This window comes from Triticum urartu, chromosome 6 (assembly GCF_003073215.2).
Source record: "Triticum urartu cultivar G1812 chromosome 6, Tu2.1, whole genome shotgun sequence".
Taxonomy (NCBI): Eukaryota; Viridiplantae; Streptophyta; class Magnoliopsida; order Poales; family Poaceae; genus Triticum; species Triticum urartu.
In genome coordinates, this window is record NC_053027.1 from 3,640,883 (window position 1) to 3,696,462 (window position 55,580).

The 55,580-nt window shown below is 44.4% G+C and overlaps 2 protein-coding genes across 2 annotated transcripts; both read right to left on the reverse strand.

Moving 5' to 3' along the window:
- Positions 1–10,887: 10,887 nt before the first annotated feature.
- On the reverse strand, positions 10,888–11,655 carry LOC125515955 (thiosulfate sulfurtransferase 16, chloroplastic-like). The gene is made up of 2 exons (XM_048681432.1): positions 11,229–11,655; positions 10,888–11,143 (listed from the first exon to the last, which is right to left on the reverse strand). Exons 1-2 carry the CDS (start codon positions 11,544–11,546, stop codon positions 11,048–11,050), a joined length of 414 nt encoding a protein of 137 aa, XP_048537389.1. The 5' UTR covers positions 11,547–11,655; the 3' UTR covers positions 10,888–11,047.
- An 18,391-nt stretch (positions 11,656–30,046) lies between these two features.
- On the reverse strand, positions 30,047–30,408 carry LOC125513946 (protein NUCLEAR FUSION DEFECTIVE 6, mitochondrial-like). The gene is made up of 2 exons (XM_048679182.1): positions 30,274–30,408; positions 30,047–30,202 (listed from the first exon to the last, which is right to left on the reverse strand). The coding sequence occupies exons 1-2, from the start codon at positions 30,406–30,408 to the stop codon at positions 30,047–30,049; spliced, it is 291 nt and encodes a 96-aa protein (XP_048535139.1).
- Between the last annotated feature and the right edge of the window lie 25,172 nt (positions 30,409–55,580).

Here is a 55,580-nt window from a genome sequence, read left to right on the forward strand (position 1 = left end):
TTGGATACCCATGTTGGCTCCCACATGCTCCTCGATGATCTCATAGGATGAACCACGATGTCAAGGATTCAAGCAACCCCGTATACAATTCCCTTTGTCAATCGGTACGTTACTTGCCCGAGATTCGATCGTCGGTATCCCAATACCTCGTTCAATCTCGTTATCGGCAAGTCACTTTACTCGTACCATAATGCATGATCCCGTGACCAGACACTTGGTCACTTTGAGCTCATTATGATGATGCATTACCGAGTGGGCCCAGAGATACCTCTCTGTCATACGGAGTGACAAATCCCAGTCTTGATCCATGTCAACCCAACAGACACTTTCGGAGATACCCGTAGTATACCTTTATAGTCACCCAGTTACGTTGTGACGTTTGGTACACCCAAAGCACTCCTACGGTATCCGGGAGTTACACGATCTCATGGTCTAAGGAAAAGATACTTGACATTGGAAAAACTCTAGCAAACGAACTATACGATCTTGTGCTATGTTTAGGATTGGGTCTTGTCCATCACATCATTCTTCTAATGATGTGATATCGTTATCAATGACATCCAATGTCCATAGTCAGGAAACCATGACTATCTATTGATCAACGAGCTAGTCAACTAGAGGCTTACTAGGGACATGTTGGTGTCTATGTATTCACACATGTATTACGATTTCCGGATAACACAATTATAGCATGAATAAAAGACAATTATCATGAACAAGGAAATATAATAATAATCCTTTTATTATTGCCTCTAGGGCATATTTCCAACAGTCTCCCATTTGCACTAGAGTCAATAATCTAGTTACATTGTGATGAATCGAACACCCATAGAGTTCTGGTGTTGATCATGTTTTGCCCTAGGGAGAGGTTTAGTCAACGGATCTGCGACATTCAGGTCCGTATGTACTTTACAAATATCTATGTCTCCATCTTGAACATTTTCACGAATGGAGTTGAAGCGACGCTTGATGTGCCTGGTCTTCTTGTGAAACCTGGGCTCCTTGGCACGTGCAATAGCTCCAGTGTTGTCACAGAAGAGTTTGATCGGCCCCGACGCATTGGGTATGACTCCTAGGTCGGTGATGAACTCCTTCACCCAAATTGCTTCATGCGCTGGCTCCGAGGCCGCCATGTACTCCGCTTCACATGTAGATCCCGCCACGACGCTCTGCTTGCAGCTGCACCAGCTTACTGCAACACCATTCAACATATACACGTATCCGGTTTGTGACTTAGAGTCATCCAGATCTGTGTCGAAGCTAGCATCGACGTAACCCTTTACGACGAGCTCTTCGTCACCTCCATAAACGAGAAACATGTCCTTAGTCCTTTTCAGGTACTTCAGGATATTCTTGACCGCTGTCCAGTGTTCCTTGTCGGGATTACTTTGGTACCTACCTACCAAACTTACGGCAAGGTTTACATCAGGTCTGGTACACAGCATGGCATACATAATAGACCCTATGGCTGAGGCATAGGGGATGACACTCATCTCTTCTATATCTTCTGCCGTGGTCGGACATTGAGCTGAGCTCAATTTCACACCTTGCAACACAGGCAAGAACCCCTTCTTAGACTGATCCATATTGAACTTCTTCAATATCTTATCAAGGTATGTGCTTTGTGAAAGACCTATGAGGCGTCTTGATCTATCTCTATAGATCTTGATGCCTAATATATAAGCAGCTTCTCCAAGGTCCTTCATTGAAAAACTCTTATTCAAGTAGGACTTAATGCTGTCCAAAAGTTCTATATCATTTCCCATCAAAAGTATGTCATCTACATATAATATGAGAAATGCTACAGAGCTCCCACTCATTTTCTTGTAAACGCAGGCTTCTCCATAAGTCTGCATAAACCCAAACGCTTTGATCATCTCATCAAAGCGAATGTTCCAACTCCGAGATGCTTGCACCAGCCCATAAATCGAGCGTTGGAGCTTGCACACCTTGTCAGCATTCTTAGGATCGACAAAACCTTCCGGCTGCATCATATACAATTCTTCCTTAAGGAAACCATTAAGGAATGTCGTTTTGACGTTCATTTGCCATATCTCATAATCATAGAATGCGGCAATTGCTAACATGATTCGGACGGACTTCAGCTTCGCTACGGGTGAGAAAGTCTCATCGTAGTCAACCCCTTGAACTTGTCGATAATCCTTAGCGACAAGCCGAGCTTTATAGATGGTCACATTTCCATCCGCGTCTGTCTTCTTCTTAAAGATCCATTTATTTTCTATGGCTCGCCGCTCAACGGGCAAGTCAGTCAAAGTCCATACTCGTTTTCATACATGGATCCTATCTCGGATTTCATGGCTTCCAGCCATTTGTCGGAATCCGGGCCCGCCATCGCTTCTTCATAGTTTGAAGGTTCACTGTTGTCTAACAACATGATTTCCAAGATAGGGTTGCCGTACCACTCTGGTGCGGAACGTGTCCTTGTGGACCTACGAACTTCAGTAGCAACTTGATCTGAAGTTTCATGATCATCATCATTAACTTCCTCTCTAGTCGGTGCAGGCACCTCAGGAACATTTTCTTGAGTTGCGCCATTTTCCGGTTCAAGAGGTAATACTTCATCAAGTTCTACTTTCCTCCCACTTACTTCTTTCGAGAGAAACTCCTCTAGAAAGGATCCATTCTTGGCAACAAAGATCTTGCCTTCGGATCTGAGGTAGAAGGTATACCAATAGTTTCTTTAGGGTATCCTATGAAGACGCATTTTTCCGACTTGGGTTCGAGCTTTTCAGGTTGAAGTTTCTTGACATAAGCATCGCATCCCCAAACTTTTAGAAACGACAGTTTAGGTTTCTTCCCAAACCATAATTCATACGGTGTCATCTCAACGGATTTCGACGGAGCCCTATTTAAAGTGAATGCGGCAGTCTCTAAAGCAGAGCCCCAAAATGATAGCGGTAAATCAGTAAGAGACATCATAGATTGCACCATATCTAATAGAGTGCGATTACGACGTTCGGACACACCATTACGCTGAGGTGTTCCAGGCGGCGTCAGTTGTGAAACTATTCCATATTTTCTTAAGTGTGTGCCAAACTCGCGACTCAAGTATTCTCCTCCACAATCTGATCGCAAGAACTTGATTTTCCTGTCACGTTGATTCTCAACCTCACTCTGAAATTCCTTGAACTTTTCAAAGGTCTCAGATTTGTGTTTCATTAAATAGACATACCCATATCTACTCAAGTCATCAGTGAGGGTGAGAACATAACGATAGCCACCGCGAGCCTCAACACTCATTGGACCGCACACATCAGTATGTATGATTTCCAATAAGTTGGTTGCTCGCTCCATTGTTCCGGAGAATGGAGTCTTGGTCATTTTACCCATGAGGCATGGTTCGCACGTGTCAAATGATTCGTAATCAAGAGACTCTAAAAGTCCATCTGCATGGAGCTTCTTCATGCGTTTGACACCTATGTGACCAAGGCGGCAGTGCCACAAGTATGTGGGACTATCATTATCAACCTTACATCTTTTGGTATTCACACTATGAATATGTGTAGCATTACGCTCGAGATTCATTAAGAATAAACCATTCACCATCGGAGCATGACCATAAAACATATCTCTCATATAAATAGAACAACCATTATTCTCGGATTTAAATGAGTAGTCATCTCGAATTAAACGAGATCCTGATACAATGTTCATGCTCAAAGCTTGCACTAAATAACAATTATTGAGGTTTAAAACTAATCCCGTAAGTAAATGTAGAGGTAGTGTGCCGACGGCGATCACATCGACCTTGGAACCATTCCCGACGCGCATCGTCACCTCGTCCTTCGCCAGTCTCCGCTTATTCCGCAGCTCCTGCTTTGAGTTACAAATGTGAGCAACCACACCGGTATCAAATACCCAGGAGCTACTACGAGTACTGGTGAGGTACACATCAATTACATGTATATCACATATACCTTTCGTGATGCCGGCCTTCTTGTCCGCTAAGTATTTGGGGCAGTTCCACTTCCAGTGACCACTTCCCTTGCAATAAAAACACTCAGTCTTGGGCTTGGGTCCATTCTTTGGCTTCTTCCCGGCAGCTTGCTTACCGGACGCGGCAACTCCCTTGCCGTCCTTCTTGAAGTTCTTCTTACCCTTGCCCTTCTTGAACTTAGTGGTTTTATTCACCATCAACACTTGATGTTCCTTTTTGACTTTTACCTCTGCTGATTTCAGCATTGCAAATACTTCAGGAATGGTCTTTTTCATCCCCTGCATATTGAAGTTCATCACAAAGCTCTTGTAGCTCGGTGGAAGCGAGTGAAGGATTCTGTCAATGACCGTGTCATCCGGGAGATTAACTCCCAGCTGAGTCAAGCGGTTATGTAACCCAGACATAGTGAGTATGTGCTCACTGACAGAACTGTTTTCCTCCATCTTACATCTGAAGAACTTGTCGGAGACTTCATATCTCTCGACCCGGGCATGAGCTTGAAAAACCATTTTCAGCTCTTCGAACATCTCATATGCTCCGTGTCTCTCAAAACGCTTTTGGAGCCCCGGCTCTAAGCTGTAAAGCATGCCGCACTGAACGAGGGAGTAGTCATCGGTACGTGTCTGCCAAGCGTTCATAACGTCTTGTTCTGCAGGGAGAGCAGGTGCTTCACCTAGCGGTGCTTGTAGGACATAATCTTTCTTGGCAGCTATGAGGATGATCCTCAGGTTCTGGACCCAGTCCGTATAGTTGCTGCCATCGTCTTTCAGCTTGGTTTTCTCTAGGAACGCGTTGAAGTTGAGGACAACGTTGGCCATTTGATCTACAATACATGTTGTAAAGATTTTAGACTAAGTTCATGATAATTAAGTTCATCTAATCAAATTATTCAATGAACTCCCACTTAGATAGACATCCCTCCAGTCATCTAAGTATAACATGATCCGAGTTAACTAGGCCGTGTCCGATCATCACGTGAGACGGACTAGTCAACATCGGTGAACATCTTCATGTTGATCGTATCTTCTATACGACTCATGCTTGACCTTTCGGTCTTCTGTGTTCCGAGGCCATGTCTGTACATGCTAGGCTCATCAAGTCAACCTAAGTGTTTGCATTTGTAAATCTGTCTTACACCCGTTGTATGTGAACGTTGGAATCTATCACACCCGATCATCACGTGGTGCTTCGAAACAACGAACTGTCGCAACGGTGCACAGTTAGGGGGGACACTTTCTTGAAATTATTATGAGGGATCATCTTATTTACTACCGTCGTTCTAAGTAAACAAGATGCAAAAACATGATAAACATCACATGCAATCAAATAATAATAGTGACATGATATGGCCAATATCACATAGCTCCTTTGATCTCCATCTTGGGGCTCCATGATCATCTTGTCACCGGCATGACACCATGATCTCCATCATCGTGTCTCCATGAAGTTGCTCGCCAACTATTACTTCTACTACTATGGCTAACACGTTTAGCAATAAAGTAAAGTAATTTACATGGCGTTTCTCAATGACACGCAGGTCATGCAAAAATAAAGACAACCCTATGGCTCCTGCCGGTTGTCATACTCATCGACATGCAAGTCGTGATTCCTATTACAATAGCATGAACATCTCATACATCACATATATATCATTCATCATTCATCACAACTTTGGCCATATCACATCACAAAACACTTACTGCAAAAACAAGTTAGACGTCCTCTATTGCAAGTTTTACGTGGCTGCAATAGGGTTCTAGCAAGAACGTTTTCTTACCTACATGAAAGCCACAACGTGATTTGTCAACTTCTATTTACCCTTCATAAGGACCCTTTTCATCGAATCCGCTCCAACTAAAGTGGGAGAGACAGACACCCGCCAGCCACCTTATGCAACTGGTGCATGTCAGTTGGTGGAACCGGTCTCACGTAAGCGTACGTGTAAGGTTGGTCCAGGCCGCTTCATCCCACAATACCGCTGAAGCAAAATAAGACTAGTAGTGGCAAGAAAGTTGACAACATCTACGCCCACGACAAATTGTGTTCTACTCGTGCAAAAAGAACTACGCATAGACCTAGCTCATGATGCCACTGTTGGGGAACGTTGCAGAAAACAAAAAATTTCCTACGATTTCACCAAGATCCATCTATGAGTTCATCTAGCAATGAGTGATCGGATTGCATCTACATACCTTTGTAGATCACGCGCGGAAGCGTTCAAAGAACGGGGATGAGGAAGTCGTACTCGACGTGATCCAAATCACCGAAGATCCTAGCGCCGAACGGACGGCACCTCCGCGTTCAACACACGTACGGTCAGCGTGACGTCTCCTCCTTCTTGATCTAGCAAGGGGGAAGGAGAGTTTGATGAAGATCCAGCAGCACGACGGTGTGGTGGTGGATGTAGGAGTCACCGCAGCAGGGCTTCGCCGCTCTACTGCGAGAGGGAGAGGTGTAGTAGGGGAGAGGGAGGCGCCAAGAGTCAAGGGTGCGGCTGCCCCTCCCTCCCCCCCCTTTATATAGGCTCCCCTAGGGGGGGCGCCGGCCCTAGGAGATGGGACCTCCTAGGGGGGCGGCGGCCAAGGGGTGGAGTGCCCCTCAAGCCAGGTGGGGCCCTCCCCACCCTAGGGTTCCCAACCCTAGGCGCATGGGGTGGGCCAAAGGGGGCGCACCAGCCCACTATGGGCTGGTTCCCCTCCCCACTTCAGTCCATGGGGCCCTCCGGGATGGGTGGCCCCACCCGGTGGACCCCCGGAACCCTTCCGGTGGTCCCGGTACTATACCGGTGACCCCCGAAACTCTCCCGATGGCCGAAACTGCACTTCTATATATAATTCTTCACCTCCGGACCATTCCGGAACTCCTCGTGACGTCCGGGATCTCATCCGGGACTCCGAACAACTTTCGGGTTACCGCATATTCATATCTCTACAACCCTAGCGTCACCGAACCTTAAGTGTGTAGACCCTACGGGTTCGGGAGACATGTAGACATGACCGAGACGGCTCTCCGGTCAATAACCAACAGCGGGATCTGGATACCCATGTTGGCTCCCACATGCTCCTCGATGATCTCATCGGATGAACCACGATGTCGAGGATTCAAGCAACCCCGTATACAATTCCCTTTGTCAACCGGTACGTTACTTGCCCGAGATTCGATCGTCGGTATCCCAATACCTCGTTCAATCTCGTTACCGGCAAGTCACTTTACTCGTACCATAATGCATGATCCCGTGACCAGACACTTGGTCACTTTGAGCTCATTATGATGATGCATTACCGAGTGGGCCCAGAGATACCTCTCTGTCATACGGAGTGACAAATCCCAGTCTTGATCCGTGTCGACCCAACAGACACTTTCGGAGATACCCGTAGTATACCTTTATAGTCACCCAGTTACGTTGTGACGTTTGGTACACCCAAAGCACTCCTACGGTATCCGGGAGTTACACGATCTCATGGTCTAAGGAAAAGATACTTGACATTGGAAAAACTCTAGCAAACGAACTATACGATCTTGTGCTATGTTTAGGATTGGGTCTTGTCCATCACATCATTCTTCTAATGATGTGATCTCGTTATCAATGACATCCAATGTCCATAGTCAGGAAACCATGACTATCTATTGATCAACGAGCTAGTCAACTAGAGGCTTACTAGGGACATGTTGGTGCCTATGTATTCACACATGTATTACGATTTCCGGATAACACAATTATAGCATGAATAAAAGATAATTATCGTGAACAAGGAAATATAATAATAATCCTTTTATTATTGCCTCTAGGGCGTATTTCCAACACCCCATACCCGGCAGGCGTCCTGGTTTGGACCTCGGAGTCTTAGATGTTAGGTTTGGCTGCGAGGTATGTGGTATTAGGCCCATAATATCAGCATTTCTTCATCAACTGGTTAGGAGTAGCGACATGTGTTGCCTAGATGGTGGATTTAGTTTTACTGTTGTATGACTTGGTAAGGTCTTGTGTGAATAATTAATAAAATGGATGCATGTATCGTTCAAATGCAGAGGCCGGGTGCTCCTTCTTTTCTAAAAAAAAATGTTCATGGGTATTGTTGATACGAAAATATAGCCAGCCAGCCATGATCTGGCAGTTGTCTACAGATGCAAGAATATGTATATATGTTTGGTAAAGAAGAGGACAAGTGGTCCTGATTTCCATGATGACGCGGCGACACGCCAGAGCGATAATAAAGAAATGTTCAGATCAGTTGAATTATCTCCTTGTCTAGTGTGCTCCACGTACTCCACTGATAGGTGAAGCGAAAGAATCCTCTTGATGAACAACGACACAACAGTTACTATCCATCGGAGGGAGCAAACAATTCAATCATGGAGGGGGTGAAAAGGATTGCATCGGTGGGGGTTCCTCTTCCTCCTCCTCCTCCTTGTCCTCTTATCCTGTACATGGCCATTTCATTTCACCCATGCCTTGCACAGTTGCACATACGGCACATATTCCCATTTATTTCCTTTTTCCAAAAGAATAGTTTTCAGTGCTTTGGTTGCCAACTTTATTTCGACGAATGTGTAAACATCCAATATATATTTTTATCCATGGAATCAAGGGTGTATAATACACACACAAAAACACGCAGAGGTCAACATTTAATTAAATGTATATGAATACATATTCATACATATGCGGACAACATTTATCAAATCATGATTTTTTTTCTTTTTGAAATACGTGAACACATTTAGTACTGAAACATTTGTTTTGTATGCACGATAACATTTCAAATGCTTCATGCATTTTTTATTCATATGAACATTTCTGCTAGGTATGTGAACATTTTCCTTTTTCATTTCATTTGTTAAGTTTTTAATTATAGTTAGAATTTTTATTAACTCAAATAACTATTTTTCCTAATACAATTTTCTTTCCGTTCCCCTCATAAGCGGAAAAATAGGGCAAACTCCCCCCCCCCCCCCATGGTCCAACGACGAGGCACGCATTCTCCTCCCCTGTGTCTACCGCTTCGGTGGCCGGTGGCTGGGAGAGGAATCCATGTTCCTCGGCTCTGACTAGTTGTGATGGCCTGGCTTATTAGGGATGAGAGACTACTCATATAAATAAGGAATTCCTTCTTTTCCGGAAGCTCATTTGGACATAACTCCAAAGTTAAGCGTGCTCAGCTTGGAGTAGTGTCAGGATGGGTGACCGACCGGGAAGTTGCTCCCGGGTGCGCACGAGTGAGGACAAAGTGGGCAGAAAAGACTGGTATTGATCTGTGGGGCCAGTCTAGATCCCGTCAGGAGTAACGACCACCGGCGGGTGTGTCCGGGGCGTTACACTAGTAGCTAAGGTTAGAGTTTTTTAGTCCTTACAGGAGCGGTGCTCGGACAGATGGCGGCGCCTTTTCTTTGAGATGGTCTTCCATGCTCTTATCCTTCTCAAACCGTTCGTCTGGACAAAGTAGGTGGAACTCCGACATGGTTTAATCATGTATCCTGGGGGTAGAGAGGTTAAGGTTCTCGTCATGCGTGTGCGATGGCAAGATCTGGTAATAGGCGCTTCAGATCGGTTCATGGGCTCAAGGGCGATGACTTTATCTCCATTGGCGCTGGTCCTTAAGGGCACGTGCACGAAGACTTCTCTGTTGTCATCACAAGTTCACGTGGGCTCTAGTAGGGGAGTGACGACAGTGGCACGTCAACGTCTCTAGCGGTGGTAATGGTCCTTCGCTGGTCTAGGGACCTTGATGTAATTTTATTATATTTGGGTTTCTTTGTACTTCTGAACTTTCATAACAGATCTAGTTCTTTTCGCTAAATACAAACCATTAGTATCTCTAATTAAAAAAATTAAAAAAATGAGCTGGCGGGTCAGGCTACTTGCCACTGGTTGCCTAAGAGCAAGTACAATACAGTAACGTGAGCGAGCTATGAAAGATGACACGTCAATTTTATATCTAGTTGGAGGAGTGATGAGAGGAGAGAGAAGAGAAACGGGCTATAAACTTATAGCCAGCTGTAGCATAAGACACAACAATCTTTGGTATGACTAACTATTATATGAGTGGGCTATTAAATTTTCTATAAATGACATGAGAACTCGATATAGCGGGCTCTTGGCTATTCTTTAACCATGTTCTAGGAGCTACCCTCTTGTGGCTGGTCCATAAGTGCTGACTGGTCATGCCATGACGAGAGCCTCATCTTTGCAATTTCATTCCTCATCTCTCTTCCCTCCATTATTGCGAAGACCACAGACAAATACTCCCTTCGTCTTAAAATAAGTGTATCAACTTTATACACTAAATGTAATACAAAGTTGTACTACAGTTGAGACATTTATAGTGAAATGGAGGGAGTACCTTTTTGTGTCTGGGCCCTCAGCGACGACAATGACAGATAGTCTGGATCTTGGTAGTGATGATGTTGGCACAGGCAACCTCGGCAGCATTGGCGTCGGTTACTACCTTGATGATGTTGGTGACAATGGCATTAACGGCGACCTATGGAAGTTTAGTGGCATCGCCTTTCTCTGACTCGGTACAACTTGACCTATGAGCCTATTTATACCAAACTTGTATGCTTACTTATAGCCCATTTGTATCAATTCACAAATTTAGGTGAAATGTTGTGGTATTTCGAGCGTATGAAGAGGGCCTAATCACGCAACTGGTAACTCATTTTGGATTACTAGTGTTGGACGAAAATACCCCTTTTGAGGAAAACTTAGGGGTTCTATCGAAGCACTCCTCTCTAGAAGTTACTGTCTCAATTTCTGTGTTGTAAAATGCATTTCTTCTAATTTGATCCGCTGTATGAAAAAAAGAACTGGTAGAGAAACACTTAGAATAGTATAAGCTTGGGCAACCAAATCGGTAGGTAACCAACTGTGCCTGCCAACAGTTCTTCCCTTCCTTGTCCATACATTCTCGAAGAAGACCAATCAATACTTAGGGCCAAATCGAAGTCCAAGATGCATATATAGTTTTATAGTACATACAAAATGCCTTCTTTTCCTTGGAAATTTCCTCTATACATCATCAATAACAGATTGCCAATTAACTTGTTCCTGAGAGCCTTAGAAAACAAAGGAAAGTTATGCCGGCTGTATTAGTGAAGGCTGGCTGCTGCTGCCAGCTGCGGGTAACTGACGCTCTTGAGCAAGGAGAGGTAGCCACCCTCCAGGTTCTTCACCTTCGTGAACCCCTGCACAGACCAACCAATCAGTAAATCGATCCACACATCCATAAGTCAGTGAGTTCAACCAATCAGTCGCAAGACTACAACTTACGGCGGCGACGAGGTCGGCGGTGGCGAGCCTGGACCGCACCCCGGAGCGGCAGCCGACGAGGAGCCGGTCCTGTTTAGAGTGGAGCGCGGCGACCTGGTCCACGAAGTCCAGGTTGCGCTCCTTGCCGTGGGGGTTGACGGAGAGGTAGTAGGGCACGTTGCGCGCACCGGCGACATGGCCCCGGTCGAAGTCCTCCCACATACGCACATCCACGTACCCGTATTGCTCCGACGACGCCAGCAGTGCGCATGCCGCCTCCGTGTTCACGCTCTCCACCGCCAGTCTCTTCTCGACGTCGCTGCTTCCCAGGGAGCCCATGGACGATGGATGTGCGAGGAGAAGAAGAAGAAGATGATGATGAAGGAGGGGAGGTATGCAGGGTGGGTCTGGTTCCGGGGGCTGTGGAGTGGATTGGTGAAAGATGAGTGTTACCTACGTGTCTTATTTATAGAGAGAGAATGGTCGATGTTTCTCATGGCCGGGTAGCCGCATCCATCACTTTCTCACATCGATTACAAAATCGATTGCAAAGTCACTTGCCTCCTTCCTTCGTGTCGATCATATCTTCTTATTCTTCTTCTCCTTCAATTATTGGGTACTTGCATTACACTTATGAAAAATGTCAACTACATAGTACGTACACGCTGTATTCATTTATTTTTGGCTGTAGTATAAGAATCTCCTTTTGCACCCTCCTGTATAAATTTAAGGGTTTTAATGCATCATGACAAGTGGCCATGTGCTTGCTACATCATCGCCTTGCATATTTGCATGTGTATGGTTGGTGCCAAAATCCCAGCCAGCCAGCCATGATCAATCTGTTAGCTGGCCTGGGTACAGACGCATGTAGGAATATTTGGGTGATAGATGTTAGGTAAAGGAGAGCACAAGTCTAGATTGGCATGATGATGCGGCGACACGACCATGCTCGGAATAAAGAAACGGCCAGATCAGTTGAATATCTCCTTGCCTCGTGGGCGCCACGTAGGCTCGCGATAAGTGAACCGAAAACATCCATCTTGTTGCTCGAAAGCAACCCAAATGCTCTGTCTTCGATTGGAGCAAGCAACTCAATCATGAAGGATATGAAATTGATAAGGATTGCTTAGGCGAGGGCTCCACCTCCACCTTGTCTATTTATCCATCCATAGACATTTCAACCATCCTTCGCACATACGGCACATATTCTCTCTTATCTCCCCCCACCCAAAAAAAAGAATAGTTTTCCAATGCTTTGGTCGCCAATATTATTTTGAGCATTTATATTAGAAACATGAGAAACCAGAAGTATAGATGTGTCCCACAAAAATCTAGGAGCCCTGCAGGCGATTTGTGTGCAACTCTTTGCCAGAGGCGTAGAATAGGAGCACTTGGAAACGATATTCAGATCAGCCAGGGGTGGAACATGAGATTGCTATGTTGAAGATGCGGCGCCGCGGCCAAGGGGCACGAATAAACATACGTCCAGATCAATTGAATCTAGCTAGTGGGGGCACGTATGCTCCTGATAAGTGAAGAGAAAAGATCTTGTTCATCAAAAACGACCCAGTGCGTGTGGTTTCTCTTTCCATTGGAAGGATCAAACAACTCAATCATGGAGGACATTGAAAGGGATTGTATCGGTGGGGCTCCTCCTCATAGCCTGCTTATCCTATTCATGGCTATTTCCATGCGCATATATGGTCGGCACATATTCCCTTTTATCTGCTCTTTTTTCAAGAGAATAATTTTCCAAAGCTTTTGCCACCAATATTATTTCGAATGTTTAGATTAGATACATGAAATACAGATGCATAGATTTATCAAGATAATACTGTCAAGCTTCGATGGTGGAGGGATCTGGGTGACGAGCAAACTGTGGCGATACAGCAGGAGGATTTCATTCAGCAAGAACAAGACGCTGCTGCTTAGTTGTTTTTACTACTGCTAGGACGATTGTAGGCATGTCCGTAGAAAATTATGGTAGTTTAACTTATTTTGGATCAAGTTGTGACTGATGGCACTTGTTATCCACTGTTCGCAGTATGTAGGGTGGTTCTTTGGTTGTAGCACGAAACGTCAGTCCTAGTATGCATCTAACCTGTTGCCTAGTTTCTCACTTTTTCATCAATCAAACAATAATAAATCACAGCATATTTCGAACTGGCATTGCTAAAACCAAATTATTAACATGGACGCTCGATTTTACAACCGAAGTGAAATGCAGCGATCATACAAAATGCACTGCAACGACCAGCATTCCTCCAAGCTCGATGAGTAAATATTTGTTGCCCGACACACCCTCAGCGCATCACATGTTCCTTCTTCTTCTTGTGAAAAAAATGGTTGCTAGTTTCTATAGGAAACGGTCAAAAATCCAGCACTATACACTAACATGCGATAAAGAAGCACCAGATGATGCTTATAACAGACAAAAACAGCAAAAGTTTTGCTGTATGTAATAATAGAAATGGTGTCCCAATGGTCCTCTTGTCCCTAGGCGCCCGCTGTCCCCAACGTCCCAGTCTGCCACCATGGCACTGCCCACCAACAGTCCCACCCCTTAGCTGATTGTTCCAATCTCCGACAGCCAAATTTTTCGAAGTATGCGAGCTCAAATGGCCTGAGTGGCATTGACAGAAGTATGCGAGAATTGGAGTGTCATTTTTCGGAATCGCTGAAATTGAAGTGGCATTTTTCGGAATCGCTAAAATTGAAGTGGCATTTATCCAATTCAACCCTTCATAAATAGCTTCCTATCATATCGCTTCCTGGCCATAAGATTTGAAGCATAACAGTCGTTGGATGACTATGGTGGCCCCTGTGCACCTCTCATGGGCAATTTCCAAAACAAGAGCATTGATTACATGGGATTGATATTAACTACTAGCTAATTTAATGAAGGAAATATGCCCTAGAGGCAATAATAAAGTTATTATTTATTTCCTTATAATCATGATAAATGTTTATTATTCATGCTAGAATTGTATTAACCGGAAACATAATACATGTGTGAATACATAGACAAACAAAGTGTCACTAGTATGCCTCTACTTGACTAGCTCGTTAATCAAAGATGGTTATGTTTCCTAACCATGAACAAAGTGTTGTTATTTGATTAACGAGGTCACATCATTAGTTGAATGATCTGATTGACATGACCCATTCCATTAGCTTAGCACCCGATCGTTTAGTATGTTGCTATTGCTTTCTTCATGACTTATACATGTTCCTATGACTATGAGATTATGCAACTCCCGTTTACCGGAGGAACACTTTGGGTGCTACCAAACGTCACAACGTAACTGGGTGATTATAAAGGAGCATTACAGGTGTCTCCAAAGGTAGATGTTGGGTTGGCGTATTTCGAGATTAGGATTTGTCACTCCGATTGTCGGAGAGGTATCTCTGGGCCCTCTCGGTAATGCACATCACATAAGCCTTGCAAGCATTACAACTAATGAGTTAGTTGCGAGATGATGTATTACGGAACGAGTAAAGAGACTTGCCGGTAACGAGATTGAACTAGGTATTGATACCGACGATCGAATCTCGGGCAAGTAACATACCGATGACAAAGGGAACAACGTATGTTGTTATGCGGTCTGACCGATAAAGATCTTCGTAGAATATGTAGGAGCCAATATGGGCATCCAGGTCCCGCTATTGGTTATTGACCGGAGACGTGTCTCGGTCATGTCTACATTGTTCTCGAACCCGTAGGGTCCGCACGCTTAAGGTTACGATGACAGTTATATTATGAGTTTATGCATTTTGATGTACCGAAGGTTGTTCGGAGTCCCGGATGTGATCACGGACATGACGAGGAGTCTCGAAATGGTCGAGAGTAAAGATTGATATATTGGAAGCCTATGTTTGGAATATCGGAAGTGTTCCGGGTGAAATCGGGATTTTACCGGAGTACCGGGAGGGTTACCGGAACCCCCCGGGAGCTATATGGGCCATAGTGGGCCTTAGTGGAAAAGAGAAGGGGCTGCCCTAGATGGGCTGCGCGCCTCCCCCTTCCCCTAGTCCTATTAGGACTAGGAGAGGTGGCCGGCCCCCCTCCTCCTTCTTCCCCCCCGGAGGATCCTATTGGACTAGGATTGGGGGGGGAATCCTACTCCCAGAGGGAGTAGGACTCTCCTGCGCCTCCCTCCTTGGCCGGCCAGCCTCCCCCCTCTACTCCTTTATATACGGAGGTAGGGGACACCTCTAGACACACAAGTTGATCCACGTGATCTATTCCTTAGCCGTGTGCGGTGCCCCCTGCCACCATATACCTCGATAATACTGTAGCGGAGCTTAGGCGAAGCCCTGCTGCTGTAGTACATCAAGATCATCACCACGCCGTCGTGCTGACGGAACTGTTCCCCGACACTTTGCTGGATCGGAGTCCGGGGATCGTCATCGAGCTGAACGTGTGCTCGAACTCGGAGGTGCCGTAGTTTCGGTGCTTGATCGGTTGGATCGTGAAGACGTAAGAATACTTCCTCTACGTCGTGGTCATCGCTTCCGCAGTCGGTCTGCGTTGGGTACGTAGACAACACTCTCCCTCTCGTTGCTATGCATCACCATGATCTTGCGTGTGCGTAGGAAATTTTTTGAAATTACTACGAAACCCAACAGTGGCATCCGAGCCAGGTTATTTATGTTGATGTTATATGCACGAGTAGAACACAAGTGAGTTGTGGGCGATATAAGTCATACTGCCTACCAGCATGTCATACTTTGGTTCGGCGGTATTGTTGGACGAGACGACCCGGACCAACCTTACGCGTACGCTTACGCGAGACCGGTTCCCCCGACGTGCTTTGCACACAGGTGGCTTGCGGGCGACTGTCTCTCCAACTTTAGTTGAACCAAGTATGGCTACGCCCGGTCCTTGCGAAGGTTAAAACGGAGTATTTGACAAACTATCGTTGTGGTTTGATGCGTAGGTAAGATTGGTTCTTGCTTAAGCCCGTAGCAGCCACGTAAAACTTGCAACAACAAAGTAGAGGACGTCTAACTTGTTTTTGCAGGGCATGTTGTGATGTGATATGGTCAAACGTGATGAGATATAAGTTGTTGTATGAGATGATCATGTTTTTGTTATCGGCAACTGGCAAAAGCCTTATGGTTGTCTTTCTATATTGCATAAGATGCAAGCGCCAATAATTGCTTTACTTTATCGCTATGCGATAGCAATAGTTGCAAGAGCAATAGTTGGCGAGACGACCGTGTGACGACACATTGATATAGATCAAGATGATGGAGATCATGGTGTCATGCCGGTGACGATAGAGATCATGACAGTACTTTGGAGATGGAGATCAAAGGCGCAAGATGATGATGGCCATATCATGTCACATATTTTGATTGCATATGATGTTTATCTTTTATACATCTTATTTTGCTTAGTTTGACGGTAGCATTTTAAGATGATCTCTCACTAATTATCAAGAAGTGTTCTCCCTGAGTATGCACCGTTGCGAAAGTTCTTCGTGCTGAGACACCACGTGATGATCGGGTGTGATAGGGCTCTACGTTCAAATACAACGGGTGCAAAACAGTTGCACACGACGGAATACTCAGGTTATACTTGAACGAGCCAAAGCATATACAGATATGGCCTCGGAACACGAGACCGAAAGGTCGAGCGTGAATCATATAGTAGATATGATCAACATAAGTGATGTTCACCATTGAAACTACTCCATCTCACGTGATGATCGGTTATGGTTTAGTTGATTTGGATCACGTGATCACTTAGAGGATTAGAGGGATGTCTATCTAAGTGGGAGTTCTTAAGTAATATGATTAAATTGAACTTAAATTTATCATGAACTTAGTCCTGGTAGTATTTTGGCAAATTATGTTGTAGATCAATAGCTCGCGTCGTTGCTTTCATATGTTTATTTTGATATGTTCCTAGAGAAAATTGTGTTGAAAGATGTTAGTAGCAAAGATGCGGATTGGATCCGTGATCTGAGGTTTATCCTCATTGCTGCACAGAAGAATTATGTCCTTGATGCACCGCTAGGTGCAGACCTATTGCAGGAGCAGATGCAGACGTTATGAACGTTTGGCTAGCTCAATATGATGACTACTTGATAGTTTAGTGCACCATGCTTAACGGCTTAGAATCGGGACTTCAAAGACGTTTTGAACGTCATGGACCATATGAGATGTTCCAGGAGTTGAAGTTAATATTTCAAGCAAATACCCGAGTTGAGAGATATGAAGTCTCCAACAAGTTCTATAGCTAAAAGATGGAGGAGAATCGCTCAACTAGTGAGCATGTGCCCAGATTGTCTGAGTACTACAATCGCTTGAATCAAGTGGGAGTTAATCTTCCCGATAAGATAGTGATTGACAGAATTCTCTAGTCACCATCACCAAGTTAGTAGAACTTCGTGATGAACTATGATATGCAAGGGATAACGGAAACGATTCCCTAGCTCTTCGTAATGCGGAGATTGACGAAGGTAGAAATCGAGGAAAAACATCAAGTGTTGATGGTAGACAAGACCACTAGTTTCAAGAAAAGGGCAGAGGGAGAAGGGGAACTTCAAGAAGAACAGCAAGCAAGTTGCTGCTCAAGTGAAGAAGCCCAAGTCTGGTCCTAAGCCTGAGACTAAGTGTTTCTACTGCAAAGGGACTGGTCACTGGAAGCGGAACTACCCCAAGTGATTGGCAGATAAGAAGGATGGCAAAGTGAACATAAGTATATTTGATATACATGTTATTGATGTGTACTTTACTAGTGTTTATAGCAACCCCTCAGTATTTGATACTAGTTCAGTTGCTAGGATTAGTAACTCGAAACGGGAGTTGCAGAATAAACAGAGACTAGTTAAGGGTGAAGTGACGATGTGTGTTGGAAGTGGTTCCAAGATTGATATGATCATCATCGCACACTCCCTATACTTTCGGGATTAGTGTTGAACCTGAATAAGTGTTATTTGGTGTTTGCGTTGAGCATGAATATGATTTGATCATGTTTATTGTAATACGGTTATTCATTTAAGTAAGAGAATAAATTGTTGTTCTGTTTACATGAATAAAACCTTATATGGTTACACACCCAATGAAAATAGTTCGTTGGATCTCGATCGTAGTGATACACATAATCATAATATTGAAACCAAAAGATGCAAAGTTAATAATGATAGTGCAACTTATTTGTAGCACTGCCGTTTAGGTCATATTGGTGTAAAGCGCATGAAGAAACTCCATGCTGATGGGATTTTGGAATCACTTGATTATGAATCACTTGATGCTTGCGAACCATGCCTTTTGGGCAAGATGACTAAAACGCCGTTCTCCGGAACAATGAAGCAAGCAACAGATTTGTTGGAAATCATACATACTGATGTATGTGGTCCGATGAATATTAAGGCTTGCAGCAGGTATCATTATTTTCTGACCTTCACAGATGATTTGAGCAGATATGGGGATATCTACTTGATGAAACATAAGTCTGAAACATTTGAAAAGTTCAAAGAATTTCAGAGTGAAGTGGAAAATCATCGTGACAAGAAAATAAAGTTTCTACGATCTGATCGCGGAGACAAATATTTGAGTTACGAGTTTGGTCTTCAATTAAAACAATGTGGAATAGTTTCACAAACTCATGCCACATGGAACACCACAGCATAATGGTGTGTCCGAACGTCATAACCGTACTTTATTGGATATAGTGCAATCTATGATGTCTCTTACCGATCTACCACTATCGTTTTGGGGTTATGCATTAGAGACAGCTGCATTCACGTTAAATAGGGCACCATCTAAATCCGTTGAGACGACACCGGTTTGGCAAGAAACCTAAGCTGTCGTTTCTTAAAGTTTGGGGTTGCGATGCTTATGTGAAAAAGTTTCATCCTGATAAGCTCAAACCCAAATCGGAGAAATGTGTCTTCATAGGATATCCAAAGGAAACTATTGGATACACCTTCTATCACAGATCCGAAGGCAAGACTTTTTTTGCTAAATTCGGAAACTTTCTAGAGAAGGAGTTTCTCTCGAAAGATGTGAGTGGGAGGAAAGTAGAACTTAATGAGGTAACTGTACCTGCTCCCTTATTGGAAAGTAGTTCATCACAGAAATTCTATTTCTGTGACACCTACACCAATTAGTGAGGACGCTAATGATATTGATCATGAAACTTCAGATCAAGTTACTACCGAATCTCGTAGGTAAACCAGAGTGAGATCCGCACCAGAGTGGTACGGTAATCCTGTTCTGGAAGTCATGCTACTAGATCATGATGAACCTACGAACTATGAAGAAGCGATGATGAGCCCAGATTCCGCAAAGTGGCTTGAAGCCATGAAATCTGAGATGGGATCCATGTATGAGAACAAGTTATGTACTTTGGTTGACGTGTCCGATGATCGGCAAGCAATTGAGAATAAATGGATCTTCAAGAGGAAGACGGACGCTGATAGTAGTGTTACTATCTACAAAGCTAGAAGTGTCGCAAAAGGTTTTTGACAAGTTCAAGGTGTTGACTACGACGAGAGCTTCTCACTCGTATCTATGCTTGAGTCTGTCCGAATCATGTTAGCAATTGCCGCATTTTATGAAATCTGGCAAATGGATAAACAAAACTGCATTCCTTAATGGATTTATTAAAGAAGAGTTGTATATGATGCAACCAGAAGGTTTTGTCAATCCTAAAGGTGCTAACAAAATATGCAAGCTCCAGCGATCCATCTATGGACTGGTGCAAGCATCTCGGAGTTGGAATATACGCTTTGATAAGTTGATCAAAGCATATAGTTATACAGACTTGCGGTGAATCCTGTATTTACAAGAAAGTGAGTGGGAGCACTAAAGCAATTCTGATAAGTATATGTGAATGACATATTGCTTGATCGGAAATAATGTAGAATTATTCTGCAAAGCATAAAGGTTTGAAAGGTTTTTCAAAAAAGACTTCGGTGAAGCTGCTTACATATTGAAGCATCAAGATCTATAGAGATAGATCAGACGCTTGAATAAGTTTTTCAATGAGTACATACCTTGACAATTTTTGAAGTAGTTCAAAAATGGAACAGTCAAGAAAGAGTTCTTGGCTGTGTTACAAGATGTGAAATTGAGTAAGACTCAAATCCCGACCACGGCAGAAGATAGAAAGAGAATGAAAGTCATTCCCTATGCCTCAGTCATAGGTTCTATAAAGTATGCCATGCTGTATACCAGATCTATTGTATGCCCTACCACTGAGTTTGGCAAGGGAGTACAATAGTGATCTAGGAGTAGATCACTGGACAGCGGTCAAAATTATCCTTAGTGGAATAAGGATATGTTTCTCGATTATGGAAGTGAAAAAAAAGGTTCGTCGTAAAGGGTTACGCCGATGCAAGTTTTGACACTAATCTAGATGACTCTAAGTCTCGGTCTAGATACATATTGAAAGTGGGAGCAATTAGCTAGAGTAGCTCCATGCAGAGCATTGTTGACATAGAAATTTGCAAAATACATGCGGATCTGAATGTGCAGACCCGTTGACTAAGATTCTCTCACAAGCAAAACATGATCACACCTTAGTACTCTTTGGGTGTTAATCACATAGCAATGTGAACTAGATTACTGAATCTAGTAAACCCTTTGGGTATTGGTCACATGGCGATGTGAACTATGGGTGTTAATCACATGATGATGTGAACTATCGAATGTTAATCACATGGTGATGTGATCTAGATTATTGACTCTAGTGCAAGTGGGAGGACTGAAGGAAATATGCCCTAGAGGCAATAATAAAGTTATTATTTATTTCCTTATAATCATGATAAATGTTTATTATTCATGCTAGAATTGTATTAACCGAAAACATAATACATGTGTGAATACATAGACAAACAAAGTGTCACTAGTATGCCTCTACTTGACTAGCTCGTTAATCAAAGATGGTTATGTTTCCTAACCATGAACAAAGTGTTGTTATTTGATTAACGAGGTCACATCATTAGTTGAATGATCTGATTGACATGACCCATTCCATTAGCTTAGCACCCGATCGTTTAGTATGTTGCTATTGCTTTCTTCATGACTTATACATGTTCCTATGACTATGAGATTATGCAACTCCCGTTTACCGGAGGAACACTTTGGGTGCTACCAAACGTCACAACGTAACTGGGTGATTATAAAGGAGCATTACAGGTGTCTCCAAAGGTAGATGTTGGGTTGGCGTATTTCGAGATTAGGATTTGTCACTCTGATTGTCGGAGAGGTATCTCTGGGCCCTCTCGGTAATGCACATCACATAAGCCTTGCAAGCATTACAACTAATGAGTTAGTTGCGAGATGATGTATTACGGAACGAGTAAAGAGACTTGCCGGTAACGAGATTGAACTAGGTATTGGATACCGACGATCGAATCTCGGGCAAGTAACATACCGATGACAAAGGGAACAACGTATGTTGTTATGCGGTCTGACCGATAAAGATCTTCGTAGAATATGTACTAGCCAATATGGGAATCCAGGTCCCGCTATTGGTTATTGACCGGGGACGTGTCTCGGTCATGTCTACATTGTTCTCGAACCCGTAGGGTCCGCACGCTTAAGGTTACGATGACAGTTATATTATGAGTTTATGCATTTTGATGTACCGAAGGTTGTTCGGAGTCCCGGATGTGATCACGGACATGACGAGGAGTCTCGAAATGGTCGAGACGTAAAGATTGATATATTGGAAGCCTATGTTTGAATAGCGGAAGTGTTCCGGGTGAAATCGGGATTTTACCGGAATACCGGGAGGGTTACCGGAACCCCCCGGGAGCTATATGGGCCATAGTGGGCCTTAGTGGAAAAGAGAAGGGGCTGCCCTAGATGGGCTGCGCGCCTCCCCCTTCCCCTAGTCCTATTAGGACTAGGAGAGGTGGCCGGCCCCCTCCTCCTCTTTTCCCCCTCCGAGGAATCCTAGTTGGACTAGGATTGGGGGGGGAATCCTACTCCCAGAGGGAGTAGGACTCTCCTGTGCCCTCCTCCTTGGCCGGCCAGCCCTCCCCCTTGGCTCCTTTATATACGGAGGCAGGGGACACCTCTAGACACACAAGTTGATCCACGTGATCTATTTCTTAGCCGTGTGCGGTGCCCCCTGCCACCATATACCTCGATAATACTGTAGCGGAGTTTAGGCGAAGCCCTGCTGCTGTAGTACATCAAGATCGTCACCACGCCGTCCTGCTGACGGAACTCTTCCCCGACACTTTGCTGGATCGGAGTCCGGGGATCGTCATCGAGCTGAACGTGTGCTCGAACTCGGAGGTGCCGTAGTTTCGGTGCTTGATCGGTTGGATCGTGAAGACGTACGACTACTTCCTCTACATCGTGTCATCGCTTCCGCAGTCGGTCTGCGTTGGGTACGTAGACAACACTCTCCCATCTCGTTGCTATGCATCACATGATCTTGCGTGTACGTAGGAAATTTTTTGAAATTACTACGTTCCCCAACATTTAACGTGTCCTATTTTGCAGAAAGTAATTTCGGATTTTATTGAGACTAATAACTCTGGTGAAATGAAATTTCATGCCATATAGTTTGCCTCTTGCTCCCATACGAAGAAAATATTTGTTTCCAATTTTGGCAAAATTCATTTTTGATGTGACTTAAATTTGCATCATACCAAGAATATTTTGCCTCCATTGGGAAAATGCACAAAGTATAAATGGTCAGAGAATTGTTTTGTTGTCAAATTAAATTCCTACTAAAGAAACAATTTTTTGTTTCTATATCAATGCTGCTTCCAAAATAGAGAAATTTTGCTTCCAAAGGAAAGTGTGCTTTATTCTAATGTAACAAATACAATATTTGTTTCTATGCACATTGCTTCCAAAGTAGAAAATAATTTGCTTCCAAAGAAAAAAGGTGTTTGCTTCAAGGAAACAAACATTCCTGTCATCTCACCATGATGCGGTGACACGCCCAAGCTCAGAATTAAAAAACGGACAGATCAGCGAAAGTCCCCTTCTACTCAAGAGCTCATTTGAGCTTGGTATGAATAGTAAAATCCAAAAATAATGAAAAAAAATCAGAAGTGCAAACTTTGAAAAATGTTCAAAGTGATTGGAAACTTTCATTATGAACATGTAGACAGAGATGAACAAAAAAACAAAGAAAATCTGTGATAACCAAGGAAACGGAAGACAGAAACGAAAAACACACCTGAGAAATGAAGAAAGCAGAAACCCCAAAAAAAACCATGAAAATCCGTGAACAAACAAAGAAAAACAAAAAAGAGTAATGAAAAATAAGGAAATAAATAATAAATAAATAAAATAGGAAACAAAAGAGAAAAATATTAAAAACAGAGAAAGCGATAAAAATCAAAGAAAATGGAGTAAAAAATAACTCTAAAAACTGGTGAAAAGTAAAGAAAAACATGAAAACATGAAAACACAAGCAAAGAAATAAACAGAAGGAAAAACAAAAAATAAAAAATAAAAGCAGATGAAATTGAAGTGAACAGCCGACGAGCGAGTAAAAGGAACCCATGCATATGGGTGGCCCAAGGATGTGTAGGTCGCTGAATAGCAGTCGCGGCTAAATCTCGCTTGACATGAGTTGGATGCTAACCTCTCCTGAGGGAGCGCCATACTGGGCCAGCCCAAATCATAGGAGGCTGCAGCCTCGTTTTTTGCTTCTTTTTTTACTATTATTTATACTTTTAAATATTTTGTGTACACACACACACACACACATAAAACAATAAACACTCTACATGATTATTTTACCAAATGTTACTCTAGTTTTCAAAAATATTAAATTGTCTAAAAAATGGTTTCTCATCTATACAAAAAATGTTTTAAAATCATGTACATTCCATATGAAAAAAGTTGATCATGTATTTAATAAAATGTTAATAATGCATTTGTAAATGTGGACCATCTATCATACAAATCTTAATACATTGCCTATGGAAAACATGTAAAAATCAACAACATATTTTATAAATATTATTAATTTATTTGGGAACTATTAAACATGTATATAGAAAATGTTTCAGATGTATACCAAACATGTAGAATGTGGATTAAAAATAGACATCGATGCATTCATTTGAAAATAATAATAATCTTTTATATGAAAAATATATAAAATGTATTCAAAATGTTCTTGACGTATACAAAATTTAGAGTGGATATAAAAAACTAAGAAAACCAATGAAAACCGAAAATATACAACGGAACCCAAAAAAAGAATACAAAGAGCAAAAAAATACAAGTACAAAAGAATGGGGAATAGTAAAAAACCGAGAAAGAAAAAAAATAAAAAATAGAGAAAACATGTAAAAACCATGAAAGGAACAAAGAAAGCCCAAGAAACAGAAGAAAATGAGAGAAAATAAAACCCGACGAAAACCAATGAAGATATAAAAACAAAAAAAAACAGGTATACAGATGGAAGAAAAAAAGAAAAACTACAAAAATACCTGTATAGAAGCGAGAAACAAAAAAAAACAGAAAAGCTAATACATCAGAGAATAGCCCGATGAATGAACGACCAAGTAACATGCTATTAGGCTGCTTATGCGCCGCAAGCTGCGACGAGGGGTGCTACCATCCCACTATAAGTAAGATATAGTTCCCGCATTGAATATCTACCTAGCGTGTACCGCCCTCACATGCTGGTATTTATATGGGCCAGCCCTTTTCCGGGTTTCATCCCCGACAGTTTGAGGAAGGCTCTACAACCTTCCCTGAACCGTTTTTTCCCATTCGCTTTCTTATTATTTTGTTTTTTCTTTCTTTCCAATTTTTAAATTTTTCCTTTTTAGTCCTGTTATATTTATTCTGGTATTCACTGACATACACGCGAAATAGTATTATATGGTTAGCGATTTGGACAAATGCTCACATGATGTTTCATGCACCTTTGATCTAAAACATAGGATGTTTGAATCAAGTTCAAAGCATATATACCAATTTGCAACAAAGACACGTGATCAAATAACAGAGTACTTCAATTTTTTGATAAAGAACAGAGTACTTCAATATATGTTGCCAACATTTTTCCTGTTATCATGCATGCTTATTGACCAATCAGCATGAAGAGGGCAGATGATTAATGACTTGCCCTAGATCATTTTCTTATATGTGATGTGCTACCCGTGGTCGTGGGAGACAACAACAATACAACACTCCGTTTTTTCTATCACAGTAGGCTGCACTTGGGCCTATCTTCATGTTCTTGCATCTAATCTCACATGACGCTAGCCCGCATTCATAGTCAGCCACACATGTTCCCTCTAGCCCTCCAGTCACCACTTCATCTGCACATACATGTTAACAAGTGAGATTGCTTGTTACCCTCCGCCCCACAATATAAGAGCGTTTTGCAAGCTATTGTTAGCATACAACGAAAATATAAGTTTTTCCACGCATGACTCAGCGCACTGACCTGACAGTGATACTCCTTGATAGAAGCAAAACGTAAGCACGACTAGAAGAGCTGCTACGAATACGGCAGCCCTAAAACTAAGGTTGTTCTTCTTCGCAAAGGCCATTTATCTGTAGGTCAGATCAATGCCCAGTAGCTAGTTAATGTTCTATTTCGTAGCTAATATCAGTTTTTCTTGTTTACATGTCTACAACTGGATCGATATTCCCTTCTTATGTACTAAGGCAAGGAGGTACCTTGTCAGGCAAGTAGTAACTATATTTTTATCACATGCCTAAATTAATTCATGTATATTTTTATAACATCCTATCCTTGTTCACACCAGATATGCGTATTTTTTATTATTACCACAATTTAGGTATTGTCTTAATCCATATAGATATAAATATCTCAAACCAGCCAAGAAGTAATTCTCTCCATTTCTACCACTAACTACTTTGCAAATTCGCCGCATTGTTACACATACAAAATTACCACTGCATGTCTTAGTATCTTTTGTTTTGGTCGAGGTGTTATTGTATTTTGGAGTCACTTACTTGTTGCTATTTATTTTTGGTGGATTTATATTATTTTTTGGTCGTTTTTTCTTGCATGGACGGTATGCGGATTGGATCCGTAATTAGGCTGTCACGGCCTTTCAGTCGTGCCTAGCTATCACGGGCTTCAAAAGCAGCTCAAACGAAACGCAATGGACACCACCACACCACAAGGCCTAAAGCCTATGTAACAAGGCAATAATGGCAGTGCTCGGCTTAACATGAATACATGGATGGTTTGTCCATTCTTTTAAGCAGTGATCCACCTCGTCGATTTTCATTAATAAACCATTAGTTTTACATAACAGAAATGCAAGCAAAATAACTGAAAAGATGGTTATGGAACTGTAAGAGAAGCAGGCCAGTAGCCAGCAAAGACCTGAGAGAGAGAGAGAGAGAGAGAGAGAGAGAGAGAGAGAGAGAGAGAGAGAGAGAGAGAGAGAACTTATGAGACAGGGAGCAGTGGCACAGGACACTACACCGCCAGCCGATTGCCCACGAATTGGTCGGTCAGATCTGCCTTATGAGAAGATCCCTCGGGCCACATCCTTGCTGCAATTTGTTCAGTAATTCCAGTGCCAACAGCTTTGTTAGATAATCCTGTTGCATTAGCATGTACGTAGGGTGTAGTGCATGTTTGTTTTTCTATAAAATATTTGTAGCGAGTGTGCGCACTCCGGCCTGTGATCCAACAATTGGTATACCGAGCCTGGTTGTGGCCGGAGGCGAATCAGCGACGGTGTGTAGCGATGGGAGATCAGTCACCGAAGAAGAGCGACGCTGGTGACGGCGGAAAGTACACGCCGCCGAGCAAGAGGCTCGGAGCTAGCGGCTCCGGCGATGGGACGATCGTCGTGGCCGCGCCGGCGAGGAGCGTCGGAGTGCCGATTCAGTACCCGCAACTGACTGAAAGCAATTATCAGTTGTGGGCGACGAAGATGAAGATCATCCTCAAGCCGATGGGAGTGTGGTCGGCGATCACCGGAGAAGACGTCGACGAGGCCAAGGATCAGGGAGCCATGGCTGCCATCTCGCAGTCCGTTCCTGACGACATGATAATGTCCATCGTGGAGTACGAGTCGGCGAAGGAGGCTTGGGATGCTATCCGTACCATGCGCATAGGTGATGAGCGTGTGGTGCAGGCGCACATCAGCCACTTGACAAGGCGCTTCGAGCGGCTAACAATGGAAGATGGTGAAGAAGTCGGTGCGTTCGGGCGCCGACTCACCGCGCTCGTCGGAGAAATTCGAGCACTTGGTGAGAACTTGCAAGAGCACACCGTTGTCAAGCGGCTGTTCGCGGCGGTCCCGGATCGCTTCCTGCCGATAATCGGGACAATCGAGCAATGGGGCAATGTCAAGAAGATGTCGGTCGCCGAGGCCATTGGGCGGCTACGGGCGTTCGAGGAGAACGAGTCCGGGCGGCGCCAAGACCGCAGCGACGACGGTGAGAAGCTGATGCTGGTATCGCGTGCTGAGCTGGAGGCTCTAATTCAGAAAGAAAAGAAGAAGGGAGAAGGGTCCAGCAGCAGCGGCAAGGACGGTGATGGGCGCGGTGGTGGCCGCGGCCGTGACGACGACAAGAAAGAGGTTTGTGGCAAGTTCGACAAGTCCAAGATTACCTGTTTTGAGTGCGGGGAGAAAGGACACTTCAAGTCCGAGTGTGAGGCGTGGAAGAAACCGAAGGCGCTGCTAGCTGCTGCGGACGTCCACGACGAGCCGGGGCTGCTGATGGCAGTCTGAGCTTGCGCCAGTGGCAGAGGATCACGCCGCGGATGTCGTCGAGCCAGAATGCATCAAGGTGAAGGAGGTGCTTCACCCCTTAGCTGCGGTGGCCGAGTTGGAGGCTGCCACGGCCAAGGCTGAGCGGCTACGCGGGGAGCTGGCCGCGGCCAATGCGAAACTGAATGGCATGTCCGATGTGTACTGGACACAGGCTGAGGCGTTGGTGCATGCTAGTGAGGAGAAGGCAAAGTTCCTGGAGATGCAGCGCGTGATCTGTGATGAGAACGCGCGGCTCCGGGGTCCGGTGATGTATACTGCTGCAGCGCCCGTTCAAGTCAAGGCGGAGCCGGCCATAGGGAGTGCAGGAACCGCGGCAGCAACGCCGCAAGCAGACAGGGTGCCCATGACAGCTGAGGTGACGTTACCGGTACTGGCATCGGCGAGCGCGACGCCGGCCATGACTACACTCGGTATGGAGAAGCCGGGAGTGGAGCTCAGTGGTAAGAAGTCCCGTACTGAAATGATGCAGATCACGGATGAAGCAAGTGAACTTTTGAAGAAAGGCAATGACTTCCTCTTGCTGAATGAGGAGAACGTTAAACCTTTGTTGAGTATGGATGCATCAGCTGATGCATGGTGGCTTGATAGTGGTGCTAGTAACCACATGACTGGTTCACGGTGCAAATTCAAGGAGATAGATGAAAGCATCAGTGGCCATGTGAAGCTTGGAGATGGATCTACTGCTCTGATTAAAGGGAAAGGTGCAGTCATTGTTAAATGCAAGAGCGGTGAGCAGCTTCATCTGACTGAGGTATACTTTGTACCAAGTTTGTCTAGTAACATAATTAGTCTCGGTAAACTATCAGAGGATGGCAATCGAGTAGTGCTAGGTGGTACATTCATGTGGATTAGAGACAACTTTGGTAAGGTGCAGATGAAGATTAAGAGATCACCCAACTGGCTGTACATGGTGCTACTCAGGACAGTTGGTGGGGCTGCTCATGTGTCGTCAAGAAAGCGGAGCCGAGAAGCTCTGAGACTCCAGCAACAGCAGCTCGAGATGGAGATGCCATCAGTGGACGGGGGTGTCGCCCACCGTGGCGTCAGCTCACGAGCATCAAGCACGGAGGCGGGTAGCAAACGCGAGATCAAGCAGGCTACCAAAGATCAGGTGAACATCATGAAGCAACAAGATTAGGGAGGTGATTGTTAGATAATCCTGTTGCATTATCATGTACGTAGGGTGTAGTGCATGTTTGTTTTTCTATAAAATATTTGTAGCGAGCGTGTGCACTCCGGCCTGTGATCCAACAAGCTAATATTGATATGATTATCAGTGCAGGTGCTCAAAATCAACGAGCTGTAGAAGTGTTGGCCGAAAGAATTGGTGTGCTAGCTTCATGCGTGTGTTAGCATGTTGGCTAGTCTTGTGCATCCTGGAGTGATTATAGGAGAGAGAGATAGGATCATGTATTTAGTGTTTGGTTACCACGCCATGTGGCCAAGCATGGTGGCTGGGGAATGTGTTGATGTGTAGGTGTTATTTAAGCATTGTAATCAGTTTGATTATGCTAATGATAAGAAGAGGAAAATGTACTATATGTGTTTCCACCAGGAGAGAAGGCAAAGCTAGTATTCTCCTTGGTGAAGTGTGTGTACATACGAGCGTGTGTTCTTGAGATACAAAGAGAAAAGTTTGAGATGCATAATAGAGTGGGTCAGAGCGAACAAAGGGGCTGCGAGGTGCATAGAAATTTAAGAAAGTGGTTCAAGTGGATTGTAGAATTCCCATGTTTTTCCCTCGAAACGTTGTTTCGATTTTTGAAATGGGATATTTACGGAGTCCCCATGAATAGGAACAAACCCTATTTCATGCTATTTTCATAAGATTCTTCTTTCTTATTCTTAAGCAAGCCCTCGAGAGAGGTTCGACCTCCCAAAGATTAAACAAAGACATCGGTATTAAGACCACTCCCTGAGATCAAAGGATAATTTATCGGTTATTCCTTTGAACCAAAAGCATAAATTTTCCATTTGTATGTTTTGAACCAAACAGGTCTTAAAATGGCCAAAAGGAAGACCTATGGTTGAAGTGCTTCCTCTACGTAATCAATAAGCACAAAGTGTACATAATACGCCAATTAGCTAGACATTTGAACAAGAGATAAATTGTCTGCAGTGTCAATTATCTTCAACGATCCAGCCGATGCCTTGGCCGGGCACAACGGCGAGCATTGACTTGAGCAGTGCGGCGGCGGTGGCGCTGTGCAGCGGCAGCAGCGACTCCAGGCAGAAGCACGCCTCCACGGGCAACCTTGCAAGCACATATAATAACAACTAATGACCGTCACATACTTCCTGCTGCTAATTGACTGGTTGGGGAGCATGGATGAATCTTGGTTACGTACCTGAGAATGCGAGGGCGCAGACAACAGGCAGTGGGCGGAACGACGCCCACCTAGGCCGATGGAAGACGGTCCCGCCGGAGCAGCGCGGAGAACGGAGGAAGAGGAGCGGAGTAACGACCTGGCGTCGGCGGCCATGGTGGCTTGCCGAGTCGGGAGTAGGAGGGAGCCCTACCGAGACGCTGCCGTACTTGCAAACAGATTTATTTTTTAGTTTTATAGTGGGAAACATACGGATGGAGTGAATCCAGGCCGTCCATTCACAGCCGAAATGAGCGCACCAGCCTATTGGGCTATATTATATGGGCTATTCATTCCAACTTATATTTTGTGGGTCAGTTTATTTTTTTCCCGAGTTGAGAAGCTCACACTCCTGATTTCATTTCAAACAAAACCAGCAAAGTTGGCCTGATTCGGCATAGGTGCGTACGGATTTACCAAACGAGAATGTTACCGTGCTGACGTTTGCTTGGACAGAATGACAAATTGAATGTTTATCACGACAATTTAAATTGTCACGCGGATGGAAATTTCTTTTAGCAAGCACAGCAAATCCTGACAGAAAATTGAACTGCGCTGGATTTACCATGCTTGCTAACTAAATTTACCATCCTCAAGAAACAGAAATTGCTATGAAAAACGTTCGCATTTGCCATTCTCCCCAACGAACGTTCGCTGGTTTTAAGCCTGTCCTTTACCAAACCTGTTGGAATTTTGACAACCCACTATAAATCTAGCCATCCTACATTGAGATCTAGCCATTGTAGATCATCACAAAAGTATTGTTTATTTCCAGAGTATTTAATCCCAACCCTCTTGATACTTAACATTGAGATCGATTGTATCACTCCCCACCAAACAATCTTTGGGTTGACAAACTTTATCTCAACTTACTACATGGTACTTTCTATCTACCTCTTTTCCATGCAAAGTAACCTTTTCATAAGAAAATCAAGTCTCTTACCAGGTCCATTAAGTAATTCAAACACAGAAAACATGTGCGGGATAGGATATTTAAATCTGATTGATATATCAATTTGTGAAAAATACACATGGTCAAAGAACAGATTACTTCAATATATGTGTGGCCAACAATCTCCTCTTATCATCCTTCTTGACCAAACATGCAGAAGACACATGAATTATGTTCTTTGATCATTTTGCATTTTTTTCATATGTCTTGTGCGGCATGTAATTGTGGGTGGCAACAACAATAGGGAATTGATTCGGCCTTAATCTCACAACGGGCTGCACTTGGGTCCATCTTCATGATTTGGCACCTAACTCCACACGATGCCTGATCACATTCATAGTCAGCCACACATGTCTCTCCAGTCGTATCGCTCATCACCTCATCTACACATAAATTTGTATTCACAAATGAGCGGGACCATTAGCATACAATCCATCTAAAAGTATATGCACGCACGCATGACTTAGTGCACTAACCTGACACTCCTTCGTAGAAAGAACCAGTAGCCATGACTAGAAGAGCAACGGCGAATATGGGAGCCCGAGAACTAAGGTTGTTGTTCTTGGCTAACACCATCATGTGTTCTCCTTATATAACACTTTATTTGTTTGTCTGACAAGAATTTGATTGCCTCTTCTTATATAGAGGCACGCAGGGAGCTAGCTAAGTTGTTGACCAGGCAAGTAATTATACTCTTAATTATGCGTCATCCTGTTTTTATCATTTAATGCCTAAACGAATTCCTATGGCTATTGTCACATCCTATATATTCTTATGCACATGACTGATGTTTCCTTTTGATTATTATACTATTTTAGCTAATATTATTACACTATTTTAGCTATATTTTAACCCATCCATATACTATATCTCAAACCAGGCAAGAACTACTTCTCTATTTCTACCACAAACTAGTTCTGGAAATCGACTATATAATCTGCCTCATTGTTACATATATATACAATATACTACATGCCTTATTATCTTTTGGTGTCTTTTATTGCACGCCAAATTTAATCTCTGATTTTATTTCAAGCACATCTTAAGTGATTGAGCAACTAAATTTGATGGTTGATGGTTCCTCTCAAATTCTATATGTGGTTAAAGTTTCAATTGTGGTTGTATGGTATCTTCTCCTTGCCTAGTGTAGTTCATGAAGAATTGCTGAGTTAAGATTAATCTCTTATTTGCTTGGTGATGATGTTGGTAAAAATTTTGATGATTAATTTTTTGTGCTTCTCCTCCTTATAGTACATGTGAATTACACCCTAATCCAACTAACTTATAATCTGTAATTTACCGTGTTACTCTAAGAATTGTTGTTCAGCACCGAATCTAACAAGCGAGCGTTTATTGTTTTCTAAAAAAAGGTCCCCAAATAGTAGGCCATTATGTTTTAAAACAATTGTTCGTGCTGGACGTATTTATCTATTGTTGTTCTTTTTGCAAGAGGACCAGGCTCAAATTGTCCTTTTCTTTTCTGCTTTTCTATTTTTCCTTCTTGAGAGAAAGAAAGTCACAGTTCTCAAAACAATTTATCTTCTTACCGTTTAGCCTATTTTTTCAGATTTTCTCATGTACTTCGTCATTTGTGTACGTGAACCGAGCGTGGATAACATAGGCACCACACGTGAAGTAAAAGTTGCATGGAGGGCACTGGTGCATCACGCATGAAGCAATAGTTGTGTCTCACGTGAAGTGCATGTTTCATCCAAAGTCCGAAACCCGGTTTGGACCGAAACCGGTGACCTCAATGATTGGTTGGTCTCTGCGGAGATTTCACTCTATTGAACGAGAAAAAACTGATCGAACCAGATAGTTTTCTAATAACCGGTTTGTTCATAGACGATTCTAGAAAAAACTTGCAAATTGTTATTTTATATGTGCAAAATTTAGGGGCGCGAATCACTCAATCCCTTCCATTCCACAAAATCAGCTCCACCCATGACACAATCCCTCTTCCGCAAGTCCCTTGTCTGCTCCCTGGTCCGGCCGCCGTCCCCCACCATTCGTGTTCGTCTAGGAACCCATCAAGAACAAGAAGCATAGGAGCGGGTCCAGCAGAACGGCTAGACTTAGCCGAGGCCAAGCAAGGGCAGCACCTTTTCATTTCATCTTCAAATTTTAATCTACTATATCCTTTGAACCAAAAGTTTAAATTAACTTTGGTTTGCATATTTATGTTCAATGTGATGAGATCTTTCAAACAAGACCAATCTTGCATACATTTTGACAACTTCTAAAAAATTCCAAGTTTCAAATATTCAAACTTGATAGCCAAAATATTATGTGTTTACCAAATTTCACCAAGTGTTACGGTTTAGGGCTCAGGGCTTAGGGTTTAGGGATGAGGATTTATCATTTAGTCTTTAAGATTTAGTTTTATTAGGTTTTGTGTTTAAATTTTAATTTTGAAACTTGGTGAATTTATCCTTAGTACTTATCAAGTTTCAGTATTTTAAACTTAGCAAAGTTTGTAAAACTTGTCCAAATGTGTTCAAAAGTAATATTGTTTCAAAGCCTGAGTCACAACACACACAAATGTGCAAATAAATTACAAATTGGACTTTTTGTTTGAAAGATGGAGCATATCAAAATTTCCATGTTAAAATAAAAGGCATGAAAGGTGTAGTTGGTGGACAGTGTTGTCACTGCCAAATAGTATGTCATGCAAATATTCACAGAGGATTAATACATGTAGAAGACTAGGTTTTGGGTATGCAACACACGATGTATTGATCGGGTGCACCAGACAGCTTGTCGCTCACCGGGTCTTGTCGGGACGTGTGGCGCGCCGCGGCAAGTTCCTTGAGATGCCTTGTGTGGCCTTCCCGGCAAGCTCCTCTTGCCGGGGTCTTGACTTGGATACTTTGTTCTTGAATGGCTTCAAAGGAACCACGGAGGACCTTGGCGGTCACCCGGCAAGCCTTGCCGCGGGATGCTGCGACTGCCCGTGCACAAGTATATATGTTGTACAAGGCGCGCCACAATCTCAACTATACAGAGAACTAGGAGGTGGGCCTATGACACAGTTATACATGCACAAATGTATTCAACAAAACCTAAGCACATGCGGGGACCGATCTACTTTAAGCATCATGATGCAATCATGTCGCCCGATTCTGCATGCCACACCCCTTGCGCGCCACAAATCATCTCTCCTAGAGGCTTGGGTTTTCCACTTCTCAAAAGAAAAAAGTTTAGTCTCCCTAGCCTGCATGACGAGGTCAAATTCTAACGAACCAGATTTTTCATTTTGAGAAGGCCACCATTAACCATAATTCTTCATCGATTAGTTTTTACTTGTGTCCATCTGTGTAGTTTGGGTGGAAAGAATGTACTACTTTCCCCCGCAAAAATAAATTTGAAAGAAAGAATTCCTGCTTTACATAATGCGTAGTTTGAGAATAATATAGCACGACATGTGCTTCAGATTGTGAGCGGAGAGCAGGATTGGGTTGTCTCGCTCCAAAGCAGGCGCATGGGTATCGTGCTTGACGGCTAGGTGGTGTGACTACAAGGAGAAGTCTCTGTTCTGAACCCTGAAGCTTGTGGGATTGCTTGTTTATCTGAACAACGAGCTCCATTTTCTCTGCTAAATCCTGTAATTTGTCATGGCAGTAGAGGCCACGAGTGGCCACGTACGTCAGTCCTGATTTGACTGTGCAGATAAGGCTATGATCTAAACTTCTCTGTCAGAAAAATGAAACAGACACGTAATACGCGTCATCCCACTTATTCCCGCGCAGGATCAGCCGTCTTGTGGGCCGTGAGATTCATCTCGTGTAGCCTTTGGATCGGGTTGGAACCACTAAACACAGCAACTCATTCCTTCTTTCACACTTCACGTAGCAGTAACGGCGACCGACTAGATATGTGGCGCCACTACCCTTACAATATGGGCGGCTGCTCCAAGTGTGGGTTTGCAGACCTGTCACATTTTTTCCGGCAATCCGAGATAGATGAAGGGGGGCTTTGCGGGATTTCAGACATCCTTCTGACCAGCCAAAAGACATCACGTAACGTCTTTGCTCTGCGTCCGTCAAGGACGGCTAAATGCAATGTGCTAATTGTGACGGGTAGCTAGCATTTTGCCTAGTATGTTTCATTTGACGGAAAGTGCTAATTAATGTAATTTTGTTATGCACATTAAGCGGTCATTTGGCAGAAGGTACTTTTATATGCATTAGTTGGAGTTTATTTGGCGGAAGCCTAATGCTTAGCACCTTCCGTCATGTGCTTCGTGCTTACTCGCATGATATAGCCAGCTAGATTTGACCTAAGCTACAGAAGCACTATAATTGGTGGTCTTCCCCCCAACTAAAAGCTACTATATTTTACGGTTGGATGACCAGCTGTTGCATCAATGTCCGCGAACTGGTTCATCGGTCCGTGGATGGATGGGAGTAAATTTTTGGGTCAACATTGAAGATGCCTTTAGATACAGAGATAGTAATATGTGACTTTTTCTATATGAACTGTGTCCACGGGAATCTAGCTTTACAAAACAGCGGGTATCGGTGGACGGCAGAAACACTATGTGTACCAGTTCGACGTTAACAAATTAGTCTACAGTAGTACGCATTTGGACCAGCTAACCCGAGAATGTATCCGAGAACGTATCCAGTGCAACAAGCCAACTCGTGCACCAGATGCGCTGACTGCACATGAGCCATCTGATCAGAATGGGAGGGACCGGATCCATCTAAGACGTGGGTGCTGGTACATTTTGCAAAGGGACCTTGAAGTGTAGCTAAATTGCGCGAAACAACCTCCAAACTCCACTTTATTCGCCATCTCCTGTATCACTGGACCGCTCTCCCTCAATCTTCCTCTCCTCTTCCTCGAGAACTCCCTCTCCCTTTCCGACTGCCGGCGTTGAAACACCAGCGCCCAGGATCCAAATCGTGTGGTTGAGCGGCGGCTTGGTGTGATTGCGCCTATGTAGCGACGCGGGGCTGTAGCTCTGTGGATGGACGGTACTTCTGCATAGGATCCGTTTCCGCCATTACAGCTCAAGGAGCAGAGGTATGTGTACTGTATTTAGTTCTTATATTACTCATGGGCAGCCATATTGGTTCTTCTGATTCCTTGGTTTCCCTAATTCGTTTGAACCCATTTCAGAAATTGAGCAGTATGGGCGCCTAATTTATGTGTGAGATGCAGCCATAATGCTATAATTATATCACTAATTACAATTGTTAGAGTGGAAAAGAGATGTGCTATGTCTGCTCTGATCCTTCATCTGTATAGACCTATCATGTACTTCGCTAAATTTATACTAAAGTTGTAAATGAATGACTGAACATGTATGTGAAAAATGATTACCTGTGAGCCCGCGTACATGGCAAGAGTTTGTTCATTACTACTTTTTTCTGTGATGTTAATTACTACTCCCTCCGTTCGGAAATACTTGTCATCAAAATGAATAAAAAGGGATGTATCTATGCGTACGCGCATTATTTTTTATGTGAAAAATTATTACCTGGGAGCTCACATTTGCAGGTTGTAACACCCTCGATGCGACTATAGCTCCCACGTGTCGAGGCACGACTTAGAGACATAATCGCATTGAAGGCATATGTCGCAAGTTAGGCAATCTTCACAAACATCCCATGTAATATAATAAAAGGGGAGATAACATAGTCGGCTTACACTCGCCACGTCAATCAAGAACATAAATAACATACATCATCCAAAACACTCATGGCCCGACTACGGCGCCAAAATAAAAGAGAACCCAACATGCGACACGGTCCCAAACACCCCCAACTGGGCACCACTACTGATCATCGGGAAAGGAAACGTAGTATCGTTGAGAGTCTTCGTCGAACTCCCACTTGAGCTCATACGTGTCTCCTGGAGCGGAATCATCGGGCCCTGCATCTGGTGTAATAGTAATCTGTGAGCCACTGGGACTCAGCAATCTCACACCCTCGCGATCAAGACTATTCAAGCTTATAGGTAAGGCAAGGTAAAATATGAGTGGAGCTGCAGCAAGCGACTAGCAAGTATGGTGGCTAACTTATTCGCAAAAGAGAGCGAGAAGAGGAGGCAAAGCACGAGCGAGAAGCTAGAGAACAACCTGCGCAAACATTACTCCAATACCGTGTCCACTCCTCGGACTCCGCCGAGAAGAGGCCATCACGGCAACACACTCAGTTGATTCTTTTTAATTAATTAAGGTTCAAGTTATCTACAACCGGACATTAACAAATTCCCATCTGCCCATAACCGTGGGCACGGCTTTCGAAAGTTCAATCCCTGCAGGGGAGTCCCAACTTAGCCCATGACAAGCTCTCACGGTCAACGAAGGAATAGACCTCCTCCCAAGACGTTCCGATCAGACTCGGTATCTCGGTAACTCAAGACACTTCGACAGGTTAAAACAAGACCAGCAACACCGCCCGAATGTGCCGACAAATCCCGATAGGAGCTGCACATATCTCTTTCTCAGGGCACACTCAGATAAGCAATCCGTACAACTAAAACCAGCCCTCGAGTTTCCCCGAGGTGGCGTTGCAAGGGGCTCTAGTTTGGACCAACACTCAGAGGAGCACTGGCCCGGGGGGGGGTTAAAATAAGATGACCCTTGAGTCTGCAGAACCCAAGGGAAAGAAAAGGCTAGGTGGCAAATGGTAAGACCAATGTTGGGCATTGCTGGAAAAGCTTTAATCAAGACGAACTATCAAGGGGTTCCCATTATAACCCAACCGCGTAAGAAACGCAAAAATCCGGAAACATAACACCGATATGACGGAAACTAGGGCGGCAAAAGTGGAACAAAACACTAGGCGAGAGGCCGAGCCTTCCACCCTTTACCAAGTATATAGATGCATTAAGATAACATAGCAATATAATGATATCCCAACAAGTAAATAAATGTTCCAACAAGGAACGGCCTCCAATCTTCACCTGCAACTAGCAACGCTATAAGAGGGGGCTGAGCAAAGGGGTAACATAGCCAATCAACGGTTTGCTGGGACAATGGTGGGTTAGAGGTTGACATGGCAATTGGGAGGCTGACAAGCAAATGGTAGGCATCGTAGCATTGGCATAGCAAAGAGCGAGCAAACTAGCATAGCAAAGATAGTAGTGATTTCGAGGGTATGATCATCTTGCCTGCACAGTTGTCAGAGTTGACTGGATCCTCAAGAGCAAACTCAACGGGCTCCTCGTTAGCGAACTCATCTCCCGGCTCTACCCAAACAAGACAAACAAGCAATAAGGATAAAATCAACCACGTGCAAGACCAAGCAATATGATGAAATGATGATATGTTATGCGGGATGCGATGCGGGATGCCAAATGCAAGATATGACAGGAAATGCATGAACCTGGCCTCAACTTGGAATTCTAAGGGTGCCACTGGAAAGATGAGATGAAATCGCTTGAAAACGATATAAAGAACGCCGGAATCGGAGTTACGGTTTGGAAATGGCAAGCGATTCAAAAATGACACCGGTCTGTGATTTACAGCAAGTAGGCATCTAAATGCAATGACATGATCATGCTACAGCACCCAAACATGACAACAAAATACATGGTAGGGATGCACACAAGATGCTTAACAAAATACTAGCACTGAGCCACGGCCAATTCATCCATTATGAGGTTCAAACAAGCATGGCAAAAATGCAAATGCAAAACAGATCTCAGACTTGGTGAAATTAACACTTGTCTGGAATTTTAGATCATATAGCCTTCTTCGGAGCAACAAAACAATATGCTACAGGACCTGGACATGACAAAGAAAGACATGGCATGGAGCTGCTCAACAAGCTTAACAAAAGTCCCTTAGTGACCTTGAGCCAAAAGGGATCACAAAATATACTACCAAGCACACGAACATAGCAAAAACATAATCAGTTTTCAGACTTAGTGAAAACTGGGACATGCTGAAATTTAACTCACGAAGGCATGTAAACGAGCTCGATGCACTCACTATGGTGCAAGTCATGGCAAGGCAAGAATACATCCACTAAGAAGGCAAAAAATTCAAGCTAGACATGGCAAGAACAATGGCATAGCATGCACGGATCAACTACAACAATATCGGCAAAATCGCAAACAAGTTGACGATCTGCCCAGATTCACAGCGAAGCAAAAGTAGAGCTCGATTGACTCAAGCTAGGGTGCTCCATAATTGCAAACAAAGACATGGATGGATATACCATAACAAGATTAACAAAACTCCTTTACTGATCATCCTCAAAAGAGGCACAGATCACTAGGAAACAACAAGAACATATGGCATCATGAACTAAATAATCCCATACTTGGTGAAAACTACTAAGTCCCTGAAAACAGATTTACCAGTTGCCTCACTTTGCAAGCTTGCACAAGTCACCACACACATCCTAAAAATGCATGGGTTGCACCTCTGGAAAGATAACAAAATCCTTAACAAAATATATGTAGGACTCACAAGCATATCATGCACACAACAATCATGGCAAAAATGACAAAAGTCTAAGATGAACTAGCAGATCTGACAATTAACTCACGAAGCCTCCTTCTAACAGCATTTCGGGCATCAATATGAACTCAAATAAAAATGATGCAATGGAATGAAATGATGTACTCTCTGAGACGAACATTTTGATATACTATATGTCCAAAACGGAGCTACGGATGCGGAGATACGGCCGGTCAAAATATGCATAAAAACTAGGAGGAGAGGGGAAAAAGTCAACCGCTAGATCTAGGGTTCCTCGCGGCACGCGAACCGAGGCGGCAGCGGACTCGCCGGAGACGAAGCAGACGGCGGCGGCCGGGGTCGGTGGCGGCGGATCCGGCCCTCCCGCGGCCGGATCTGGCTGGCGGCGAGGCGGGGAGGCGGCGGAGCGGGCGGATCCGGGCGGCAGCGGCGAGGCGGCGGCTGGGCGAGGCGGTGGCCGTGGCGGCCAGAGGCGGCGATGGCGCGAGGGTGCGGCGCGGCGACGCCGGCCACCGGAGTTGGAGAAGGCGGCGGGGTCGGACGGCGCGGGGCTGGAAGGAGGCAGCGGGCGACGTGGGCTCGCGGGGGCCCGGATCGGGCTCCGCGGGCCGGCGGCGGTGGGAGGCGATGAGTGCCACGTGTCGGTGCGCGATTGGCGCAGGGCGGCGGTGGCGATTTCGTCCGCTAGGAGGCGGACATGTCCGGCGGCGGAGGGATGAATTTTTAGGGTTTCGGGGAGAGGGAAGATACGAAAACAGAGGGGTCTTTAAATAGGCATAGAGAGAGCTAGGAGAGTCCAAATGAGGTGCGGTTTTCGGCCACGCGATCGTGATCGAACGCTCTAGAGCATGGAGCAGAGTTTGGTGGGTTTTGGGCCAAATTGGAGGGGTGTTGGGCTGCAACACACACGAGGCCTTTTCGGTCCCTCGGTTAACCGTTGGAGTATCAAACGAAGTCCAAATGGTACGAAACTTGACAGGCGGTCTACCGGTAGTAAACCAAGGCCGCTTGGCAAGTCTCGGTCCAATTCGGAAATTTTTAATCCCCACACACGAAAGAAAGCTAGAAATGACCACCGGAGGAGAACGAAGCGCCGGAATGCAAAACGGACAACGGGGAAAATGCTCGAATGCATGAGATGAACACGTATGCAAATGCAATGCACATGATGACATGATATGAGATGCATGACAACGACAACAACACACGGAGACAAAACCCGAACCCGAGGAAATAAATATAACTTAACGCCGGAAACGGCAAGAGTTGGAGTACAAATAGGGAAAGTTACATCCGGGGTGTTACAACACTCCACCACTACGAAAGGATCTCGTCCCGAGATCTAGGACTGAAAGAATGCCGGGTACTCAGAACGGAGGTGATCCTCGCGTTCCCAGGTAGCTTCACGGTCGGAATGGTGTGACCACTTGACTTTGAGAAATTTGATTGACTTGTTGCGAGTCTTGCGTTCAGTCTCTTCAAGAATAGCAACTGGGTGCTCACGATAAGAGAGATCTTCTTGGAGCTCAATGTCCTCGAAGTTGACGGTGCGGTCAGGAGTCTTGAAGCACTTTCGAAGCTGAGAGACATGGAACACGTCATGAACGTTTGCAAAGTTTGAAGGAAGCTCGAGTTGATAGGCGAGGTCGCCTCTCTTGCTGACAATATTGAAAGGTCCCACGTATCTAGGGGCAAGCTTCCCTTTGATACCGAAGCGACGAGTACCTTTCATAGGAGAGACACGGAGGTAAACATGATCTCCGATCTCGAAAGCCAAATCACGGTGCTTACTATCATAGTAGCTCTTCTGACGGGATTGGGCTGCTTTGAGGTTATCACGAATGAATTTACACATTTCTTCTGCTTCTGTGATTAAGTCATTACCCAAAAGCTGACGTTCACCGGTTTCAGACCAGTTGAGAGGGGTACGGCACTTCCTACCATACAGAATTTCAAAAGGGGCCTTGCCCGAACTTGCTTGAAAACTGTTGTTGTAGGAGAATTCAGCATAAGGAAGACAATCCTCCCACTTCATGCCGAAGGAGATCACACAAGCCCTGAGCATATCTTCAAAAATCTGGTTGACACGCTCGACTTGACCGCTTGTTTGAGGATGGAAAGCTGTGCTGAAGCGGATGTTGGTGCCCATGGCCTTCTGGAAAAGAATCCCAAAACTTCGAGGTAAAGATGCTGCCACGGTCTGAAGATATCACTTGAGGAATACCATGCAGAGAGACAATTCGAGAGGTATAGAGTTCCGCTAATTGAGCTGCAGTGATCGACTCTTTGATAGGCAGAAAGTGAGCCACTTTGGTGAGTTTGTTGATGACAACAAATATAGCATCATTGCCACGCTTGGACTTTGGAAACCCAGTCACGAAGTCCATCTCAATGTGGTCAAACTTCCATTCTGGAATGGCAAGAGGTTGAAGGAGACCTACTGGCCTTTGGTGTTCTTCCTTCACTCTTCTGCAAACATCACATTCATTCACGAATTGAGCGATCTCGCGCTTCATTTGAGTCCACCAATAAGCTTGTTTAAGGTCCTGATACATCTTCGTGCTCCCAGGGTGGATGGAGAGGAGAGAATTGTGAGCCTCGTTCATGATCACTTTACGGAGGTCACCTTTGGGTACAACAATACGATCCTCGAAGAAGAGAGTGTCCTTGTCATCAAGGCGGTAGTACTTGTACTTGGACTGACTCTTGGCAATCCCAATCTTCACCTTTTTCACCATAGCATCAAGAAGCTGGGCTTGGCGAATCTAGTCTTCTAAGGTAGGAGAGACTTGAAGGTTGGCGAGGAAACCTTGAGGAACAACTTGCAGATTAAGTTTGCGGAAAGCTTCACAAAGCTCGGGTTGATAAGGCATGAGAATCAGACTGTTACAATAAGCTTTCCTGCTCAAAGCGTCAGCAATCACATTGGCCTTGCCTGGAGTGTACTCAATACTCGAATTATACTCTTGAATCATTTCGACCCATCGAGTTTGCCTGAGGTTGAGATTAGGCTGAGTGAAGATGTACTTGAGACTCTTGTGATCAGTGAAAATGTCCATTTTTCTTCCCAATAGAAGATGTCTCCAAGTCAAAAGAGCATGCACAACTGTCGCCAACTCGAGATCATGAGTGGGGTAGTTCTTCTCATTAGGCTTCAACTGGCGAGATGTATAAGCAACAACTTTCTTCTCTTGCATCAAAACTGCGCCAAGACCTTGGAGAGAGGCATCACAAAAGACCTCGTACGGTTTGGATTCATCAGGCGGAGTCAGAACTGAAGCAGTGATCAATTTCTCTTTCAAAGTGTTGAAAGCAATATCACACTCCGGAGACCAAACGTACTTGATGTGCTTCTGGAGAAGATTAGAGAGAGGCTTCGCGATCTTAAAAAAGTTTTCAACGAATCTTCGGCAATAGCTTGCGAGCCCGAGAAAACTGCGGAGTTGCTTCACGTTCTGAGGAGGTTCCCAATTCACAATTGCAGACACCTTCTCAGGATTCACGGCAATGCCCTTGGCAGAGATGATATGACCAAGATAAAGAACCTCATCGAGCCAAAATTCGCACTTGGAGAACTTGGCGTAGAACTGATGTTCCCTGAGCTTATCAAGAACCAAACGCAAGTGCTTGGCATGATCTTCCTTGTTCTTGGAGAAAACCAGAATGTCGTCGAGATAGACCAAAACGAAGTCATTGGTGTAGGCGTTGAAGATGAAGTTCATCATGCGAGAGAATGTCGGAGGAGCGTTGGCGAGGCCAAAAGACATGACAGTATATTCATATGAACCAAAGCTTGTTCTGAATGCTGTCTTGGAAATATCTTCTTCACGAATTCGAATCTGGTGGTAACCCATACGGAGATCAAGCTTGGAGAATACTTGAGCACCTTTGAGTTGTTCGAACAGCTCATTGATGTTGGGAAGTGGGTATTTGTTCTTGATGGTCTTCTTGTTCTCTGGACGGTAATCAACACAAAGTTGGTCCGTTCCATCCTTCTTCTTCACAAAAAGAACACCACAACCCCACGGAGAAGAACTAGGCCGGATGAGACCCATTTTCTCTTGCATATCGAGTTGCTTCTTCAGCTCTTTCAACTCTTCAGGTCCGAGCTTGTAAGGACGTTTGCACACAGGTTCCGTGCCAGACTCAAGATCAATAACGAATTCAACTGGCCGGTGCGGATGCATTCCTGGGAGCTCTTCTGGAAAGACGTCTTGATATTCGCAAACGACAGGAATTTGAGAGATGGCATCCAATTCACCCTTCTCATTGAGAGAAAACAGACGGATAGAATCATCCCGAGCGGCAAAGACAATTACATCCTCAGACGAATGAGTCAATTGAATCTGCCTGGCTGCACAATCAAGCTGAGCCTTGTGCTTAGAAAGCCAATCCATTCCGAGAATAAGATCAATATCCGAGTCACCAAGAACATTTGGAGAGGACAAGAACTTATAGTCACCCAAAGTGATAGTAACATCCGGAACGCATACTCGAGATGTCATTTGACGGGCCGGAGAGACGATAGCCAACGGCTTCGGCAACACTTGAGTAACAAAATCATGCTTAGATGCAAAAGGTCTCGAGATGAAACAATGCGATGCACCAGTGTCAAAAAAAACTTTTGCAGGAATATCATTAACAGGAAGGTTACCCATGATCACATCTGACGAGTCCTCTGCCTGAGCTGCATTCATCAAATTGACCTTGGCATGCTTGGGGTTATGCTTGACCACAGCTGTACTTGCCGATCTGACAGGAGGAGGAGGAGGAAGACGCCTCTGGTTGAGACACTTGTTGGCATAGTGACCCTTCTGTTGGCACTTGTTGCACGTGACCTCTGAAAGCGGACGGTGATACGGAGCACTCGATCTTGGAGGTTGAGACGAAGTCTTGTTCTGAAAGCCAGGGTTGGGTGGGTGGGAAGAACCACTGCCACCTTTGCTCTTCTGCTGATACGGCTGACGGAATGGAGGAGGAGGAAGCCAAAACTTCTGCTGCTTGGCCACTTGAGTAGAAGAAGAAGGAGTAACATCTCTGACTCGCTTCTTGGAAGCATCACACCTCAACTGAGCAGCCTCTTGCTTCAGTGCCATGTTGTAGAACTCATCGTACCTCAAGGGCTCAAAGAGAACAAGAGCGAGCTGAATATCTTCTCTGAGACCACCCCTGAACTGATATATCATGCTCTTCTCATCAGGCACGTCCTGCTTGGCAAAGCGGGCGAGCTTCTGGAACAACTTGTTGTAGTCATAGACAGACAAAGAGCCTTGCTTCAGATTGCGGAATTCCTCACGCTTGCTTTCAACCACACTCTGGGGAATATGATGAGCTCGGAAATCTCGACAGAAATCATCCCAAGTGATAACACATCCACCTCTGGAATCCTTGTACTGCTGGAACCATTCTGCAGCTTGATCTTTGAGTTGGAAGGAAGCGAACTTAACAACGTCCTCAGGCCTGACGTTACTGCACTCAAAATGCTTGCACAGATCCACAAGCCAATCGTCAGCATCGGTTGCCTCAACACAATTGCTGAAAGTCTTTGGCCCGTTAGCAAGGAACTGGTTGAGTGTAGCAAAGTGACTCTGATTGCTGCCTGGATTCCCTTGACTGCCTTGATTACGCTCTTGAAGAATTTGCATGATCAGCTGTGTGTTTGCATTGGTTGCGGCCATCACAGCTTGCCATGCCTCTGGAGGAGGTGGAGGCAGTGGCGGATCAGGATTCGGAGTCGTGCGCGTTGGAGGAGCCATCCTGAAGAGGTTGACCACCATTAGCACATTGATAGATAAATATTGAAGCTGAATCCAACGGAATGAAAATTGCAACATATAGTCTTCACATCCGGACAAAATGAACAAATGCATTCCTCTTGAAATGGTCACATATCCATAAATTGAGAGGCCACGTAGAATTAAGGTAGAGAAATAAATCAAAAAGGTACGGATCAAGAATGAATAATCGGTAAGAAATCCCAATCTCAAACCAATATTCATGGAAGAAGAACTAGAGCTACTAGAATTCCCACCTATGAAACTCCCGAACCTTTCCGGTTATGCAATCAGGTGTTGGGGATACAGGGGAAGCATAATATCTCACCCAAACTAGCAAATCCTACATCCAGCTGTATCCCTCCTTCAACACATAACCAAGAAACCTTCGGAAACCATCTACCTCAACCTTCGAAAAGCATCCGTTATACAAGTTATGGCGATACTCCCGAACTCCCGCCCCAGTACTGGGTGGCGTCGAGGTTATCTCACCAACGAACTGCATAAAAGAGATTTTCGATGTCGGCGAACATATCTCAAGTATTCCAGAATTGCAACGATAAAATTATGATGACAACACCTCAGAGCTCAACTCCCCGGGACACTTCCACTAAACCCCTGACAGGAGGCACCAAGACAATGTTCTCATCATAAGCCATCAGAACCATTCCAAGATACTCACGTGATCCTAAAAAAAATTTAGTGAAATTTGAGAAGAGAAGAGTCAAAACTCTACGTCAGGATGCCTTACCAGAGCGATGAGGAGTCTGGGAAGTAAAAAGAATTCCTAAGCTCTCCGATATATAATTCCTAATTGACTCAAAACATTTTTCTAGACACAACTCGGCCACTAAAAAAATGATCAAGCAATGGGGCTCCTAAGGTCGGGGAAGGCATATGTCGCAAGTTAGGCAATCTTCACAAACATCCCATGTAATATAATAAAAGGGGAGATAACATAGTCGGCTTACACTCGCCACGTCAATCAAGAACATAAATAACATACATCATCCAAAACACTCATGGCCCGACTACGGCGCCAAAATAAAAGAGAACCCAACATGCGACACGGTCCCAAACACCCCCAACTGGGCACCACTACTGATCATCGGGAAAGGAAACGTAGTATCGTTGAGAGTCTTCGTCGAACTCCCACTTGAGCTCATACGCGTCTCCTGGAGCGGAATCATCGGGCCCTGCATCTGGTGTAATAGTAATCTGTGAGCCACTGGGACTCAGCAATCTCACACCCTCGCGATCAAGACTATTCAAGCTTATAGGTAAGGCAAGGTAAAATATAAGTGGAGCTGCAGCAAGCGACTAGCAAGTATGGTGGCTAACTTATTCGCAAAAGAGAGCGAGAAGAGGAGGCAAAGCACGAGCGAGAAGCTAGAGAACAACCTGCGCAAACATTACTCCAATACCGTGTCCACTCCCCGGACTCCGCCGAGAAGGAGGCCATCACGGCAACACACTCAGTTGATTCTTTTTAATTAATTAAGGTTCAAGTTATCTACAACCGGACATTAACAAATTCCCATCTGCCCATAACCGCGGGTACGGCTTTCGAAAGTTCAATCCCTGCAGGGGAGTCCCATCTTAGCCCATGACAAGCTCTCATGGTCAACGAAGGAATAGACCTCCTCCCAAGACGTTCCGATCAGACTCGGTATCTCGGTAACTCAAGACACTTCGACAGGTTAAAACAAGACCAGCAACACCGCCCGAATGTGCCGACAAATCCCGATAGGAGCTGCACATATCTCTTTCTCAGGGCACACTCAGATAAGCAATCCGTACAACTAAAACCAGCCCTCGAGTTTCCCCGAGGTGGCGTTGCAAGGGGCTCTAGTTTGGACCAACACTCAGAGGAGCACTGGCCCGGGGGGGGGTTAAAATAAGATGACCCTTGAGTCTGCAGAACCCAAGGGAAAGAAAAGGCTAGGTGGCAAATGGTAAGACCAATGTTGGGCATTGCTGGAAAAGCTTTAATCAAGGCGAACTATCAAGGGCTTCCCATTATAACCTAACCGCGTAAAGAACGCAAAAATCCGGGAACATAACACCGATATGACGAAAACTAGGGCGGCAAAAGTGGAACAAAACACTAGGCGAAAGGCCGAGCCTTCCACCCTTTACCAAGTATATAGATGCATTAAGATAACATAGCAATATAATGATATCCCAACAAGTAAATAAATGTTCCAACAAGGAACGGCCTCCAATCTTCACCTGCAACTAGCAACGCTATAAGAGGGGGCTGAGCAAAGCGGTAACATAGCCAATCAACGGTTTGCTAGGACAATGGTGGGTTAGAGGTTTGACATGGCAATTGGGAGGCTGACAAGCAAATGGTAGGCATCGTAGCATTGGCATATCAAAGAGCGAGCAAACTAGCATAGCAAAGATAGTAGTGATTTCGAGGGTATGATCATCTTGCCTGCACAGTTGTCAGAGTTGACTGGATCCTCAAGAGCAAACTCAACGGGCTCCTCGTTAGCGAACTCATCTCCCGGCTCTACCCAAACAAGACAAACAAGCAATAAGGATACAATCAACCACGTGCAAGACCAAGCAATATGATGAAATGATGATATGCTATGCGAGATGCGATGCGGGATGCCAAATGCAAGATATGACAGGAAATGCATGAACCTGGCCTCAACTTGGAATTCCAAGGGTGCCACTGGAAAGATGAGATGAAATCGCTTGAAAACGATATAAAGAACGCCGGAATCGGAGTTACGGTTTGGAAATGGCAAGCGATTCAAAAATAACACCGGTCTGTGATTTACAGCAAGTAGGCATCTAAATGCAATGACATGATCATGCTACAGCACCCAAACATGACAACAAAATACATGGTAGGGATACACACAAGATTCTTAACAAAAGACTAGCACTGAGCCACGGCCAATTCATCCATTATGAGGTTCAAACAAGCATGGCAAAAACGCAAATGCAAAACAGATCTTAGACTTACTGAAATTAACACTTGTCTGGAATTTCAGATCATATAGCCCTCTTCGGAGCAACAAAACAACATGCTACAGGACCTGAACATGACAAAGAAAGACATGGCATGGAGCTACTCAACAAGTTTAACAAAAGTCCCTTAGTGACCTTGAGCCAAAAGGGATCACAAAATATACTACCAAGCACACGAACATAGCAAAAACATAATCAGTTTTCAGACTTAGTGAAAACTGGGACATGCTGAAATTTAACTCACGAAGGCATGTAAACGAGCTCGATGCACTCACTACGGTGCAAGTCATGGCAAGGCAAGCATACATCCACTAAGAAGGCACAAAATTCAAGCTAGATATGGCAAGAACAATGGCATAGTATGCACGGATCAACTACAACAACATCGGCAAAATCGCAAACAAGTTGACGATCTGCCCAGATTCACAGCGAAGCAAAAGTAGAGCTCGATTGACTCAAGCTAGGGTGCTCCATATTTGCAAAAAAAAGACATGGATGGATAGAGCATAACAAGATTAACAAAACTCCTTTACTGATCATCCTCAAAAGAGGCACGGATCACTAGGAAACAGCAAGAACATATGGCATCATGAACTAAATAATCCCACACTTAGTGAAAACTACTAAGTCCCTGAAAACAGTTTTACCGGGTGCCTCACTTTGCAAGCTTGCACAAGTCACCACACACATCCTAAAAATGCATGGGTTGCACCTCTGGAAAGATAACAAAATCCTTAACAAAACATATGTAGGACTCACAGGCATATCATGCACACAACAATCATGGCAAAAATGACAAAAGTCTAAGATGAACTAGCAGATCTGACAATTAACTCACGAAGCCTCCTTCTAACAGCATTTCGGGCATCAATATGAACTCAAATAAAAATGATGCAATGGAATGAAATGATGTACTCTCTGAAGCGAACATTTTGATATACTATATGTCCAAAACGGAGCTACGGATGCGGAGATACGGCCGGTCAAAGTATGCATAAAAACTAGGAGGAGAGGGGGGAAAGTCAACCGCTAGATCTAGGGTTCCTCGCGGCGCACGAACCGAGGCGGCGGCGGACTCGCCGGAGACGAAGCAGACGGCGGCGGCCGGGGTCGGTGGCGGCGGATCCGGCCCTCCCGCGGCCGGATCTGGCCGGCGGCGAGGCGGGGAGGCGGCGGAGCGGGCGGATCCGGGCGGCTCGGCGACCGGGCGGCAGTGGCGAGGCGGCGGCTGGGCGAGGCGGTGGCCGTGGCGGCCGGAGGCGGCGATGGCGCGAGGGTGCGGCGCGGCGGCGCCGGCCACCGGAGTTGGAGAAGGCGGCGGGGTCGGACGGCGCGGGGCCGGAAGGAGGCGGCGGGCGACGTGGGCTCACGGGGGCCCGAATCGGGCTCCGCGGGCCGGCGGCGGTGGGAGGCGACGAGTGCCACGTGTCGGCACGCGATTGGCGCGGGGCGGCGGCGGCAATTTCGTCCGCTAGGAGGCGGACATGTCCGGCGGCGGAGGGATGAATTTTTAGGGTTTCGGGGAGAGGGGAGATACGAAAACGGAGGGGTCTTTAAATAGGCATAGAGGGAGTTAGGAGAGTCCAAATGATGTGCGGTTTTCGGCCACGCGATCGCGATCGAACGCTCTAGAGTATGGAGCAGAGTTTAGAGGGTTTTGGGCCAAATTGGAGGGGTGTTGGGCTGCAACACACATGAGGCCTTTTTGGTCCCTCGGTTAACCGTTGGAGTATCAAACGAAGTCCAAATGGTACGAAACTTGACAAGCGGTCTACCGGTAGTAAACCAAGGCCGCTTGGCAAGTCTCGGTTCAATCCGGAAATGTTTAATCCCCACACACGAAAGAAAGCTAGAAATGACCACCGGAGGAGAACGAAGCGCCGGAATGCAAAACGGACAACGGGGAAAATGCTCGAATGCATGAGATGAACACGTATGCAAATGCAATGCACATGATGACATGATATGAGATGCATGACAACGACAACAACATACGGAGACAAAACCCGAACCCGAGGAAATAAATATAATTTAACGCCGGAAACGGCAAGAGTTAGAGTACAAATAGGGAAAGTTACATCCGGGGTGTTACACAGGTGTTTTGTTGAAGCATGCATATGTTTGGTTTATCTAGTTTTGTATAATTATGCTATGTTACTCTGAATGAGCATTACTGTTAGCTTCAGGAACTTGATTGTATGACCTCGAAAGGGAATTGCTAAGCCTAGTTTCACATAGATTTCAAGATTTAGTTCGTCTTTATATGTTACTTCCTTTTGTAGAAAACTGCTATGTATTGTGCTCATTTGATTATTTGGCCAATTAGCGCAACCTTATTACTATGTGTACTGGGCACAATTCCTTTTTTCCCCTGTGTGTTGTTGCTCTGTACTGCAGCAGCATCATCATCTGAAACTTTGAAGTTAAGTGAGAACATGTTCAGCATCATCATCTGAAACTTTGAAGATAAGTGAGAACATGTTCAACTGTAACAGATATTTGTAGCATCATCATCAGAAATTCCTGCTCTGTACTTTAGCAAGTGAGACTCTTCTAATAGACACACTCAAACAAGATTTAATTCTGAGCAAATATGCCTTAGTTTTTCAGCATTATAAAGACAATTGTGATCCAACCATATCACTTTTGATCTTAGCACGGCCTTGCCTGGATGGCTCAAGTTCTGAGGGTTTTTTCCTAAATATTTCTTTGGCCAACACGCTAACCCTTATATGATTGAATCTTGTTTCTTACTTCTAGGCAGTTGTATTGTTCGTACTTGGAGTTTCAGAGCCGGTACATATTCAGTCAAGTGCAACGGGGAGCAGAGGGGGTGGCACCATGCAATCCATGATTAGTGTTAAGCCGTGAGTTGATGTAACTGGGGTTGTTTTGTGTGGTTCGGGTATTTTGGATATTATCCGTAGCTCGTTGCACTGGATACATTAGCGAACTCATGCTACGGATGCACCAGCTGCACATGGCCCGGCGGCAGCGGCGGCGGTAATCTGAGAGAAAGAAAGAATGGAAGAGGATTTTACTGTCCCGGCTGGATACACACGTGAGATGAGAGGGACTTGGTGTGGCATTGAGAAATGGAAAAAAATGGGGTGTTGTGCAAAATGTTCACTAGTGGACCGCGTTGCTACATCTGTACAGCTCATTTTCCATCCAAAAGTCCAAATGGTTGGATCGTAGATCGCATCTGCAGGTCTGATCGTATGCTAGTCCTCCCCAGCTAAAGGCTTTGGCCAGCACGTGGAGCAGGGTCCATAACTTCACGGATGGCTTGCATGCAGGATGGACCAGCTTGGTGTCAACCATTCGTCTGGTAGCATATGTGAATGAGATTTAGGTGACTACAGTTAATTCTAGGCTACAACCAATGGGAATTCACACATTTGTTCAGTACGGATTGGTAAAATTTTAAAGTGATCGCTTTGTTTTTTTAAGAGAAGAAAGTGATCGCTTTGTGAATTACGGAAAACAAAGTGTTTCTCATTGTCTCTGCTTGACTAAGTCGGTTTGCGGCGTCGTTAGCCTCCTTGAATGCGTCGTTGTGAGGCCTTGTTCTAAGTCTTCAACCCTTTACCGTGAAACAGCAGGAAATATGCCATGTACCGCGGAACAGCAGCAAATGTTTCCGGGGGCAGGACCAATATCTTTTTTCATAACATCCAGTGTGGTATAGTGTCCTTGCCAGCTAGGGAAAATATTGTATTCTTTCTCTTCTTACCACTAACAATATCGAAGCCAAGCAGGTTCCTCTTCAGTCAGTAAAACTATTATGTAGTTCAACATCAATGTGAACTTTTCTATCATACGATCTAGGAGGTAAAGGACGGTCTCTTCATGTTCGTCTAAAGTATCAAACTTTCCCTTAACACTACTAGCCTACAACCAACAGGAATGCAGGCATCTACTAAACATGTATCTATGGCTAACCATTATATGGGTGGTCTATTTTATGGACGCTATATAGTGTGCAATAGAGCTAGCAGCTAGTTTAATTATTAGCAAAGTTTTAAATAATGGGCTATGCCATATAGCGGCGGCTCCACAAGCAGCTATGAAAAGCTATAGCCGAGCTATAGAGAAGCTAGCCCCATTTATAGTTTTTCTTAAATCATGAACTTTAAAAAATACACGATCCGGCATCATATATTAAATATCACATATATTTGATATACACATGTTCGGACATGAAAAAGACCAATAACGGATCATACATCCTAACTCGATAACTAACCTTTACATCAATACATCATATCTCTGCCTAATAATAAAGCAGCGATTATTTCTGGTCGTCCGTTGTGTTTCTTTTCAGAAAACCCCCTGTCTTTCCGACAATTAACCTGTGGTCCAGATTGAAGTAAGAAAGAACCGTTTTTTAGTTTACATAAAAACCCCTGGATTTTATGCTAATTAACCCGCGGCGCAGATTTAAGTCACAGCGAATCGATTTTTCAGTTTTACATAAAAGCTCCTGATATCTACGGAAATCACCCCATAGGCTATTAAAAATAAATACATATATTCAAATAACCATATCTTTTAAACCTAACTCCGATTTTAACATGTTATATATGGAATTTGATTAAAACAATATGTAGAATTTGAATATGATGTTATCTAACATGTTAAATGTTTTTAAAATGATATTTAGGATACAATGTTAATCAATGGCGCATGGTCCGTCTTTATTTCGTACCGACGCGGATCCATATTGCAACATGTAAAAATTGAACGTTAATAACTGGGAAAGATTATAATCCTTGGGCATGTTGTCCTTGCACCAGATTCTCTTTTTGAATATATTTCATGAGATAAGACCTTACGTATGTACATTTTTCTGCAAAATCCACGCGCGTACTTACCATCGGACTATACTTTTTTTATAGTGAATACACAAACAATTTTTATAAGATGTACATACATTTATCAAATTCATGAACATCAGAAGTACATGAATGTTTATTTTTCAAAATATCCAAACTATTTGTGTGATAGTGATGCACATTCATAGTGGAACCGATAAATACAATTTTAATTTGTGTTCCATCTGTTGCATGTGATGATTATACATGTAGGCTTTCTTGAATAAAACTTAATTTATAGACCCTGCCTTCTTAGTGTCAAACAACACCACACAGGTGCTGCCTGAGTGTGGTTGTAGGTGCTTGCCATCAATATGACGAGTCAGAATCAAAATTGAGCTGAACTGATAGCGGCTTAGATAAATCTTTTTACTCCCCGTTGCAACGCATGTGCACATTTGCTAGTATATCCAAAACAAGAAGGGTGAGTAGGGCAGATGGATGACTTTGTAGAACTCACTTGTGTCCCCCGCAGGCTGCAGCGGCTTGGTGGCGCTAAATGACTCCAAATTTGGTGGTAAACTAAGATTTAGTGAGCTATTAGCTTCATTTTTAGTTAGCGGGAGGGCTGTTCAAATTGTGAGCAATGGCCACTAAATAAATTAATGTACAATATCTCGCTAATAGCGTGGTAGAGCGTGCTAATAACGTATTTTAAGGGCCATGCTATTTTGTCCTAGCATGCTATGTTTTTCATTTGGTTTAGTTGAGCCATGTGTACTCACCGAGAAAATTAAACGCGTTCTTGATTTACATACCATACTAGCCCATGCACCAACCGCATGAACTTCATGCTGACTTTTTTTTGTCCGTCGGCATATATCACTTGGTGAAATGGGCGAATAGCTCCCATGTGACGTCGTTGGTGTGTATTGTCTGTCATGCGACGTTGTTGGTTGTAATAGCTCTCATGCGACATCTGCGTTGGAAAAAATAGCTCCCATGCGACACTGTTGCCTAATCCAAAGACACATGTTTAAAACTCGAATCAGGTGAGCGGGACCCACAGCGCGGGACCCACAGCGTGGGACCCACTAACTTATCCAACTCAGCATTGGTCAGGTGAGCGGGACCCACTGCGTGGGACCCACTAACTTATCCAGGTCAGCATTGGTACAAGAGGACACCGAGCCGTGCAGCACCCGAGCCCATCCTCGCCGCCCCCCCCCAACCCCCCTCCCCGACCGTTGTTCTTCTTCTTCTCCGGCGACGACGCGCAACAACGCCGTTCCGGGCCGCGACCTAGCAATGTCGAGCTCCGCTTCAGCCTCCCGCCGCTCATGGCCGCGCTATGGCGCAGTGCCCATGACAAGGTGCCCTGCATGCCCACATATCGCACCCCTGAAGCGGCTAGTCACAACGACCGACAAGAATGGCAACCTTGGGCGGGAATTCGTGAAATGTGAGAGCAAACCAGAGCAGGGAAAGGTGAGATTTTACTTCTCAATATGCCAATTTTGGTTTTTGTATCCCAATTTCATATCACAATTTTTCCCCATTTTTCATCGGATTTGGGATTTAGGGTTCATCTTTCCAATTTCAGAAATTCAAGCAATGCACCCATTTTGAGTGGCTAGATGAGTACATAGAGCGGATTCAACTGGAGGGTGCATCAGGGGAGCTCGATTTACCGTTGGAGGCGGAGAAGTTGGGCAAGTTTGGATCGGGCGCTTCTGGATCTGGGGCCCCTGGATCTGCCCATTCCATTGGGGCTACTGTGGGGGATGCAATAATGACGGCAGAGCTGAAGAAGCTAAACAAGCAGATGAAGAAACTCATCGAATTGCAGAAGCAGGGCAATTTGATGGGGCTGATGGCCGGACTTTTTTATGTTTGTGTAATTGCTCTCGCATTTGTTTATGTGATGATAATTAGTCGTAAGTGAATAGATTGGGCATCATTTGTAATCCTAATGATATGTATATTTGAATAAAAGTGTTGAGTTGTACGAATTCAGCATGTCCTCTCCACTCTGTTTCGGCCCCGTTTTTTAGTTCTTCAGTTCGTTATCAGTTTCAGTTTCAGTGGTAGAGGGAGAAAAGGAAAAAAAGGTTCGTCCACAGTTGCCCGAAAAGGCCAGGCCCATATAGAAGTTAGGCAGGGCCGAATAGAACATATCCAGGCCCATTGATAAAAGGAGTGCAAAAAAAGTGCACACGGTCATTGACATCGATATATCTTTTCGGCTTTAGATCATTTCACAAATTTTAAGTTTCCTGCAGTCACCTTTTTTGAGATAACTCATCTGATAATTATTT

Coding starts and splice junctions, on each gene's coding strand:
- LOC125515955 (XM_048681432.1), bottom strand. CDS start 11,546: ATGGGCTCCCTGGGAAGCAGCGACGTCGAGAAGAGACTGGCGGTGGAG. Junction 11,144..11,228: donor CCGCCGACCTCGTCGCCGCC/GTAAGTTGTAGT, acceptor TGGTCTGTGCAG/GGGTTCACGAAGGTGAAGAA.
- LOC125513946 (XM_048679182.1), bottom strand. CDS start 30,408: ATGGCCGCCGACGCCAGGTCGTTACTCCGCTCCTCTTCCTCCGTTCTC. Junction 30,203..30,273: donor CTGCGCCCTCGCATTCTCAG/GTACGTAACCAA, acceptor GACGGTCATTAG/TTGTTATTATATGTGCTTGC.